General features: G+C 44.5%; 1 protein-coding gene across 2 annotated transcripts; it reads left to right on the top strand.

The window, feature by feature from the left end:
- The first annotated feature begins 12,837 nt into the window (after positions 1 to 12,837).
- Positions 12,838 to 70,475, top strand: LOC308103733 (pleckstrin homology domain-containing family G member 1). Of its 2 annotated transcripts, none has more exons than XM_080453872.1 (16): positions 12,838 to 13,035; positions 40,904 to 41,496; positions 50,283 to 50,383; positions 51,912 to 51,981; positions 56,582 to 56,628; positions 58,833 to 58,983; positions 59,849 to 59,980; positions 61,340 to 61,522; positions 61,823 to 61,918; positions 62,659 to 62,745; positions 63,764 to 63,884; positions 63,991 to 64,052; positions 64,388 to 64,579; positions 65,008 to 65,127; positions 65,282 to 67,151; positions 67,340 to 70,475. In XM_080453872.1, the coding sequence occupies exons 2-16, from the start codon at positions 41,053 to 41,055 to the stop codon at positions 68,305 to 68,307; spliced, it is 4,644 nt and encodes a 1,547-aa protein (XP_080309998.1). In that variant the 5' UTR covers positions 12,838 to 13,035; positions 40,904 to 41,052; the 3' UTR covers positions 68,308 to 70,475. The 2 variants fall into 2 exon arrangements, with proteins under 2 accessions (XP_080309998.1, XP_080309997.1); XM_080453871.1 differs by lacking the exon at positions 12,838 to 13,035 and adding an exon at positions 20,632 to 21,086.
- The last annotated feature ends 1,614 nt before the right edge of the window (positions 70,476 to 72,089 follow it).

The following is a 72,089-nucleotide window of genomic DNA, read 5'->3' as shown; positions in this document are numbered from 1 at the left end:
CAGAAAAGCCCCAAAAATATCTTAAAGAAATAAAAATAAAAATCGAAGAAAAAAAAATAGCTTGTTGTTTGAACACCTTTTTGTCTTTGGTTTCAACATCAACATTCATACAGAGCAAAACGGATATGGTACAGGGATGCGTTTGTCTTTTAATGCCGTAGACCTAGCAAACTAAATCCTAGGAACCTTGTGGATTTATGATGAGGGTAAAGGTGAGTGTCCCACCTGTGGTCCCCTCCACCTTCCCCCATCGTCCTCCGCTCGCCCCCAAGCCTCCAGCCTCTGGTCCTAGTTGTCATCTCCATCTCTGTGTTTAGTAGCTCTGTCATCGCTGTGCGTGCTATAGGCCATGGACTGACAGGGATTCTAATAAGGAACATTCCTTAGTGGGGGACTGAGTCTGAGGGGAGACTCGGTCTGCGACCATGTGTTTTTGGATGTGTGTGTGTGTGTGTGTGTGTGTGTGTGTGAGTGTATGTTATCATGCAGGCATGCATGCACATGCACATGCGTATGTGCTTTGTGTTTATACATTGTCAGCATGAGTGCATGTGTGTGTGTGTGTGTGTGTGTGTGTGTGTGTGTGTGTGTATGTGCATGCCATGTATCTATGTCTTCTATGTTAAGTGTTGTTCAAAAGTGGTTTTGAACCACTTTAAGGCTTTTTCCCGATTTTTTTTGGAGAACGCCTTGGCCATAAGCTGAGCCGGCGTCTTTGTACGCTTGTCACTTTGTGTATGCCTATAGAAGCCAGGGGTGTATGTGGAGGGGGGGTCTCTCTCTTTCACACTAACGATAGCGTAGCCTCGACAGGGCGCAAACATAAAAGTAATTTATTTCAGTGAGAGAGAAAAGAGAGAGGGAACCCCTCCTTCCTCCAGCTTTCTTCTTTCTCTCCTGCCTCCCCCCAAACCTACTCTCCCACTCAGCAGCTGTTCCTCTCACTTTCTGCGCCCCCCCCCCAGCCCTCAGCCCCCACCTCATCTCTCTGCCCCCCCCCACTGTGATGGCTTTGTTTTATTGGGGGGCGGGGCATTTGGCTTGGGAAACCCCCGTCTAGTTTTTTGGACAAGGGTCCGAGACCCTCTGAGTGCTGGGCGACGGCAGCAGCACGGACAGCCAGATAAGCGGAGGATTAGGAGGGCGAGATGGATGTTTGGATATTAAATAAGCTTTATGATGCTTTTTGAGCCGTTGGACTTCACCCGCCCCCAGTTTAACAGCTGCCCAGTCACAGAGCGGGACTGGATACAAATCCTTGTGTGCTGTGATAACACTGATAATTTATGCGATGATAACCGTTGTAACGGATACACGTTTTCGAAATGATATTCTAACATTCCGATTTTAGTGCAGCGTATATTAAGTGAAGATGATTCTGATTGTCAAGTAGGCATATGTTTTGCACTGACATCGGGCATGTCCATATTTGGGCACAATCTGCCTGGCACAGACAGACAGACAGACAGACAAACAGAGACACACACACACAAAACAAAACTTGAACTTTATATAGTAGATACTATGTTGTTAATGTTTTCCACCCCTTGTTTATTGTCTACTCTCGCCGTGATGTGTCTACTCTCGCCAGTGTTTATGGAAAACGGGTCTCAGGAATGTAAATGTGAATCATTTATGATTGATTAGGAACACGTGAAGCCTGTATGGGTTTGTCTGTGATCTTGGCAGGGTACTTGAACTGCTATGGTGGCCTCAAAAATGGTCAGAAATATCTCCAGCCAAGAACAGGAAATAAACACCATTTATTTGAGGCATTCACAAAATGACCATTTCCTGTACAGAGGGAGGCAGAAAATATGTAGCGGGTGCAAAAAAGCAGCAGCAGCCAGCAACGGCTTCCATTCCTGTGGTGCCCGTCAAATTGATGTATCCCCGGGAAAACAGTAATGCTGTGTTTGTCCTCTACCCTCCAACCAGAGGCCAATCTCGAACCAGGGGAGAAGGGAAGAGCCCCAGGGGTGTGTTTGTGTTTGGGTATTTGTGTTTAGGGAATGGCATGCACACTGTTATATGTGCTATAGACTCTCTCTCTTTACGTCCCAGCTGTTCCATGGCTCGCTTGTTTGTTGTGCAACTGATTCCGAGTCAGTACTTAACAGACGGGTGGTAGATCAGTTGTGTCATGTACAGCTGGTGAAACTGATGCTTTTATGATTGAGATCGTAAACCAATGTTGTAAAGTCCTATAAAAAGGGTTTCTGGGGGGCTCAGTTAGTGCAGAGGCCATAATATGAGATGCTCCTTGTGAGCACGAGGACTCAAGTTCGAATCTGACTCCCCGTCTTGTCTCGCATGTCTGGCCTCTCTCTCTGCCTTGGTCTCGTTACACTATCTGAAATAAAGCATTAAATGTCCAAAAAAGTGGATGAAAGAAGTAAGCACAATATAATATCTACCTCTTATTGAAAATGTATTTTTCATTATGTATGCAAGTCCTATTTGCTGAAGTCTGTGGGTGGCTAGTAGGGGTTCTGAAGACCAAAACAAGCTTGCGGTCTTGTAGTCTTGTACCCTATCCCACTACTGTACCCCCCTCTTGGGGTGGTGGTACTGTAGTTGTGGGGGAGTGTGGTGCTGATAACGATCTGGGTTGTTTACACTACAGGGGACATTTTGGGCATCAGCCCTTCTCACAGGAAATGACGGGAGTAGAGGGCTCACAGGGAAAACAGTTTGGATTTACTGAAATCCAAAGGTTATTGCACGTGAGTTTGTATTTATTTATGCGTGCACTGTGTCTGGTCATGTATATGTTTGTTTTGTCCCCCAAAGAGAGTGTGTGTGTGTGTGTGTGTGTGTGTGTGTGTGTGTGTGTGTGTGTGTGTGTGTGTGTGTGTGTGTGTGTGTGTGTGTGTGTGTGTGTGTGTGTGTGTGTGTGTGTGTGTGTGTGTGTGTGTGTGTGTGTGTGTGGCCTTTGAGCTCTAGCGGTTATGAGCTGAGCGTTGGCTCTTTAAAGTTTTAACTGACTTCCTGTTAAATTAAAGCTGACATGAAACAGACAGGCTGTAATGAGCTGTCGTCCCTATCACTTAGCCAAGTGTCCAACTGTGCCATTTTAGTTATCGCGCTTATATTTGATGTGTTCAAATGTTTTTGCGTGTATGTCTGAAAGAGGGGGGTAGAAGAAGGAATGTCTGTCCGTGTAACAGGTGGCATCAGCTATTGGAGTTTACAACTTGAACCCTGAACAATAGCTGTGGATATTCCTGAGTGTTGTGTGTGGTTGTGTGTGTGGTTGTGTGTGTGTGTGTGTGTGTGTGTGGCCAGTGTTTTGGCCTGACCATTGTGCCCTTGGCCCTCAGCAGATGTGGACTGAACAATGAGCTGGGTAAATAAAAGGAAGTGGTATATAAATAGCCTCTTACGTCTGCATGAGTGGAGTTCCTATGGTGTGTGTGTGTGTGTGCGTGCGCGTGATCCTGTTTGATGTGAATGAATGCACGTTGGGAAGTTCCATTCCACCGCACGTTCTGCAGGTGCAACATTCTCAATCATAAGGAAAGGTTCTAAAATATGAACGGGGACGTGGAGAATGTCACCTCTTTGTCTTAACTCGCTTGTGTCGCCCTCCTCAGCTTAAAAACCATCAGACATTCTCTGCCCGGCCCGCCCAGTCCCCCTGGTTTAACCTCCAAAGCCCACATTTTATCTCCATTATCGTCATTTAGCGGCAGTGTAACATAATAGTCCTAATTCTTCTTAAGCACTGGTGCACGTTTTTTTTTATGAGCAGTGAAGCACGTTTAGAATCTAGACCTTAAATCACATCCTGGTGATAAGTGCATAAGGGAACAAAGCTAAAAATAAAAGACCCCCCCCCCCTTCCTCTCCTCTTTCGTCCCCCAGGCTCTCCTCTTGGTCTGTCTGTATCCAGGCCACATATAGCCTAGCGATATACGGTACATTCTCACCTGTGTACTGTACACAAATACACTGAAGTTTAGGTTACATTCTCTTGTTCCGTTTTACTGGGGGTTGTGGAGTATTCTTTGCAGGGCTTTGTCCATTTGGATGTCACTTGCGACGTGACAGACACGTGTCTATTTGTGCTCTTTAATCCAGGTCTATAATGGCACAGGGGTTGACAATAACGGTTGCCCGACTGCCCGTGGCAAGTACATAAAACATTTGGGCAAGTGGAGTTTGCTTTCAGGTTGCCCGACGGGCAAGTGCATTTGAGTTGGGGAAGCAACCGTCTTTAGTTTGCTATAAACACAACATATCTGTCTATAAAGAGTGCTCTCTCCTTCATACTCACTCACTCTCTCACCCACTACCTCGGTATTCAGCATAGGTAATGCCCTCAACGATGCACTATCCACTGAGCTACCTCATGTTCTTATTCGAGAGGTTATAATAGAATACTAGTATTTACGTCTGTGTGTCATGACTTGATTGTTCATTCCTGTGACTTTAACTAAAACCTTGATATTTTTCAATTGGAACATGCTGAGTAAGGAAACATTTCAAGCATTCAAGTTAGAAAGTAAAAAAAAAATAGTGTTAAAATGAATGGTAATTCAAAATTTTACCTATAATTTTATAATGGACGATTTACTTTTCAGGCAAGCGGGGCATGACCTTTTGGCAAGTAGAACATGACCTGTACTTTGCCCGATGGGCAAGTGCCTCGGAGACCTTAGTGTCAACCCCTGCTGGCAGTTGTGTATGTTGACATCTGTCAGAGCTGATTATTGGTTACTGAGAACTAATGTGAAATGGGACACGTGAAACTCAGACACTGTCACCAATCGGGAACATTTTCTAATTTCAAGGGACATCCATTTGGTGCATCAAATTAATGTCCCCATTAAAGTGGCTGCTTGCTTTGCCATCTTCTGTGGGCTTCGCCTGCTGACTAGCTACATTTGAGAATAAAGCGGTGCATAATAGGTTAGAAAAGGCTCGGTTCAACATATCGTTGATAATAACAGAGAGAGGTCTGACATCAAAATTGTATTTTGGTTCTAGATTTTCTCTCCCTCTGGCTCGTTGTCCTAGATCCTGAGTTCTGTTACAGCACCGTCGGGACCGGGGAGGGGGGGGGGGGGGTGGTGGAGGGTCTGAGAGGCTGGCTGTTGCCATTGAAGTCAGTGATGCCCTATATTAGCAGCACACTTCAGCTGAAACTTAATACAGGTGGCTAGCACTGCAGAGCTCCTAAAGAAAGAAAGATAGAGATGGAAATAATGAGAGGGTAGAGAAAAGGAGAGGACAGGGCATATGTTTCAGTAAAGAACAAGCATCAAGATAATAAAGACATGGGATCAAATGACAGCTTGTCTTGAACAACAACTTTTGGTTTGGTCTTATGCTCTGTTTTTAAAGAAAACATTTCACCTCGATTTCATTGTACAATCATTACCAATAAAAAGGCAAACGAGAATTCATGCAATGGGCCATGTTCTATCATTACTAATTATAGAGAATATATATATATATATATATATATATAAAATTAGACTAGGATTTTGACACATTCCAGAAAATATGGAGAAAATGTATATTGAGCACAGATTTTGACTGTTGATAGATATTAGGCCATTAACCACAAAAGTTGTGCGCTTGTAATAGCCATGATGACGTACAGTATAGGCGACTGGAATTGCCTGTAGCATGACCCCAGTAGTGTGTGAGTGTGTGCTGTCTATCTGAAGATGGATTTGGGGTGAGGCCTCACGTCCCCATTCATTAGTGAAAACAAGGGATTACCCCCCACACACACACACACACACACACACACACACACACACACACACACACACACACACACACACACACACACACACACACACACACACACACCTCCTGCTTACTGGATCTCCCTGTGCTGCCCATGACCTTCCTCCACAGTAGCTGTCAGACCAGGCCCATGGTTAAGTGCTGTGATACTGATTACTGCCATTGAAAATGTCACACAAGTGAAGTGTGACAGTCACAAGTAGTATTAGTGTCGCTGCATTGAAATCAGGAAGAACTGCTTGGGGCAGCACTTTATAGTACAATTTTTACATCACTTGAAAGTACACAGTCTCTCTCGCTTCCAACCATGACTGTACATGGATGGCATTCAAATAAAAAACCTCCAAAGCTCAGACAACATGGTGGTCCTCAGACGAGCCCTCCATCGGCGTCTCTAGTCATCTCGATTCTCCATACATCTGGCCAGCTCGTGCATCAGCGTCGTTCTTTAGCACATCCGCGATGGATGTGCTAAAGTGGCTGCATATTTAGTACAGTATTCATCTCTCTCTAAAATTCTCTGTCTGTGTGGGTTTAGGAAGCGCTGTGTCAGGGTATCTGTGTGTGTTGAAGCCATTATGGGGGCCCATCCTCCTTCTACACATCTGGGCCTGGTTAAGATCTGTCACTAATACTATCTACGTACGTTTGCTGTAAGCATGTGGGTGTAAAGCAACTCTTAAGATCTTACTATCTACGTACGTTTGCTGTAAGCATGTGGGTGTAAAGCAACTCTTTATGCAGTTCCGGAGCTGCGTGGATTTCCTTTGAACACTTGTGCATATGCATTCTGTACATTGTTATACTAGACACAGTGTGCGTATGTGTACACTTCCCCCTGGGTTGGTGTTGAAGTGTACTTGACACTGAAGTTACCCCTAATTGGAGTTGGTGCCTTACATGGTTTCCTCCGCCTTCGATGTGTGTGTGTGTGTGTGTGTGTGACTGTAATTCACATTGTAAAGTGCTTTGGATGAAGCCCGTCAACTGGAACTGCAGTTTAGACTGCTGGATATAGTCAGCAGACAGACAACGGCAACAATAAATAGATTTTCTTGGCTTCCTTGGCAGCTGTTAGAGAGCATATGAGAAGACACTCAGGCAGTGGAAAAGGGCATCGTTTGAGTGTAAGTTAAGCACATTTACTGACTCAAGGCAAGGTACATTGAATTTACAACATGTGTTGGCACTTGCCAGTGTTAATGGGATTACTGGTTTTGCTGTCAAACTATTAGCTACAGTAGGGAATGTGATTGTGCACTAAAGCATTGGTTCTCAAAGTAGGGTCCGGGGACCCTCAGGGGTCCTTGGGGGAGGGTACCAGGGGACCCACAGCTAAATTAGTTAATAAAGCGTCACAATCATTTTAACCACTTAAAAAAGAAAATATAAAAGAGTGCCGTGCTATGAGCTTGTAGAAAATGGGTGCAAATCTTTCTTTTAAAAGGCGAACATTTTGAACTGAAATCTTTGCTTCTGGGGGTCCCTGGCAGAACATATTTTCAGGTGGGGGTCCGTGGCCAAATACATATCAATTTGGGGGCCATAGATTTTTTGGCCATAGACTCCACCCACTCACTGAGTGGACTGCTTCTAGCTTCAGTCAGATAATCAGGCTACTAGAGCATATCAATTAGTAATATTGCCTTATCAGAGCAAAGCTTCAGTCTTGTTTTTATTTTTTGGTGGGTTGTGTTTTCTGGGAGTTTGTATTTCGGAGGTTCTCAAATTGCCTCCTTTTCTCAGAAGAACAATTTGCTTACATTATGATCGGCATGTCATAGTCTGCATGTTTTTAATAGCTCTCTCAGGATCTACAAAAAAACACAGTTGAGGACTTTTTCCAAATTTTGGGCTTTCTGGTAACAAACCACACTATTTTCTTTGTGAGAATGCGCCCAAGCAAGACAAAAATGAAAGGGGGAGGGGAATAAAAAAAAGGAGAGGAAGAGGTTAGAAACCAAATGGGAAAGGGGTAAAGACGAACAAAAAAAAGGGCAGAATAAGGCGAGCATTTCAGTGGGATGGATGGATAGCTGTAGGAAGGAGGGAGAGAACCGGGGACGAGGAGAGAGAAGGGAGGAGGAGGGGGTGTGTGGGTGCCGTTAGAGAGCAGAGCGATTTTTTTCTTTTGGTACTGTAAATAATAGCCCCCTGTTTGAGTTGGACGGCTTTCACGGCTCCTTTTGTGTGCAGTGACATCTTAGGTTCCCTAAAGAGCTGAGAGGGCCTGGCTTCCAGGGTTTTCACTGCCATGGGAAAGGCAGAGTATTAGCCCAATATGAATATGAGGAGGAGAAAGCCACTGCAGGTCAAAGGGAAGCTGGCAATCTCCCCTTATCCTACTCCGATCCATATAGGCAGACGTGCACATGTACAAGTGTGCACGTGAATGTACACGCACGCACAAAGAGTCATGGCAGCGTCCAGACGCAAGCACAGCTAGAGTTCTCAAATTCTGCACGAACCCGACCCTACCCGACGTTTTCGGGCCGGGCCCAAAATCTATGCTAATTAGTCGGGCCGGGCCGAGCCTCGGGTTCCGTGAAGATTTTTTTTTCTTTTTTATTATTTGTTTTATTACCCCCATAAAACAGATGTCAACAACTGCCCCTAGTGGCCTAACGGTAAGGCCAACGGAAATGGCAGTGGATGTGTTGGATGCAGCTCACAGTGAACTTTAATCAGGTATCTAGTTTGTCGACGTCCGACCTTATTAAACAAAAACGGGCGACAATGGCCAAAACTCAATCGGTGATCGAAGTGAAAAGTGACCATTTTCAGTTCTGAGTTCAAAGCTTGTTGGATATGTGACTTTGAGGACATTAAAGGGATAGTTAACCCCCAAAATGACATTTTTTCTATCAATTAGTCAACCCATGTCGCATTCCTAAGCCAATAATTTGATGACCGGCAGCGGTTCCGGTAGGAGACACAAAGAGTCTCCTTTGTGTCTCCTACCGGAACCGCTGCATACCGGTCCGCTGGTCATCACATTATTGGCTTAGGAATGCGACAAAAACTAAAACAAATCCATGAATTCAAGTCTCCATGCGGTGACTAATCGATTGAAAAAAAGTCATTTCTTGGGTGAACTATCTTTTTAAGCACTTTAATGACACCTTTTCCGGTTTTCGGGCCTAAAAGTATGGTAATTGTTCGGGACGGGCCGAGCCGAGCCTCGGGCCACTCCAGTAGGGCCCAGTTAGGGCCGGGCCTTCATTTTCAGGCCTGTTGAGAACTCTAAGCACAGCACTCAGGAATACACACTTGCTCTGTGCACATACACACAGATCATTAGACAGACTCACAGACTCCCTTCCCTGCTGCCACAATCAAATGGAGACAGTTTCGCTCGATCCTCCTCTCATCATCTCAGTTTGGGCACCAATAATATTTTGGCTGGTGCCTCTGTGGAGCAGGCTGCTTTCATGAGAGCAGCCCGGCGGTTGAGTTGTGGCCTCTTTTCTGTTCCTAACTATAATGTAGACTTGAGGGTTTAAATCTTAATACTAAACACATGCACACAGACTTGGATGTTCCGTTCATATTTATAGGCCTTAGTGGGATTCGGTACAAAGTGTGTATTTTAGACGGCACTAGAAAATTGTTCCATAAATTTAATAGTGTATGTGTACTTTGGGGTTTTTGTCGTGTGTGTGTGTGTGTGTGCGTGTGTGTGCGAGCGCACATAATGATACTGCGCTTACTCATTCAAGGACTCATTCTGTTGATGATGACATTATATGCAATCAAAGTTAATCCAAATCTGAGCTCACCTTGAGAGAACCAGGAAACGACATTCAACATGTTTTATCATCATGAGGATGACTAGTTCACAATTAGAAATAAACTAGATGATATAAGAGATAAAGGTGGAATTGTAATTCCGGGTGCTTTTGGAGTGACAGAGCTACTAACCGCAAATGATTCATTTCCCAAATGATGTCATATCCTACGTGATTGCTTTATCTGTAAACAAGTGGAGCTGCACAGGAAATGGCTGGGAGGTTTTCTTCCTGTTGTTTGGTTGGGGGAGGTGCAGGCCTTGGAGGTAGAGGCTGCAGCACAGTTCACAACATGTACTTTTATTCCCTCCCCCTTTGCGTTCCTGTTGGAGAAACCACCTGTCAATCGATGTCTAGTGTGAGTGACCTCTTGGAACTGACCAATCAAGTGATTTCCATCACATCCAATCATGTGTTTGAGGATTTCTCTTTTTTCATTTCTAGTTGGAGATTGGAGGACCTTCCATTTATTCCTGTTTTCCCTGCTATGTTTTCTTGTTCATACTGAATACAGTCTGTGACGTCCGCTCCCTACGAGCTCAGTTTTCTTAACCTACTTCGGAGACAAGAGTTTCTATAACTTTTCAGATCATTGTTTGTGCTGAATGTCAGGAAAGATCTTATCCAGTGTTAAATGCATCATATATTGCCCCGGTATCAGCCTCAATTAGAGCTCACATTACTTTCCAAATTGCTCCCTCTAGAGATTCTCCCATTGTGTTTAGAGCTTTACGGTAACTTTCTATACGTCTCAGTTTGTTTACTGTATAGCTCTGACCTCACAGGTGTATAGACTGTAAAACCAGACAACATTCTTGTGTCTTATGATGTCTCTTATAATAATTATATAATAGTTGTGTACTTACTAGACCGGTGCATCGGCCTACTCGGGGACCACACAAGTTGGGAACAATATAAATGCATATTCGTTGTACTCGTCGTTTTGCACTCGTTGTACCAGTCTGTCTGTCTGTGCCCTTTTAATGCCCATATGGAGTTCTATGACGTCATATTGATAGACATACGAGTACTCAATGTATGGATATTTGCGAATTTGTGCACCAGAATAGTCTCTATATGTGGGCATATGGACGTTTGTGACGATTTTCATGCCACTTTTGAAAATGTACAAGCCTTATTCTGCGCATGAAAATCTATTTTAAAGTGGTCTCCATCCATGTATGGGCATGTTACATTTGGGATGTCCACTGTCCATTCACAAGGCAATTGTAATAAAAAGGATATGGCCATAAAACCTGGCATAAATTGTTATTTTGTGAATAGTTTTTATGTGTTCTTTTTGACTATGTAGTTGTAGTGCCAAGGGATTAAGCACCAAGAATATTTTGACAAGCACAGTAAAGTGCTTGAAAGTGCAATTTATTATACTTGCTCTATTATTGACAACTCGTCCAACATATATCTGAGCAGTCCTCGTACGTTATAAACTCCACCCATCTGGTTCTCCTAGCAGGATAACAATGATTATACTGTTGGCGATAGGTTATCTACTTGTTTTACCCGATAAACGGTGGTATCGTGTGTCACTGTCACTGTTTGGTTTCTGTGAAAGTGGAAGGTGTTGTGAATTGTTCAGGCGCTGTTATTCTGCAAGGGCTGGGCTCGGTGCGTCAAACTTTCCTGGTTAAGATAACGGCAGCTGCTGACCCACAGCAGTCCTGATAGCAGAGTTACTGGTCAATGGTCACTCACTACCATAGTACAGTAGGTGACATGTATCGGCTGACCAAAGAAACGAAAGCTTCTTGAGTTGCGTTGACAGACGTGCGCTGAAAGTCATTGTGCACGCTTCATTGTGTTTGTACACAAATTATTCTCTCTGCAGCTTTTAAGGTTAGCGTTTTTGTCTTGGTTTTTTTACACTTTGATAACTGTCTTATCAAAGGTCAGCGTTATCCAAGGCGGGCTACATTCGCACGGTTCCATGTGCAGTTTCGTATTCCCTGTAACATCCAGGTGAAAATGAAACGTGGAACTGAGAAAGTGGTGTCTGCTGACAGGAGCCAAGAGCTGCTGTATCAATCCCAGGAAGCCATTGCTCCAGGAGGCCGGAACAACAGCTACTGGCCCCGGCTGAGGGGACTTTCCTCTGCCTGACACAGTTAGGATGCAGAACAATACACACACACACAACACACACACACACACACACAATGACCACTTGCTATGGCATGTCTTTGCACACACACACACACACACACACATGATGACCACTTGCTCTGGCATGTCTTTACACACATACACACACGTCACGTACACACACGTACACCCTCATAACAGGTTGCGCTTTGAGGTCTCAGTCCTGTGATCTGTGCTCCTATCTGTTTTTGGACACCACGTTGCATTGCCATGTTCAAAGAACTAACTAATGCCACTAGAAGTGACAGATTGGTAAAGGGTGGCTGGAGGGATGGAAAAGGGAAGCAGGTCTGAGGCTATGATGTGGTGCCATGTCCCTGGGCTCTGGGCAATGTGACCCAGTTGTCTGTGTGTTTTAGGGGTGAGGCAAGACAGCTTGTCCTTGGGACGTCCTCCTCTTTCTATTTCTTGCTTACTCTGTCTGGCTTTCCATTCTGCGTTTCTCAGTTTTTCCTACACTGTCCACCCTCTGTTTTGTGTAATCACCAACAATTCTTTGTTTAAGCCCTCTTTCAAAAATAGCTCAAATAGCCAATCCAGAACCTGCACAAGATGTGACGCATTGTGAGCGTGTTTTTGAAAAAAGAAAAAATTCTAGGACAATGATTAGTGGAAGTGGTCTATTGTACTCTTCAGCCTCTCATTATAGTGTTGCTGACACCTTCTCTCTTCCTATCTCTCTGTCGTAATTTTTATAATTTGCTGTCGCCTGCAGTGTTGGCCGCTCTCCAGTTTCGCAGTGATCCCACAACACAAAGTGAAAGAGGAGAGAGAGAGGAGAGAGCGCCTCAATTCGTTTGGTAGTAGTGTATTGGGTGGGTGGGTGGGTGGGGGGGGGGGGGCGCGCAGTTGGGACCTACAGTAAGAGAGAGAGAGGCTGAGAGACTAGAGAGTAGTATTGCAGCAGTAATTGGTCAGGATTGGGCTGCTCTGCCTCGGACGTACATGCTCCTCTCTCTCTCCCTTCTCTCTCTCTCCCTCTCCCCCTCCCTCTCTCTCTCTCCTCCCAGTGGGCAACGAGTTATGTTGTGTTCCGCTCCCATCTGTTCCCCCCCCACCCCTCTCTCTTTCTCTCCGTCTCTCTAACTCTCTCGCTCTAGAACTGACCTCATAGAGGTGTGGACGCTGTCCTGACATGGGGCGTCCAGACATCAGCCCTCGCTAGACCACGCCAGTGTCAGTTTCTTAAGAGCGCTTGCGAGCCTTCCTAGTTGCTCGTCTAAGATAACAGACATTACTAAATCCTGGGCCATGGGAATAACCTGTCAAAGGATACTGGATATGATTGAGCAAGAAAAGTACAGTAATTGGAATGGTCCCTAAGGTGAGTTGGACGTTGCTGATGTGGATTTTTTTTTTTTGTGCCAGTCGCACACTTCATGTATAGCCAGCTATACACTTTCAAGATACGATGATTTAGCTCATTTCCAAGGTTTGTCAACCATCAGGTTATGGAGTGTAATTAGGGTTAATCTGCTGTAAATCGGGGTGTATTGTAGATGTCAGGTTTTGTGCTTCAGCCTTGTACAAAGCACTACTGTTCATGATTTTTTGTGCTTTTAAAAGTCTAGCTCTTCGTCTAATCATAATTGTAGTGGCTGATGGTGCTGAGCCACTCGGACCTCCAATTACTCTGTCCAGAGTTTCAATTTAGTGTGACGCTAATGGCAGCTCTGCCCTGCGCTCTAATTAGATGGCATGAGACCACTGCTATTAGACTGCAAGTTTATGTTTTACCATGTTGCTGTGTGTGCATGTGCGTGCGTGTTATTATTTTGTGTCTACTGGCGGGGTATAAGCAGTAATGCCTCCTACTTTGTGTGTCTTATATTCTGGGAGCATGTAGTAATGCAGGGTAGAGGTATGCTTTGCCACATATTTTATTATTTAGATTTAATTTAAAAATGTAAATTTGACAAAATGTATATGTCATAAACCAAAGGATCATATGAAACTAAAACTAAAAACAAAACACAAACAATAAAAGTACGACGATGTCCCAAGAGAACAAAATGCTTTGGATGAATGTCTAGTTTAGAAGAACACAATGCAAGTTCTTAAGGGAAAAAATATATTGTCTTTCTTTGAAGTGTGACCAAATATTTATATTATTATTATATTTTTTCATATGGAAAGACTTTAAAGTGATCTGCTGACCACCTGCATTGTGAATTGTGTGTGTGCGCATGTGTGCGTGTGTGTACGTCCATCTTTGTGTGTGCGTGTCTGTGTGTGTTGCGTCCTCATTCTGTTGGCCCTAACTAGAGCACCCAGTCTAAATGCGTCACACAGGGAGAGAGGGAGACCAGAAAAGAGAGCACATTTGTTATTAAACTAGTTTTTCGGCGCATGGTATTAGGGTAGTTGTTTTTAGATATCCTGCTTAATGACAGAACATTACGTTGTGTTCACCTTCAGCTTCCAACGTATTTAGCACACGCTGTGATCCACAGCACTTTGTGTAGTACTGTACAAAGTACAAAGCTTATAATATGGTATCACCAACATTATTAGCATCCTCCTTATGCTAGAGTTAAGAACTTGTCTTATATCACCACTAAAATGTGTGCAGTAAACGGGTATACTGAGTGACGTGGTAGGCTTTTGAAATAAAAGCCAAGCAAAATGTTAATGTAAACAGTATGTACAGTCTATTCATTTATTTTGCTGCATACAGGTCAATGGACCCAGTTAACATCATACTGTCATATCTCTCTCTCTCTCGTGTTTATATATTTCTTCCATACATACTGTACATTTCCATATGGCGAGGCAGAGGAAAACTTTTCCCCAGTCTCCACCCCCCCACTTCTCCTTTCCTGTCCGACCCTTGTCTTGCATTTTAATCTGAGGCCAAACACAGCTTCCTCTGTCCATCCGCCTCACATACGCATTTGTCCTGCATAGTCACAACGGACAACAAAACAAAAAAAAACGCATGTGTCATTTAGCAAAAATAAACACAAATTGGAGGTATTCATCACTGCTAGACATCCCCAATGGTCATTTCAGTAAGTGTCGTTTCTTAAACTAAGCTATTTGCTACACTGATAATTTAACATGTATATAAACATGTCATGAGTCAGGAATTTGCATGTTAATGACTTGACAGTAAGTACGTTGGATGCAACATTGTGTGTGTGTGTGTGTGTGTGTGGGGGGGGGGGGGGGCTAGCTGGCGTGAGGTCTCCTAAATAAGTTGCGTTCTATCTGGCTGTACACCAACTCCACAGCTATTTAGTATTCAAGAATTCATCCCCAAAGTCATGATTCTTGTCAGAAGAAATCCTTTTGTTCTCTCCTTCCGTCTCCTCTGGCCATTTATCACACTCTATAACTCTTTTCCATTCATCGTTCTTTTCCACAGTCCTGCTAACGCTTACTACTGTAGCTAACATTGTACCACATACAAACATTTGCATACTAACATTAGCCTCTTTGGTAAGATGCTTTTCTTGGCCCTGTAATGCTTATAGTTACTCTGCTCTGCCATTGGTTGCTGTTGTTATTGTTGTTGATGTAGCAGCTGCTATTCCAGTCATAGTCATTGTTTGGTCTGCCGTAAGGGAGAGAAGGCCTGGATGTTACTCCGACTCCTCCGGCCAATTTCAAGGGATTCCTCTTCTTATATGAGGCTAAATTGATGCCTCCTCAGTCAGAATTCTGGCCAGCTAGAGTCAGCCAGACATTCCTGGACTTGTCCCGGCACTGAGGCCAGACTTCTGCAGCCCCAGGGAATACCATCCAGGAATCTCATAAAACTGGGAGAGGGTTAATGTCAAGAAATGTCAATCGGTGACATTGGGGAGTTTTTAGCCATGGTGGTTAATAGTCATTCAATTAGACAAATGAATTTGTTTAACAGCTGAATGGCGTATTGTAGTTGTTGGCCAATCACTGTTAGTCTAGATTAAGTCTCTGGAAGATCGGAAGATCAGTTTATCCATTTATTTGGCAGTCCAACTTTCTTTGGAAAAATATCTTTCTCTTTGACTGTTTTCAGACAGATGTTTTCCTGTTTTTAATCTGTGAGAAATAGAACTGCGAAGTGCCGTGCGTTGCATCTCCAACTGGCACACGGTTGCTAACATCAGGCAGTCAGGAATCTGTTGCAGGGAGAACAACTGACTGTGAAGTAGATATTGGTGTGCCACAAAAAACAGACTGTGTGTGTGTGTGTGTGTGTGTGTGTGTGTGTGTGTGTGTGTGTGTGTACTTGTATTACTAAACTTGTGAAGGCCAGTATAGCAGAAATTGAGAAATAGACATTGTGAGGACAGTTTTCCTGTTACTCACAAGAGAAATGGTTGTTTGGTATCTAAAACATTTTTAGTTGGTCTTACTATTAGGAAAAGGTTCAGGTTGGGGTTAGAATTAGGCATTTAGAGGTTAGGTTTAGGGGTTGGGGCTAGAGTTATGTTTGATACATGGTTGTGCACCGAATATATCTGCAAGCTCACTTCGTGTCGCATCGCTATATGCTATTTGTGGTGCAGGACTCAGGCTTAAGGGTTAGGGTTAAAATGCCCAAAACATTATGTAAAAATATAAATGTGTTTATTTATTTATAAAATTGGCATCCTAAAACGTTGATGTCCTCACAAGTAGTAGTAATACCAACGCGTGTGTGTTCTACAGATAATCCATCTTGGCAATGATAAAGACAGACAGGATCTCAGAGGGAGGGGGAAACGTATATGAATGACTCCCCCAATTCCACCATCACTCACTGGCTCTCTGTCTTTCTCTTTCCCTCTGTCTGTTTTTCTGTCTGCCGTGCTCTCACTCTCTTCTGTTGCTCTCTTCATGTTTTTCTTCCCCCTCCGTCTTCTCTCTAGTCCATCAATTTACATTAAAAGGACCCCCCCTCTGACACATAGAGGTTGCCATAGACACGTAGAGCCTTCGTTTTTAACTGGGACATCTGGGAAAATGAAGAAGCTGTCAGGCTCGTCTGAGGAGAATGGCACACACACGCACACGCACCCACACACACACACACACACACACACACACACACACACACACACACACACACACACACACACACACACACACACACACACACACACACACACACACATAACAACTATTAAATTAGTTCCATCCAGCTCTGCAGAGGGGTACATTTAGGCCCTGTACCGTACTACCTATCTACCTGAACTTGAGTTGGAGTTTACAGTGGTGTTGGAAAACAACTGATTATTGTATGTGTGTGTGTAAGGGTGTACACACCTAGTTTGTATATTAACCGTGCGCCCTACTCCAATGTTTTTCTCTCGCACGCGCAATCTCTCTCTCGCTCTCTCTCTCGTTCACTCTGGGATGAGCGCTTGGCTGTTGTCATAGTGACCACAGTACTATGGCCCTGATCATCTTGGCAAATCCACAAACCCTCAGGACCTCTGCTCTGTGTTCATGGGGTGGGGGGACTGTGTGTGTGTGTGTGTGTGTGTGTGTGTGTGTGTGTGTGTGTGTGTGTGTGTGTGTGTGTGTGTGTGTGTGTGTGTGTGTGTGTGTGTGTGTGTGTGTGTGTGTGTGTGTGCGTGCGCGTGCGCGCCTCTCTGTGTATGTACTTAAACTCTTACTCTCTTGTTATAGCCTGTTGTTGGCCTTGAAGTGGAGAGAGGCCTGTGGTGAAATGTCCTCTCCAAGTGGACGAGTACATAGAGACGGAACACGTGAAAAGGAAGAATGGTTGGTGTGGGGTTGGGGGGGGGCTGGGGGTCTAGAGCTAATCAGAAAAGTATCAATGTCGGAAACATGGATTCATGGGTTTTTATTTTTTATCCCCAGCTGGTACAGTTTTAGAGAGGAAGGCAATTCAGACAGTATCCTAAGCATGCAAACCCCTGATCTACAACTACAGTTGTACATCCAGAAATAGTTACGGTAGTTTGATTCAGACTCATCAAATCTCATTCTCCCACGTATAATTTACGTATAATTTATCATTTAGTTTGAACATGACGGCTGATGTCAAAACTCGACTTTCATCCATCCACATGTATGACAGTTCATGTTACATGTTATTACAATTTGTCGCTCAGGAAATGTACAAAATAACCTTTGTTCCAATGGATCCAATATCCTAACCCTTCCTCTTTGCCTTGCCTACTTGTTGTCAATTAGTTGTACGAGCTCTTGTTTTATTGGATCCTGTTTATTAGATACACTTATTTGTTTTAGCTCTTGCTCATTTGATTTTCCTAGTTGTCTCATCTGCTTAAGAAAGTAGGTAACTGATATATTGCCTTAGTATTACCTTAGTGCTAGGTATACTCTTAGTTACTTGTTTTAGAAGAGAATGCACTTAAGACTTCTGGTGATTAGTAGTTTCCTTGCCTACCTATGTTGAATGCACTTATTGTAAGTCGCTTTGGATAAAAGCGTGTGCTAAATGACCGTAATGTATTGTAATCCAATGATGATTTAATCATCAGTGGAGTCATAAGCTCTTGTTATGTTCAGACTCGAGGCCTTGTGGTTAAAGTGTCCACCCTGAGATTCAGAGGTGGGGGGTTCAATCCCCGGCTGAGTCATACCAAACACAAGCCTACCTGCTTGTGTTGGGACTCAGCATCAAGGGTTCGATGGGGATTGGGGGGTGCGGGGGGTGTGTGTGTAAGTCCTTGCAACATACTAGCGTCATGTCCTGGGAGTGTACTTATGCTACGTTAACAGGAGATGGGCTCCTAACCTAACCCATGGGCCACATGGCTCGGAACCTTACTTTTCATGTTAATACTTTTTATACATTGCTTAAATATTTATAAAACCCACAGACAAAATAAAATTGTTAAAGGGGTAGTTCACCCCCAAAATAACTTTTTTTCTATTGATTACTGACCATCTGGAGCCTTGAATTCATAGATATTTTTTTGTTTTTGTCACATTCCTAAGCCAATAATTTGATTATAATAAATGTGTCCCCATTGATTCCGGTAGGAGACACAAATGCATTTGTGTCTCCTACCGGAATCAATGGGGCTAAATTTATTATAATCAAATAATAAAGGAAGGAATGCGACAAAAACAAAAAAATATCCATGAATTCAAGGCTCCATGGGGTGAGTAATCAATAGAAAAAAAGTTATTTGGGGGGTGAACTACCCCTTTAATAGATCTATATTCTGATAGTAATCATTGCTACAGATTTTGGGCATGTGATTATACAGATAAATATATATATATTCGCATCGTGCTGCGTTGTGAGCTTGATCGGCTATTTTTACTAGTTTTGTATAAAATAGGGCATTCATTTATTAAACAAAACACGAAAAGATGAAACATTGGAAATACAACGTTTTTGCCCAACAGCCACGAATTACAAAGTAAACCAGAAGAATGCAATATGATTGTTTTTCTCTCTGCACTAGTGAAGGGGGGCATCAGATAGGACGGAGCGTGGCCGCAGGTTTCCGTCATCAAAGAGGCCGCGCTCGGCTGAACCGTGGAGCTCAGATGAGGTCCGTGTTTGTTTGTTTGCCTGGTCAGAGGTGCTCGTTATGGGGATGTGGGAGTCTGTTAAAAGGGCTGGGGGGGGACGTTTGTAGGGTTGGAGAGGAGCACGAAGGACTTTGTGGGTCAGCGGAGCCTCAGTCCTCAGAGAGGGGTCATGCTTCTTGGGATCTGGTGTGTGTGTGTGTGTGTGTGCGGCTGTGCGCGCACGCGCACTTGTATGTAAAAGCTAGTCCGGGGGGGTCTTCGCCATTGTATTGGTCAGACAGAAGGTGGGGGCGGGACTAGGGAGACCCCATGCTGCTGAGACTGGTCTGTGTCTTTCAGAGATGGGCAACAAATAGTCGACACGTCGGTTTCAATGTGTGAGTTTGTGGGCCTATTGTATGGAGCGTGTGGTCCTCCTGGTGTGTGTCCTCTCGGAGTCACAGAGACCGTCCGGCTAGTGATGATGACTCACGTTCTGAGGCTAAAGGCTTTACAGGCTTTACTACGGAGACGTGGTGATATTTCAACCCATTAAGACCTGAGGCCGATTCTGCAAATGCCTTCTAAAATCAGTAGTTCTCTCGTAGTGCTGTGTTAATTCAACGCAGAGAGGATTTTACTGTGTGTGTACCGTATTCTGTTGTTACACTGTTTCTCTGTGGTCCGGGAGACAGCGTAACTCACAACTGGAGCCCGACCGATATATCAAGTTGGCATATATCTGCCATTTTACTCTTTTGATTAAAAAAATGTTGTTTTTATTTGTTTGCTTAAATATGTCAAATGTTCTCCAGTAGAATTGCACTTAAAAAAGGACTCTCCAAAATCGGAATCGGCTTCGGACTCAGAACTCTGGCATTGGTCGGGATGTACTCACAATGTGTCAGAGGAGCGTCTCAGAGGGCTTTGGGGAGGCAGCCCCCTTTTTGTTTGTAGTGGCTCCCAGCTACTGATCATTCATATCCCCCTTCTTGTAAAGTGCATGTATGTGTGTGATCTCTGGACCAGTGGCACTTCAGCTGCCTGACACATGCACGCACGGGCGGACACACACACACACACACACACACACACACACACACACACACACACACACACACACACACACACACACACACACACACACACACACTCACACACACCATATCCACATTATAATAGTTCTATTTAACATGTATCTGATGCTTGTCCGCCTACGTGTGTGAGACAACCTAAGAAGTTTCTTTTTCAGAGAGGGCGAGCATGAAAAAAGAGCAGGAGGTAGAGGGAGAGGAGGCTCTTTCTTTACTGTGGAAGTCTTCAGCTCCTTCTAATTTGCTGCAGGAGGGAGGAAGGAGGAGCCAGAGGGAGGGGAATGCCCAGCAGGGAGGGAGCATAGGCCATTCACTGTGACACACACACACATATGCACGCACGCACGCGCGCACACACACACACATGCACATTTTTAGACACACAAGACACAGAGTGGATGAGTTACCACAGGAGAGGGAGAGAGAGAGGGCTGTTGAGGCATTCTGAAACACCACGCAACAGACATAACTCAGTTGGAATAGATTTTTCAGCAAACTACAGAGAGAGAGAGATAAGAAAAGAAAGAAAGCAAGGGTCACTTTCCACAGCTGCACCAGCGAGTGGAACGTGCAGGCGTTGTGTTTGTGTTTTGGAGTACAGCGGATGGCACGCTTACTCCCAGGAGTAGGAAATCAGAATGAGGACTGGCTGAGAGGAACGCAGGGAGTCTGTCTGTCTGCTGAGGGAGGTCTTGCATCCCTACTGCAGTCGGGGACTATACCTTTTACTCTGGATAATGTGACCTCCTCAGGACTGCTGTTTTCCTCCGAAACCCTGCGTGTGATTGCTCAGCGTCTGACCTCCCTCGGTTTAATTTCTCGTTGAAGGAGAGCCAAGCCGCAATGCCTACTGGTAAGCAGGAACATCTACCGTCTACACAGCTTTTGATACTTAACTCCTGTTCCGTAGACACTTCTCATCTAAGGTTTCACAGAGGAAAGGTGTTTTCTATTAATGTGGTGATATAGGGATATGGCAGTTCTAAGGGATCTTGCCAAAGGTTGCTTAAGGTACAGTATTGCAAGTCTGCAAACCCCACCAAAGGGATTTTAACCACTTTTTACTCTTTAGTGTAACATAATTGTCTCAAAGATTCTGTGGTGAAAGGACTGGAGGAGGAGGCTGTTTGCTGAGTATCCTGTTTGGAATGTAGTTTGTTTGATTTTATGTATGAGGATATGATGTTAGTTCTACACACAGTGGTTCTATTGTAGTGGAAAACGTTTACCTGTTGCGGTCAAAACTTGAGAAAGTGACTTAATCGCAATCTCTGGTAATGACAAGGTCCCCCCTTGCCTCTGATGGTTTACAGTACGTAGTGTTTGTCTTGCCCCCCCCCCCACCCCCCCTCCCAGTTGTCAGTTGTGTATTTTGGGTGCCTTTAGTTTGTGCAGCATTGTGATATTGTTCCTGCTGCTGTCAGAGTTGTGTGAAGTGCCTTTGTAGCGTTCTCCTGTTGTATGAACTGCGTTTTCTGCTTGTTTTCTCGCCCCTGCAACTGACCAGAAAGCGTTTGCTTTCTCGCTGAGGACTCTTGGATTAGGTTTCTCTGCTGATGCTGTGGCTGCAGGGGTCCAGCGCCCACAGATTTTTTTGGGATAACTCTGCTGTGTTATAAATGCAATATGATTTATGAGAGTAGAGCATACCATATATACTTATGATTTTGCTAGTTTTAAATGAAGTAACCAAAAAATTAACAAGATATTGCAATTTAATAATTATTTTATATTTTTTAATAACGTTTTTGCATTCCATCGGCACGCATCACTAAGCACTAAATCCTCCTCATTTCTCAAAAAGCCATTAGTTGACGCATGTGTCAGTTTGCTCTTGCTGAGTGTCACGTTGACTGACTGCTGTTTGGGGAGTGCTGAGATGCCACTCTGCAGCCTGTGACCCAAATTAGAGCCCTGAAGGGGGATGTTGCTTGGGGGGGGGGGGTGGTAGGTGACCGGGGGGGATAATTACTGTTTGAGTGAAGTCTTTGGTTTGGAGGTGCTGGAGACAATGGACCCTTCCACTCCCCACCCACCCAGCTAGAGTGGAAAACCTAGCAGGGTGGACCCCCCCCACACACACACACACACACACACACTCTATGGCTCTTTCCGACTACAAGAACGTGAACCGTGACTTGTCGTGAAACGTATTCCACAGGTTCTGGATTTGTTTCCATATGACGTTACGGTGCTCTTTCAGATAAGGTTCTCAGAAGCCAATTTTGGGCCCTGCTCAGGAGGTAGTACTAATCCTGTGTTCTGGGAACCCAGAACTGAGAACTTACTTTCAAAACGTTTCTAAAATTGCAAAAAAATAGCAGATCGGCTACTTTGTCTTCTTTAATGATTTATTTTTTATGACGTACCTCCCCCTTCACATGTGGTTCTGGTTATAATGGAAATGTAAAGAAGAAAAAAACATCACAGAACTTGATGGGTTACCCTTCGTAGTTGAAAAGAGCCATAAGCTAAGACCTACAGCCCAAGCTGAAGCAAACTGCTGTGAGGTGGGGGGTTATGGGCGAAGTCTTCTCTCTCACAGACAATGCAGATCAATAGCTTGCCCGCACACCCACATGCTTCTGTGTCCAGTACTGTGTGTGTATGTGTGTGTGTGCGCGCAGGGGGTTGCTCTATCTCTGTGTGATGGGCAGATACTTCAATATGTTAGAGAGAGAAATAACTGTGTGTGTGTGTGTGCAGGGTTATAGACTGACAGTGACGCAGAAGTGGATGCAGAACTATTTCAGGTCTTGTGTGTGTGTGTGTGTGTGTTTTTTCTGTAAGCTGAAATCCAATCAGGTCGGAGAATGAGGCTAGTGTGTCACACTCAGAGGGAGGGCCAGGGTGTGTGCACCAGGGGTCGTGGGGGTGTCCCAAAGGGACTGAGATTGTGTGTGTGTGTCTGAAAATAGGGGGTGTTAGTTTACGGATGGAGGGTTTCCCACAGAGGCCAAAGACCCAACCTCTCCAACCCTTAACTATGCTGCACATTCCCAGCTGATCACACATTGTTAGGAACACAATGAAAAAAATCCATAGGATTACAGAGGCAGCATTTACATGCCCATATGTACATATTGACAGTTGACCCATTCCACTGTTGATACTCTGTACTTATCTACTATATTATGCCCATTTTACTGGTGATAGAACGTGCATGATACTTATGCCTAAGTATATTTATCTCTCCCACGCCGGAAGGCCGGGAGGTGGTGATTATGTTTTATGCCACTGTCCGTGTGTGTGTGAGTGAGTGACTAACTGAGTGAGTCCGGAGTTAATCTCGCGTTTGAACATTTAGTGCAGGCAGCAGCAGTAGGGCAAGAGCAGTACATTTTCAAATCGCCCTCATGGTGGCGCTATACCAACCCGCTTTACATTTTGGCCTATGACCTTTGTTAACCGTAAAGTTTTGTACAATAAAAAATGTATTTTTCCTGGGATTCCTTGGATCATGTGCCCATTTATATAGGTCCATTTCTGCCTATCTATAGCTATAATGGTTCATACCTTATTATTCTAACTGGATCAGTCCAGGTGCAGAGGGCCAGGCCAGTCTTTTAAGTCTATTTATATGGGCGCTTGGGTGGCGCAGTGTAAAAGTAGCTGTCCACCACCACGGAGACTGGGGGGGTTCGAATCCACCGTGGTGCAGCCGGCTTTGTCGAGCGTCTGTATATACAAACACAACTGTGTTTGGGAGAGTTGTCATATTTGTCACTGCACTGTACTCCTACGGGCTGGGACGGCACTTGTCAGCAGGGAGTGTTGGGCGGGGGGAGGAATAGAACGAAAGCTCTACGTTCTCCCGGTGGAGAACGTAGAGCAGGGCAGTAGGATTACAACAGCAGGGACAACACACAGAAATGTGTGCGGGGAGGAAATAATTGGCATAACGACTAAATTGGGGCGAAAAATGAGTAATTATTTTTTCTACTTGTATGTTTATTAGGATGTGTGCATGATGCTTATGTCTCTATTTATATCTACGAATGGTTCATACATTATGCCATGGCCGGTCCAGGTGCTAATGACCAGGTCAGGTTTTTTAAATATATTTTCTTGCCTCATTTCTAATTAGTGTTTCTGTACTACTCATTCTGTATGTCTCCACTCTTCCCTCTGTGTTTCATCTTTACTGTGGTGCTATGAGAACTGAATTTCCCTCGGGAGTCGGGATCAATAAAGGTCTATCTGTCTTTTGTGGTTGACATCTTAATAAATATTAAAGGGAGATAACAGCTGTATGGGTGTGTGAGTGAGACTGTCAAATCAATGCAAGGGTCATCTTATCATAAATAAAAGAAAACACGCTGCCAGGCCCAGTTGTCTGTGCCTTGTGTTGTGTATGTGGCCGGCATTTGGAGTTTGTTGGATTTCTGTGCTAATGGAATTACTTTGACTTTTGTCTGTGGGCCAGTGAAACCCACAGAGGTTCTGTTAAAGAGCGTATCAAGTCTCAACCCTGGTCTTTTCACCAGTCATGACCTGCGTTCAAGAGTTTGATACGGTTTTGTGATTGTTGTAGCATGTGCTGCTTGTTCCCAGCCAAAGCATTAAATGAGGGAATACTTATTCTTCTTTTCTCATTTTCTCTTCTCTCGCTCTCTTTTTCCCTCGTTCCAGCCACCTGTACCTGCTCCTCCTCCTCTAAAAATGTTATGAAAACAGATGTTTTAATAACGTTTGATGCAGTCAGGGAGTATTCAATCGGTTTGGAAAAATGTTCTGTCTGTGGTTCTCTCTCTCTCTCTGTTCCTTCCCAGTCATTGGGGCCTTGAGTGTGAAATCCTGCGTGACATTTTAAGGTCCTTAGCGTCAGCAGGGATCAAGCCTGCGTCTCTATCAGACGGTCGAGGTTGACCTCAAAGTGGACATTGGGGCCGTGCGGCTCTGCCTCTGAAGCTGGAACTAAACGATCCAGTCAGACAGGATAGATGGCTGCTCAGGCAGTGCTCGGCTTGTGAGGGGACAAAAGCTCTCTCCATGTGGCAGAGAATAACGATATTCTGTCACCTAGCGGTAACTTGCAAGAGGTTTTGAGAGGAAAAGGTCTGGTCAGTGGAGAACTGCTGAGGGTAACGCGGAAGATCAATTTGAGATAGAGAGCGATGTCTTTCAGGAGGGCAGAATAACGACAAAGGGAGGCTTCAAGATGAGACGGAAAGAGAGTGGGTGATGGAAAGACGGGACAGTAGTCGAGGTGGGGGTGGCGTTTGACGCATGACCTTTCCTCTTCTCTTTTCATCCCACTCTTCATTCTATTAGTCCACCCCACCCCTCTGTATCTCTCTCTCTCTCATGATCTCGTGTGTCCTCCCTCTGCCACGTTTGCTTGATCCCTTATCTTTTTAATCACAGCTGAAACCATTGCCATGAGCTACCAAGGAGCAGACAATGCGATGGCGAAGAACTCCTCACTTATCACACACACACACACACACACACAGACACAGACACAGACACAGACACACACAGACACAGACTCACACATACACACACTGGTATCGGTGCAGCCATTCCATAATTCTTGTCGACAAAGACGGCCTCCAGGCTGAATGATGGTTTCTGAAATATATTCTCAGTGGTCGTTGCTGTCGTGCGGCATGGAAGCCTCACCGCCAACTGACCGACCCACTGCCACATAAACAAGAAAACACACTGATTAAAAAAAAAAAAGTTTGATGGATGGATCCGTAGACTGCGAAGTGTGTGCGATCACATTACACTCTGGGACACACAACTATACTCGACTCCTTGCTTTTTCGAAGTCCTCCCTCACTGAAACTTGGGTTATTTCAATACTCATGTAGTGTCACAGATGATTTAAATGCAATCATGTCCTACAGGAAGGCTTCAATCATTCAACTAGACACATACAAACATTCTGCATTTAGAAATGCATAGGAGTTACTGTATGTGTTCACAGAAAAAGAGAAGCTCACATTACTTAGTCTTCCAATGTGGAAACGTTTTCCACTGTGCTATATGTCCATGTATCATTACGGTTTAACGGCCATTCTGTATCACTATTATAAGAGTTTTACGTGTACATTTTAGAGTCATAATATACAAGTGATAATTGCGGCCGTCCTCTTCAACTGTTCCAGTAGACTGTTGTGTGTGGTTGAGAACCTTGGTCGAGAGTTCCTGTTTCTACACAAAAAAGGAGGTTGTGCCCCCAGAGGCAAAAACAAAGAAAAAAATATATATACATATTTATTTATTCTTTTTTTTTACCGAATGTGTTACCAGATTTGTTGTGAGCTTATAGATCTGCTATTTTTGGTGATTTAATTTGTGACCAGTTCACAACTAAGTATAAATCGGGCATAAATAAGGGGTGCCTTGCACACATGCATATCCCATCATTCCCATGCTCACATGTGCCCTGGTGGTCTGTAGGCATATATACTGGCCAGTGGGTGTATATTTTCATATAGTTAAGTATATGCTTGTTGAGGCTTGGATTGGGCCCATAGGAATGTCCTTTGGAGCTTATAGGCATGGCACACATCGGACTTGGCAAAGCACTGGAGTGGAATTATTATATGGTTTCCCTAAACATAATTGTACTTTTTGCTGTGTGTCACAGCAGTCGGAATTGTGAGGAAAGTCAGCAATATGAAAATGGACAAAGAGAATGCCAGCCGTGGAAAAAGAAGTCCAAGCTTCTTTGAGACAGAACAATGTCAAATTGTCAGAAGTTGTCAAATTGTCAAAAGTACAAATGTTCAGAAAAATAGACATAATTGCTGAGAACATGGTAATGTGAACGAGTGGGACACAAAGAATGAGAGAGAGAGAGAGAGAGAGAGGGAAGGAAGAAAGAAAGAAAAATGGACGGAGGAAAGCAGGGAGGGGTGAGGTAGAGGATTGCACAGTTCACAAGCCGATCTATTGTCCTGCACTCAGCTCAATGATGTCATGTTGAAGAGTGACTCTCAGAGCAGTAAGTTAGCGCTCAGAACAAGTGTCAGAGAGAGAAAGGGAGGGCGGGGGGAGGCTCATTCCATCTCTCCGTCTCCTCTTTTCTGTCACAAATTTTTTTTCCCTCTCTCCTATATTTCTATACTTTCATTGCCCATGCATATTTATATCTGTCTGAAAGTAAGTCACCACTGCATTTTCTTCTCTGTCCTCAAATGTTTTTGTGGTTGATTATAATTTGTTTTGGGTGGGATCAAGATTTATGGAGCAACACACCCAGCAACTGGATAGAATGTGAAACACAAACTTGGACTCGAACGTTGACATGTTTTTTCTGAAAGAAATCGATTGAAAGTAATTACAGCAACAATTGAGACGATTCCTTGGGCTCCGTTTACACTTCACAGTTACCCGTATATCGTGTGTGTGTGTGTGTGTGTGTGTGTGTGTGTGAGAATACGTGTGTCTGGGGGGTAGCTCCTTTTGTGCTGTGTGAGATCTGATGGATGAAAGCTGACTCAGGGTGCATTGTGAGAAGGAAGAGGGGAGGAGGGGGGCCGAGAGAAAAGGGTAGGTAGAAAGATAAAGACAGTGGACGGCGACCCATAGCAGCTGTTCTGTGCGCCTACCGCTAGCCTTGATCTTATCTGTGTCCTTGTAGTCTCAGTGGTGCCCGTCATAGACCTCATCATATGACCAGAACAGGTTTGCAAAGTGTTGGGAATCATTCCTCTATGGTTCGTTTCAGCCTATTTAGTCACACACTGCAAACTCCTGAGTGTTCATTTCACACTGAGTGTGTACATTGTATGGACTCTTGCTGGTCCATTTTGATACTATTTAAGTATGAAAGGAGTTAAGTTAACACGCAGGCTTTTGCAGTGAACATAGGGGTTTGATGCTGAGAACTACAGCGTGTCGACAAGCCTAAGAACGTATGTTGATTTAGTATGCGTTCCTGTGATTTTGACATGTGACTGACACTCCACTCTTGTGTGTCCTGAATGATTCAAGAAAACCCACCCGTCTGGAACTCCATTAGCCTTGGAGACCACACAGCGAAACTGACATTTGTATCATTTGTCTTCCGAGTCGGGGACTGCATTGGGGGTGGAGATATAGCGGTCTGTGTAGGGCTGTCACGATTATGACATTTTACTTGACAATTAATTGTTGCTCAAATAAACAGTTTAATTGTTTTTCTTTTGTCAAACATTGGAACATTGTGATTGTGTGTTTTGGCTTTTAGGCTTCGTGAACTAAAGTTGCACAGGGTAGATAACTTACATATTTAATAACTTTTATAGTAAAAAAAAACATTCGCAATGTAATGCTTTTTGTGCTTGTAAATCTGCTGTTTCCACTTATTTTTTTATGTTTGAAAATATATGAACATTTTTCAAAATGGAAATTATTGTCGATTATTCAAAAATAATTGCGATTATCTCAAATAATTCCGATTAGGTGATTTTGTAATAATTGTGACAGGCCTAGTAGCGGGCTGTCCTTATGGTGCGCCATGGTGTGGTGGGTGTGATGCATTCTGGGTGTGCCGATGTATGGCCATCGACAGCAGTGAGTGGTGCTGTCGGCGCTTGCACATCGCCGTGCCCGCTCCTGACGTGCTCATTTTTGGTCTTGTTGGCTGCGTTGCTTACAGTACATCGTCTCAGGGGACGGGCCAGCTGAACGTGTTGTACAATGAACACTAGGAAATACGTCATGATATGGTGGCAAAAAGCCATTTTATGTGGTATTTTAAGAATTGCATTTTAAACATGTAATGCAAGAGTGCGGTCTAGCCAACACCAACTCGGGACTCCTGAATCGCTGCCCTCCACACTCTCCTATCTAGCATCAGGGTCTTGAGCTCTACAGTGTTGTTAGCTAAGCTGTCGTGCCGCAGTGCATCTACGTACGTAATTTTAAACAATTGGATGACAATTACACCTGTTTGACACCCATGTTAATACTGTAGGCCTATGTCTATTAAGCGCCACTCACAGAGTTGTTTGAGCCACTGATGAAGGCCGTAAAGAGACCGGCTTCTCTTGGCTGTTTGCTGACCACTCCACAGGGTGAAGAGCACTTCAGGTGACCATAAAGTGTGTGGCGGATGAAGTGGAGGGGTTGAAGTGTACCATGAGTCATTAACTCTGGCTAGAAGTGGCAGGGTGCTACGACAGGTGATGTTTGAGATTTTATTTGAGCATTTCGCTTTTTTCCCGTTCTTTTTTTTTTACTTCAGCTATCTGTTTTGAAAAGATTTATGCAGGAGGGGCGAAATCCCAAAACGGCGTTGGCGGCCGCCACGCCTCCGCCGCGCATCTGGCACGACCGCCGCGCGTCTGGCACGAGTGCCGAGCCTCAGCCACAAGCGCCGAGCCTCTGCCTCTCCACCACAGACCGTCAGTTCTCCGCCGCACCCGCCGCGGCGGAGACGCCACCGTCACGGCGGAACCTGCCACTGACAGCCACTGACCGCCACGGACCCGCCACAACCCGTCACTGAGCGCCACTGACAGCCACAACCGCCACTGACCGCCGCCCGCCACAAGCGCCGCCTCCCGCCACGAGTGCCGCCTCCCGCCACGAGCGCCGCCTCCCGCCACGAACGCCAAGCCTGCCGCCACGAACCGTCACTGACCGCCACTTTCCGCCCCGACCCGCCACTCTCAGTGGCGGTCCGCCACTCTCAGTGGCGGTCCGCCACTGAGAGTGGCGGTCCGCCACTGACAGCCACTCCTCCGCCATGACCGTGGCATATTTTGCGCATTGAGACAGAGGAGCAGTTGAGATTTCATTCGGCCAGATCTTTCTCAATTTTACTTGAATTCTTAATATTTTTATGTTTATATGATCTGTCAAGTTTATATTTTCCGGTCTATCAGTCATGAAATGATTATATATTTTTTTATAATTTATTATAATGTAAAACGATATCAAGCCGGAGTTTTCCGTGCGTAATTACGCACGTGGTCTGCTCTCCCCCCCCCCCCCTCTACACCGATAACTCTTTGCCAAAAATAGCCGATCTCCAAGCTCACACTCCGCGCATATAGTAAATAAGATGGTTATTATTATTCATATTATTATTATAATGACAAACAGTGAATGTCTGATGGACAGAAAGCCTTCTCGAATGATGCCCCGTTGAAATTATATCAAAACGAAATCAAAGTGAGTGTGCTCCAACGGCCTGGGTCTGTCTGTCTGTCTGTCTGTCTGTCTGTCTGTCTGTCTGTCTGTCTGTCTGTCTGTCTGTCTGTCTGTCTGTCTGTCTGTCTATATCTGTCAAGCTCCTTGCCAAAAATAGCCTATCTACAAGCTCACAACGCCTCGCTGCGAGTGACCTTGTAGATCGGCTATTTTTGGTGTGAGTGAGTGTGCTCTAACGGGGGAACACCCTTCCACTTCGAAACACCTCCACATCGACGCACCCCCACTTCGACGCACCTGGGGTCCGACCCACCGGGGGTCCGACACATCGCTAGTCCGACCCGAAATGGATATTTCACCCCCCCACTCCGAAAGTGATTTTTCAAGTCTCTGCATATAAACTCATGCGTAAAATCGTGCGTAATATGCAGCTGTGATGCTCAGATTGACAAGCTCTACAGCTGCTCTACAGCAGATCTACAAGCTCATCGAATATTAATATTTTATTATTATTATTATTATTATTATTATTATTACAGCAGATCTACAACCTCATCAAATATTAATATTTTATTATTATTATTATTATTATTATTATTATTATTACAGCAGATCTACAAGCTCATCGAATATTAATATATTATTATTATTATTATTATTATTCAATATGTAATATTTATTATGTATTATGTATTATGTATGTATTATTTATTATTATTTGGTCCCTGAGTCCTGATGAGAATATAGACGAATCCACACGCCTATATTTATTTTATTATAATGTCAATACAAATATGTATTCTCTAAATATTAATATACTAATATTTCATGAATGAATGAACTTGGTAAAGTGTCTCGTAGGGTCGGGATGACATGTTGCTATAGTCATTAATTACCCCAACCAACATCGAAGCACCTGTGTGCATTAATCCTTCATTAATCCTCCTTTTATTAAAATAGTGGCCGTCGAGCCATTAGCCCCCCGCCTCCTCGTCCATTCACGCGGGCAGGCAGCCAATCATTACCGTAGTCAGTAGAGCGACCCTCGTCTATGATGCAAATGTATGCCTTTGTTTTCATGGGGTGCCAGGAATGCCATGTGTGGGGGGTCTGGGCCATCACCTGTACTCACCTGGCATAAAAGGGGCTCTGAGAGCAGCTTTAGCCATTCATTACCAAATATAATAATTTGTGCAGGTCATCATGTTCGCCTTTTCTGTTATGCTGCCCTTTTTTTAGAATAAAAATACATACATTGAATATACTTGCATATTGTTTTTATTAACGTTTTTCCGTTTTCCCCCGGGGGGGGGGGGGGATCTCGCCTGCCTTAAATGTAATTCCTGGGAACGCCACTGGTCCCGAAGCAATCCGCGACCCCCCCCCCCTTCCCCCCTCCACCCCGCCCCATGAAAGTAATACAATGTTTGAAAATAGCGCATCTAAGCTCCCATTGTGAGCTTGTAGATCTGCTATTTTTCTTATATCCTATGTATAAAATATGGCTGAAGTGGTTATAATATAATAATCTGCAAAGTGTAGGATTATTATTATATTATTATTCGTTGCATAGTCCAATTCCAACTAATGCTTGAGTGCGCTCCAGCAGTGCGCACAGCCTGCCTGCCTGCCTGCCTGCCTGCCTGCCTGCCTGTCTGTCTGTCTGTCTGTCTGTCTGTCTGTCTGCCTGCCTGTCTGTCTGTCTGTCTGTCTGCCTGCCTGCCTGCCTGCCTGCCTGCCTGCCTGCCTGCCTGCCTGCCTGCCTGCCTGCCTGTCTGTCTGTCTGTCTGTCTGTCTGCCTGCCTGTCTGTCTGTCTGTCTGTCTGTCTGTCTGTCTGCCTGTCTGTCTGTCTGCCTATCAAAAGTCTGCGGCTGTAACACACACGCACGCACGCACGCACGCAGTTAACCCAGGCTTTATTGCCACAGGCCCCCACCCCCCCAGGTGAATAAATAATAATTCAAGAAATAATACATTTTCTTAAAACACCTATATCTATATGGTATATAATGAACGTCAATTAATGTATCCCTATCCCCTAGCTGCCAGATTCATATTTACGCACATGCCAAATGCACTGCCTAATAATCAGATACTATATATGGCTACTGTCAGCTATATAGCTGACATCATAGCTCCGAAGCATCATGGCTATACAGACAGAGCAGTCAGCGGTCTTTAGATGATAGATGCCAGATGAAGATAATATTAAAAATCACTGTAGTTCAAACACCCTACAGTTTCTCTTAGAGGTACAATGTTACCATCATTTGATAGTCAATGAACTGTGGCCTCACTTCATGACTTAAAAGTGAATATCTCTGTATGATTAATACACTGATGAGTAGCTGCCTGTGGTGCTGAACTGCCTGTGTGTCGGTAGTGATGACGAGGAGCTGTCTATGGTACTGACCTGTCTGTCTTTACTAATTAAATGAACCAAATTAAAGCCTTGCTGTCAGTCATGCATGACGCAAATGGGGAGCAGTTAAAAGATAGTTGGAGAGAGTTGAATAACCTCTTGAAATATTAAGAAATAATAATAGGCGGTCTATTTATTCATGTTTTACACCTTTTAGCTTAGTGATATTGAAGAGGTGGGTTTTGATGGTGGTTTTGAAGGATTGGAAGGTGGGCGCATCTCTGAAAGTTTTGGGGAGTGCATTCCAAAGGAAAATGAGGGACCACCTGTTGCGTGCGTGTTGAATGACAGACTCAGAGATGCTCGTCTGCTCCTTTCCACTCCAGAGAAACATCAGTCCGGTTAGGACTGCATGGGCCAGTGAGAGTTTGCAAAAACCTGTTGCGTTAGTGTCCAATTTACCACTGGGTTTTGAAGGATTGGAAGGTGGGCGCATCTCTGAAAGTTTTGGGGAGTGCATTCCAACAGACAGACTCATCACAGACTCAGAGACGCTCGTCTGCTCCACACACACACACACACACACACACACACACACACACACACACACACACACACACACACACACACACACACACACACACACACACACACACACACACACACACACACACACACACTCCTGTAGCTGTCTGGCTACAGACAGAGGTGGTAGGTAGATCATTCAGGGGTCTTCAACAGGGGGTGTAGGACCCCTAGGGGGTCCTCAGAGTTACTAAAGGGGTCTGCCCAATCTTTGTGTGATTTTTTTTTTTTTTTACCTTAACCACTTGAACACTAGCATCCCTTTTCTGAGGAGAAGTTTAGCCAAAAATAGCCGATTTACGTTGTGAGCTTATATTACATATTTTAGGTAGATAGATAGATATATAGATAGATTTAGGGGTTTTAATATCATTTTTTATTTCTTAAATTATTATTTATTCACCTTGGGGGGAACATAGTCTCGGGGTTAACTGTGCTTGCGTGCGTGCGTGCGTGCGTGCGTGCGTGTAAGTGTGTGTGTGTGTGTGTGTGTGTGTGTGTGTGTGTGTGTGTGTGTGTGTGTGTGTGTGTGTGTGTGTGTGTGTGTGTGTGGTGTGTGTGTGTTACGGTCGCGGCGTGAACAGACAGACAGACAGACAGACAGACAGACACCCAGGCTGTGGGCGTACCGCTGGAGCGCATGCACTGAAGCATTGGCTTGTATTGGAATATGCAAAGAATATTAATAATAATAATCCTACACTTTGCAGATATAAATTATTACATGAACCTTGAGACATATTTTATAGGCTATAAAAAAAAGTAGCCGATGTACAAGCTTACAATAGGAGCTTAGATGTGCTATTTTCAAATATTATATTACTTTTATGTTTGAAACTTTAAGTAGGCCTATATTTTACAATGAGTGACACCCGGAGGAGCGGGGAAGGGGGGAGGGGGGCTCGCGGATAGCCTCGGGAGCTGGGGGGGTGGTGGTTGGATGGACACACGGCCGACGCGGTCCGTGCGTACACACACACACACACACACACACACACACACACACACACACACACACACACACACACACACACACACACACACACACACACACACACACACACAGGGGGGTCCTCAGAGTTACTACAGCGGTCTGCCAAATCTTTGTGTGATATGATTGTTTTTTACTTTATAACCACTTGAACATTAGCATCCCTTTTGTGAGGAGAAGTTTAGCCAAAAGTAGCCGATCTAAAAGCTCACAACTTAGATCGGCTATTTTACATAGATAGATAGATAGATAGATAGATAGATAGATAGATAGATAGATAGATTCGGGGGTTTTAATACAATGTATTATTCATTTAATTATTATTGTGTGTGTGTGTGTGTGTGTGTGTGTGTGTGTGTGTGTGTGTGTGTGTGTGTGTGTGTGTGTGTGTGTGTGTGTGTGTGTGTGTGTGTGTGTGTGTGTGTGTGTGTGTGTGTGTGTGTGTGTGTGTGTGTGTGTGTGTGTGTGTGTGTGTGTGTGTGTGTGTGTGTTACGGCCGCTGCGCGGACTTTTGACAGACAGACAGACATTAATGAAGGATTAATGCACGCAGGTGCTTCGATGTTGGTTGGGGTAATTAATAGCAACTATAGCAACATGTCACCCCGACCCTATACAAGACACTTCACCAAGTTCATTCATTCAGGAAATGTTAGTATATTAATATTTATAGAATACATATTTGTATTGACATTATAATAAAATAAATATAGGCGTGTGGATTCGTCTATATTCTCATCAGGACTCAGGGACCAAATAATAATAAATAATACATACATAATACATAATACATAATAAATATTACATATTGAATAATAATAATAATAATAATAATAATATATTAATATTCGATGAGCTTGTAGATCTGCTGTAATAATAATAATAATAATAATAATAATAATAATAAAATATTAATATTTGATGAGGTTGTAGATCTGCTGTAATAATAATAATAATAATAATAATAATAATAATAATAATAAAATATTAATATTCGATGAGCTTGTAGATCTGCTGTAGAGCAGCTGTAGAGCTTGTCAATCTGAGCATCACAGCTGCATATTACGCACGATTTTACGCATGAGTTTATATGCAGAGACTTGAAAAATCACTTTCGGAGTGGGGGGGTGAAATATCCATTTCGGGTCGGACTAGCGATGTGTCGGACCCCCGGTGGGTCGGACCCCAGGTGCGTCGAAGTGGGGGTGCGTCGATGTGGAGGTGTTTCGAAGTGGAAGGGTGTTCCCCCGTTAGAGCACACTCACTCCAAAAATAGCCGATCTACAAGGTCACTCGCAGCGAGGCGTTGTGAGCTTGTAGATAGGCTATTTTTGGCAAGGAGCTTGACAGATATAGACAGACAGACAGACAGACAGACAGACAGACAGACAGACAGACAGACAGACAGACAGACAGACAGACAGACAGACAGACCCAGGCCGTTGGAGCACACTCACTTTGATTTCGTTTTGATATAATTTCAACGGGGCATCATTCGAGAAGGCTTTCTGTCCATCAGACATTCACTGTTTGTCATTATAATAATAATATGAATAATAATAACCATCTTATTTACTATATGCGCGGAGTGTGAGCTTGGAGATCGGCTATTTTTGGCAAAGAGTTATCGGTGTAGAGGGGGGGGGGGAGAGCAGACCACGTGCGTAATTACGCACGGAAAACTCCGGCTTGATATCGTTTTACATTATAATAAATTATAAAAAAATATATGATCATTTCATGACTGATAGACCGGAAAATATAAACTTGACAGATCATATAAACATAAAAATATTAAGAATTCAAGTAAAATTGAGAAAGATCTGGCCGAATGAAATCTCAACTGCTCCTCTGTCTCAATGCGCAAAATATGCCACGGTCATGGCGGAGGAGTGGCTGTCAGTGGCGGACCGCCACTCTCAGTGGCGGACCGCCACTGAGAGTGGCGGACCGCCACTGAGAGTGGCGGGTCGGGGCGGAAAGTGGCGGTCAGTGACGGTTCGTGGCGGCAGGCTTGGCGTTCGTGGCGGGAGGCGGCGCTCGTGGCGGGAGGCGGCACTCGTGGCGGGAGGCGGCGCTTGTGGCGGGCGGCGGTCAGTGGCGGTTGTGGCTGTCAGTGGCGCTCAGTGACGGGTTGTGGCGGGTCCGTGGCGGTCAGTGGCTGTCAGTGGCAGGTTCCGCCGTGACGGTGGCGTCTCCGCCGCAGCGGGTGCGGCGGAGAACTGACGGTCTGTGGTGGAGAGGCAGAGGCTCGGCGCTTGTGGCTGAGGCTCGGCACTCGTGCCAGACGCGCGGCGGTCGTGCCAGATGCGCGGCGGAGGCGTGGTGGCCGCCAACGCCGTTTTGGGATCTCGCTGTCTCTCGATTTATGGGGAAAATATACTGTGTATAGGCTATGTGGAAAAAACTGGCTTCTGAAATTTGTGAGATACATTGGTTTCTACAACTCTTCTATAAAGTATCAAAATATAAAACTACTTTCTAGCAGTGTTCATATACTGTACAAATCATTTGACCTGGCCAGTATATCTATAATGTCAATATCTTAAGGAGACTAATTGATATCATTTGGGATTTGGGTAATTTTAATATTGTGATATAGCTTTTCTTGTGTGTAAATCTCTTCTGAAAACAACAATGATCATCCATAAGATTTCAATATTATTGATATGGAGGTATCCGGTCAAAAGTATTATGATATTTAATGTTGAAAATATCGCCCAGCCTTAAAGTCGCTGTAGTTGCTGTTAATGTAGTTTCGGGTAAAAGTGGCCACTTTGGACACAAACTCAGACCCAACGACCACCCGCACCCAACGCAAATGTCCTACAATGTTTCAGCATGTCTGTTTACCCTCCCTGATTACACTGACATGTGTGGGCTTGAAATTTACCATGAAAGGCATCGTTTTATATGGTAGATTCTTACCCATTATACACACACACTGCCATTATAATAACATGTCAGTCGTCTTACCATTGAAGATTGTCAAAGTAGGCTACTGCAGCTTCATGATATGGACTCCACTGTTGATTCTTTGTTTTCTCTAGTTTGTAAAAGTTCCCAAAGACAAGTTTAGATCGATGTCACACTGTTTACATCTGACTGAATCAAGCGTGTCCGGCGAGGACGCGCTGTGATTGGCCAGTCTACTCTTTGATTGGCAGTTCTGCCTTGGTGTAACCAGCGTGATTGAGTAGGAAGGGGCGGTCCCCTTCCTGAATTTGGCCAATCGCAAGCAGGTAGGGGCAGTGCTGGAATTATTAGCAGATCTACCAGCTCATATCGCATCGCAGCGCGACACGTTGTGAGCTTGTAGGTCTGCTATTTTTGCCGCGCACACAGTGTGTGACTGACACAGTATGTAAGGGGCAGGCGGTCCCCAGGTAAAACAATTGATAAATTGGAAACCTTCTCTTGCATGTTTGATGTTTCTACCTGTGACGATACTATAGCTCGAATGACACCGGATGAAACTCATTATCTCCCCTATACATAGTAATACAGTAAAGCCTGAGTCTATACATTTATGGAAAGATGTTTGTTATTGCTTAAAAAAAATCTTTATAATTTTGTGTGACATGATATGCTATATAGTACTGCTTTAAGCTAGATTCACCTGGTCACTCGACCCTTTTCAGGAAAAGAGCAGATGGTCCTCATACTGTGTGTATACTGTTACATGCACTATGCTCGCAGTGGACCTTATGGTCCTGCTGGTACAGTATATGTGAACTGCACAGTGAGGTATGCATGCACCCAGGTCTTTGTCTCTTTAAAGTGAAATGAAGGCCAGACATAGAGGCTAGTTTGAGCAGCCACACTCTCGTTCACTCACTCTGCTCTGGCAGCAAAGGTAGAGCTCACACACCTAATACCCTAAATCCTTGCATGCATACAGGTGCAAATAGACACAGTTCAGCATGCACGCGCACGTGCGAGCATACACACACACACGCACGCACGCACGCTCGCGCCCGCACACACAGAGGAGAAACAGTCCCAACCTGCAGGCTTAGGACCATAATTAGAGATCATTTACACGGATCAGGTTGAACATAATCTGGACAGAAGGTAACTAAAGCCCTGCTCTCTTTCTGTGTGTGTGTGTCTATGTGTGTGCGCGTGCGTTTGTGAGAGGCAGTTTGCCCAGGAAGCTGCCAGGGTGTGTCCCAAACATGGAGCATGAAAGTGGGAAGGAGAGGCTGCGCAAACAGAAGTTTAGAGTCTAAACTTCTGAAGTTTAGCAAAGGCAGTGTGCAAACAGAAGTTTACTCTAAACTTCTGAGAGAGGGAAAGATTGCTCTCTCACTTCTCTCTCTGATGGTTGGGTTTCATTGCAAGCGGAAACACATGGCTGCTCTGTATTTACAGTTCTTGTGTATTTGTGTGTGTGCGCGCGTGCGTGTGTGTGTTACTCGTCCACGTATATACGTCAGGACCATTAAGCTACAGTATTATCGCAGGCTTATCTCAGGAGTGATAAAGCTAATGCATTTTGAGACTGAAGCATAAACAGACCACATTGTGGCATACCTTATTATGATAAGGAAGTATATACTATTTGTCAATTGATATGAAGTTGTGCAGTTACTCATTAATGTAGTATTGTGACACACTGCAGGCCTTTGTGCAGTGTGTGTACAGTTACTTGAATAGATGTAGATGCTTTAAGGCTGTGTGTGAGCATTGGTGTGTGTGTGTGTGTGTGTGTGTGTGTGTGTGTGTGTGTGTGCTCCGTCTGTGTTGTTTTGGACGCTGGATGCTTTCTAATTCACCGATCTGGAATAGTTAAAAAGTGGGTCACGCATGTGAGGGTAAACATTTGCATGGACACACAATTACACACAGTCTCACACAGACACACACACACAATGGACTGGTTCCAAACGTAGGAAGTAAATGCCGTTTCATGTCACTTCAGTTTTGGATGCTTCACTTCACTGCTGCTATTCTTGGCACAACACTGAGACAAAAAAGGCCTGATTATCATTGTAAAGTAACAATGATTCAGTCGATCAGAATGTCTCAGAGGATGTATTTATGTATACTGTGATATTCACCATAGTAGCCACAATGTAGGCTAATTAGGATTTTTCTTTCTCACTCACAAAGTCCTGAGACACATACTGTAACAGTAAGAGTCCATTTAACTCTCCTGCAACCTCTATGAAGTACCGTAAGTGGGTGAGGGGCACTCGGTCACTGCCTTGCTCAATGACACTGAGCCAGGGATCAAACTTAAGAACTTCCAGTTACAAGACGGTGTTCAGTAGGCCATCCTGCCACCACAGAGCATCATGCAACCAGAAAGACCTTCCAAGGTTTTTTTGAAAGGCGAAAGAGCAAAGATGTGCCGGGAATTCTTTTGAGCATGTTCCCAGTTTCACATTTCATGTTTTTTTGAACATGTGTGTGTGATCTGGGATGCTTTGATGGTGAGACGAGCCAGGATGGGCTAGCACTGCTGGCAGGGCATCTGATCTCAGTGTTGCCATAACATCAGGCTCACCGGGTCACTGGAATTATTGGCTTTGATAATAAAGACTTGTGTCAAACTCTTGACTACACTGGCAAGTCTTTTCTTTGTCTCCCTCTCATTTTCTATGTCTGTCTCTCTCTCGCACGCGCGGTGCCCTCACAGTTCAACACATGCACGCAGACGCACACACACACACACACACACACACAGACGTTGGGCTTCGTTTGAAATTAAACTCTGGGAAAAAAGGTAACTCAAGTATCAAACTGTGCAGTTTGAAACACTGCTTGTGTGGTTTCACTTTCGCAGACCTAAAACTAGCGGGAGAGTAATCACACCTTAACACGTTTACTTCACAGACAGACGGCGGTTATGTGCCGGGTTGGCACCAGTTTGTCGCCCAACAGACTCCTGTAGTCACTAACACACAAACACACACACATACAAACCCGTCTCTCTTCCACAGAAATAGGGCTTTCATTCATTGCCCCAGAGAGAGGAATACTTAGTATTACACTGTTATATATGGACATTAACGCCGATCTGGCTTGTTCTCTCCTAAAACACACACACACACACACACACACACACACACACACACACACACACACACATTCTTATACAATAAATGGATCTGCATGATCAAGTGCTTGTGTGTTAGCTTTGGCTCTCACTGTGCTGTCGATCAAAGTGTCAGCTCTGTGTGAGAAGTGTCGCTGGGTGGATCTGAGGACAGACCTGCGGTCAGTGTTTGGGAGGCTGCTGGACAGTGGTACACACACATGGCCGGTGGTCAGTGTTGCTGTGGTCAACAGGAATGTGAGGAATTGGGCCCACGAACAGATAGACACTGTAAGAACATGAAGGTGGTATTGTAACCACTATGAGTTGGACACAGTGAGTCTTTTTAGCACTTAGATACAGTGGGAGAGATTCAGAGCACGGGGTGATGGGGGTAGGGGGGTCCGTTGTGGATTGTAAGCCTTTTAGGATCATTTCTGCAATAGCGTTTACATTTTAGTTAGAAATCCGCCAGGAAGTGGAACTTGAAACCATTGAATGGGGAAGTTGTAGGGTCATTCTAACATGACCTGGAAATCCAATATAATGGATTATATGAATACAATTTTCTCTCTCTTTCTCTCTCTCTCCAGACGATTATCACTACCCCCCCGATGCGCTGCCTCCTCTCCCTGAAGTTCCGGACTCCGGCTCGGTCCTGAGCTCCACTGACATTCCGGCCCGCTGCCTGCGCAACCCAGCCTTCTGTCACGCCCCCTCGCGCTACTGCTCCGCCCACAGCATGATGGACTCCTCCCCCGACAGCGCCGAGAGGCCCATCAGCTACAGCTCCACGTCGTCCTCCGCCTCGTCCCGGGACAGCCACTGCTCGCTGGGCAGCCGCACCACGCTCGGCCCCGCCCCTCACTGTAACCCGCCGACCTCGGACCGGGACTCCGGGGCTATCCGATTGGAACTGGTCCCGGCCCGGCAGCTAGGGTGTGGGGAGGAAGAGGAGAGGAATGGCGGAGAGGTTGTCGGTACAGACACGGGGAGGGTAACCGGGAGGCAGGGGGGGAGTGGACAGACTTCGACGGGTCACTCGGAACCAGAACTGAGCCCAGATGGAGGAGACAGGCCGGGACCGGGTCCGGGTCAGGGACCCAAAACATATGTAGACATGGTGGTGCAGGAGATACTGGACACAGAGAGGACGTACGTCCAGGACTTGCGTAGCATTGTACAGGTGAGGAACACTCACTATCCTACACTATAAATTTCACCCACACCCACTCATGGGTGAAATCCAGTTGGCATGTACACAGCGAATGCCCATTCTATACTGGGAACTCACACAATGCACGGATCCTGTAGGGAATTGTGCTTTTAAAGGTTTACAGATCTCAACGTGACATCCAGGCTTGAACACTAAACAAACCACATGACCTGTTTCTTCATTAATCTGGAAGTATTTTGATGATGTAATGATTACTTAACTATAAACTATTATAATTACACTTGCTTCAAGATTTTCACTGTGTGGCTGAAGGCTGAGCTGTTCCATCCCGGACGAGCCCCCATTTTGTCATGCACTATGGAATACATGGCAAAAGAGGGAGTCCACACACAAGTCAAACATTTAAAGTTATATTTATTGATCTACATTAAATAAAGAATTGCAATAATAAACACATAAACTGGTATGAGGTGTGAGAAAGTCAGTAATCAGTCATGTCTGCAGTGTATGGATGTATGGAGTGTGCTGTGTGAGTGTTGTATAAAAAGGTGTAAGGCAACTGCGTCAAAGGGAGGACAAAGGAGGAGAGAGAGAGATCATGAGGTTGGTAGGAGAGGTAGTTATATACCTTCCCAAAACTCCTCACCCAGCTGTACTGAGTTGGTCTGACGGCCTGCTCCACTCTGCACTGATCACCACTGAGGCTGCCAGCTAGCCAACAGTGGAGGCAGAGGGGCAGGGCCGTCACAACCAAATAACAGGAGGTCACAGCCCACCTCTGGCCATATAATAAGTGGATGCAGCATGAACAGATGGTGCAACCACAAAATGCCTGGCAAAGGGTAGCAATATGTAGCTGATAATCTATGCATGTAAAAAGTATTTTTAGTTTCCATGTGGCTAAAACGACATAGACCATCACCACACTATTTGAAATGCCTTCAAGCAGCCATTATCTGTGAGGGGAGTCGGGAGGATGCCATCTGGATTTTTTCCTTCTAGTGAGGCTGTGCCACTGCATTGTGTTTGGTGTATTTTTGTTCACAAACTGCACACTGTATGTGACATACAGTAGTAGTTTATTTTTTTATTAAGATTATTAAAATGCGTATGCTTAATTTGGAAGTGTAGAGAGACAGGAAACTGAGGGCAGAGAGAGAGATGACAGGAGTTGGATTCAAGTCCTCACAACTCTCACTGAGTATGGTCAGTGCACTAACTAACTGAGCTACCAGGCACCCCACACATAGTAACTTACTATCTCCCTAGCTAAAGATTGGACAGGCCAGGGAGGTCACACATAGTACCTTACTATCGCTAGCTAAAGATTGGACCGGGAGGTCACACCGCTATTTAGTTTACCCCCGTCAGAACACCTAGAAACATAAACTCGGAAGTTCATGCATGTTCATGATTTTTGTTGATTAGGCTGAATTGACAAAGGTGTAAATGTTGTACGAAACAAAGTGCTTTAAGCCGGATGTCGACCAAAGCTTGTTTTTCCCAGCAGAAAACACAAGGCGCTTTCGTCCAAAATGCCTAGAGTTGAAAATACCTGTTAACACACAGAACAGGTGCCCAGTGCCTCGTCATGCTGCTGGCGTTTCCAGCATAGTGTAAATATGTGGCGCTCCCATTGAAAACAATTCAAAACATACACTGCGATCAGGAAAAAACATCTTGGTGCGGAGGACACAGACCCTTACAATAAATACAACTTTAATCAATCAAACAGACCAAAAACATGATGTAGTGTGTAAAGTGTGCAGTGAGAAATAAAAACATTTAGAGTCGAGCAATAAAAGTTTAAATTATGGAAAGGCCTTTAGACAAAATGAACAATTAACAAAAATGAACAAGAGATTAACAAAGGAATGAAACCAAACAACATCCCCTGTCCTTACTCCGATTCTATACCCTCTCTCCATGGTTGTGAAACTGTTGTTAACTGAAACATTTCCAAAAAACCAAGCCCTTCGTGTCCGAAGTCCATGACCCACTTGAATCAGGATGGACTAGCAGGACACAAATGTGTTTTTAGGATAGCTCTTTGACCCCTGGTAGTGTTTAGGACTGGGGGGTTTTAAATCACTGTCTAGATAACAGACAGGCTTTTACCTCTTCATGTTTCTCCCTGCAGGGCTTTACCTCACACACGTGACACAGACACAGCTCGACACACAGCTGCCGACGGGGACCTCTAGATACAATAAGGTCACCTGCGCTCAACAGGCGGGGTTAGGCCCAGATACACGACACCAGTGCCTTTGTGCTGCGGGCGTAGGCACGCCTTCATACATCCACTCGCGCACCCACACGCACGCACGCCTGCATACACGTGCACACGCGTGCACACACACAGTCACACACACACACACACACACACATGCACAAACATGTACAGTACGTACGCACGCACACACATACTTTAAGGTCAGCTTTGAACTACAGAGAAAAATTATTTCATTCAGTGCTTTAGTTGCTTTGTAAGGTTTTGTCAAAGAGTGGGTGTAGTGGCTTGTATCAAAGGTTGTTGTGCCCCCCCCTCTCTCTTTCTTTTTGTATGTACCATGTACTTCTGCTGAAACGCACCATGCAAGCGTCAGTGCACTATGACTCAATCTAATTTATTCTTGTATGACAGTGAAAAGAGTGTGTGTGTGTGTGTGTGTGTGTGTGTGTGTGTGTGTGTGTGTGTGTGTGTGTGTGTGTGTGTGTGTGTGTGTGTGTGTGTGTGTGTGTGTGTGTGTGTGTGTGTGTGTGTGTGTGTGTGTGTGTGTGTGTGTGTGTGTGTGTGTGTGTGTGTGTGTCTGTGTGTGTGTGTCACCTTTCATGCTCATTGGAACTTTGCCCATGCACTTTTCCCATATCCCCCGCTCTGTGTTGCTTCCTCTCCCAGTTTTGGCTGTGGGTTCACAGGCCAAGGTGCGAGTGTGTGTGTGTGTGTGTGTGTGTGTACGTACATGTTTTTTGTGTGGTAGGTTCGTAACGAGAATGGCTGCTGTCAAAGGGGTCCCAGCTAGCAGGAAGCTATCAGACTCCCAGGGGACGGGGATAAGGAAGTGGAGTGAGGTTTTGTGTGTGAGGTGGGGGTCTGGTGTGTTGTTGTCAGTATGCACCCCTCTCCCCTGTCACCCCTGGTCCGTGCCCTCCACCCCACCCCCAGTTAAGGGGCAAGGACACAGGTACACAGTAAAGTCCCCAGAGATTAAACTCTGAGAGTACAAATGGAACCGAATAGACGTAGAACTCCATGTGGCTCCATTTGGACACTCTCAGAGTTACGAATGGCTTACTGTGTATGGGAGAGGGATTTAACTTTTAGATAACGCTGTCTAAAATAGGTTAACAAAACATCGGGCTGAGCCGCAGCTGCACTTAATACCCTCTTACTGCTCGTCTGCCTAAACCAGAACCCACACCTCTCAATCACCATTAGCTGAGGAGACCACCCACTCCTACGCCACGCGCTAAAATCCTTACTGTTAATTTAACTCTGTGAGTCAATTTGGTTCAATTGTTACACTCTCAGACTTAACCCATTAAAACCGGGAACGCATCTGTGTAACCACTTTAACCATTATTTTATACTTTGGCTATTTAAAAAAAAAAGTGCTAATCTTTGAATATATACATTTTTAAAGTGAACATTTTTAACTCAAATCTTTGCCTCTGTGGGTCCCTGGGACATATAATGTTGGGGGTCCTTGACATGGAAAAAGTTTGAGAGCCACCGACATAGAAACATTTTTTAGGTCTAGATTCTTTACAGTAGGTCTTAGTGGGTTAAACTAACACTGAGGATTTTACTGTGCACACTTTGATGCCAGTCATTCTTCATGGGTACTTTGAGACCATCCATTTGGCTGTTCTTTACCTCATTATTAATGACCGTGAATGGCCCTCCCAAATGAATGCCTCCCTCGGCGATGGGTTGCACTTATCTGTATGAATAGAGCTTTTAACATTTGCACTTTGGCTGCGCTATCAATAAATCTGCCATTCTACGCTGCTGGTGTGTGGTGCAGTGTATCAACCCTATATATCCATGATGACAATAAGCACTTTACACTCCATACCAGAAGCGCTGACCCTCCTCCTTGCTCCCTTTCTTTTCCCATAATCCCTTGCACGACTGCATCCCATAAGCCGGGCGACGCGGGAAGAGGGTGTGACGACCCAAATACAAATATTTACCCAGACTCCTGTGGGCTCACCTGTGTTCCATCTGTCAATGCCGGTGGGCAGGACATCTGTGCGTATTGATGTATACATTGGCTTTCATGCATGTATCACATGGTCTATTCATGTGCAGGAAAAGTGATTTGTGTGTGTGTGTGTGTGTGTGTGTGTGTGTGTGTGTGTGTGTGTGTGTGTGTGTGTGTGTGTGTGTGTGTGTGTGTGTGTGTGTGTGTGTGTGTGTGTGTGTGTGTGTGTGTGTGTGTGTGTGTGTGTGTGTGTGTGTGTGTGTGTGTGTGTGTGTGTGCGCGCTATACGTTGTACTGTACATACAGGCTTTTGTTAGCTATTTGTTAGTTCAGTGCGATCGCCCACACTCCCTGACTGGATCAATGTGTCTAATGAGGCCAATCAGTCTTCTCCAAACAACCTCGGAGACAAACCTCTCTGATCTCTCTCTCTCCTCCACCCAGCCCCTCCCTCGCCCTCTCAGACCTGGAACCCATTGCCCTGCCGGTTTGATGTTGACCAGGAATTTGGGATTAAAGTGGGAACACCATCGACCTTGCAGGAATACTCAAAACAGTATTTTGGGGCGAGAGGGGTTCAGGGAGGGAGAGAGGCTGTCTGTGGGCTTTGAGTAATGGGAGAGGGATGTTTGGACTTCGCATTGTGTGTTGAATCGACTTCCCACTGTGGTGCAGCGTGAGGAATATGTTTGCATGTGCAGGAAATGAAAGGAGAAAGTGTGTATTTGTTTTGTAGAGGGTTAACGTTTAACACGTGAAAGACTCAAGTTTGCACATTTACGTCTGAGCCTTAGCAGGGAGTGTACCCGTGTGTGTGTGTGTGTGTGTGTGTCTTTATGATGTTTTTGCACGCCTGTGCTGTGTGTGTGCATGCATGCTTGCGCGCACCTGTGTTGGAGGCGTGTGTGTGTGTGTGTGTGTGTGTGTGTGTGTGTGTGTGTGTGTGTGTGTGTGTGTGTGTGTGTGTGTGTGTGTGTGTGTGTGTGTGTGTGTGTGTGTGTGTGTGTGTGTGTGTGTGTGTGTGTGTGTGTGTGTGTGTGTCTGCAGCTGAACACTGCTCATTGTCATGCCCCCATCAGGCCCTTGCTGAGTGTGTTGATTGAAGAGGGCCAGGCCAGGTCATCTCCGGTGACCCACGGCTAATAAAGCATCACTTTACGCATCACCTCCGATGGTCAACCAAAACCTAAACATGACCCCTTGACACAACCCTCAAATGTAACCGCCAGCATTGCTAAAAGGCCAAACTACAAACCCTATACTTAACCTGGAAATATGCATTTGTTTTGTAATTGGTCACTTTGTGAAATAAAACATATTTCTGTCAGTTTTGGTCCCTTCCCGCTAACACATTACTAGAGTGTCTCTAGAGATCACTCCTCATTAAGGGGGAGGGTATCAATATATGGGGACAGCCATGACACTCAAGCCATGACAACAGTCGTTTTAGAACGTTGCAGAGAAGAATGGCAGCGGTCTGAATGATCCCATCGCAGTTCGGCTGATGCAGGCTGATTGCGTCTCATGATATTCCACGTATCGAATTGCAAGCAGCAAGTTTCAGAGGCTATCATCATACCACTATTATGATTTCTCTTATTTATCGGTCGCTCTCGCAACTGTTAAATTCCCATATCCCACAGGGATGCCCCTCCAAAATCAGAGCGCTGAGGTCCCAAATACAATCACAACACATTTACTGTAGTCCATGTAGTGTTTAGGAAAACGAGACGACGTTTCACAAATATTTTCATTCCCATATTTGGGAGGGACGGGCCCATCAGATGTTTATATCCCAGGGACTTTACTAGAATTGCTAGTTGACTGTCTACAATATTTTGATATAAATAAATGAAGCGGAATACAGCTAAATAGATACAGGAGGAAAGGACGTACGTGACAAGGACCGTTGCTATGGAAATGATAAATGAAATGTTGCCTTGATGACTGTCCAGTTTCATAATGTTGCAAACCACAGTTTTTGGAATTCTGTTTCAAGTGGTTGCAAGTTTCAACGTGGCTCATCATAAATCTTTGTTCTGAAGTAGGCTTTTACTCGCCCAGCTGTTGTCATGAGCTGTTTTGTTATTTCAGCATTTAAGGCAGGCATGGGTAGCTGTGTTCAAAATCATCTAAAAACATCACACAACAAGCATATTTAATTAACGTATGCATATATTATGGGTACCAGTCAAGTAAACAAAGTTGTAACTTCACCACACACTGTGATTTAGTTTAAAGCCAGTGTGATAAAAATGCAACAAAGTTCATTAGGGGTAGTGTTGTGTGTTAACTCTGCGTCAATGCAGACTCGCCGTCAGAGGGTTTTATAGTTCACTTCCACTCCCTGCTATTTGGTTTGGCACAGCCTTAAATTTCTCTCGTTTGTGCCTTGCATGGCTGCTTCCGCCATCAGTATGTGTGCGTGTGAATGGGTGAATGTCTGGGCGGCGTAGGGGTAAAACACCGGGCCACTACTACAGAGGCCCAGGTTAAATTCCTGCCAGCGGTGCCTCCGGCCTGGCCGGGTGCTCCGGTGAACACGTTTGGCACTGTTCACATATTCTTGTCACTGCCCATGTTAGTCAGACAGGGCACCTATGCAGTGGGGATGGGAGCTGGAGTAGACGGCATGAACCTCTGCACACTTACGCTCTCCTAGTGAAAGTCTATTACCGTCAGGTGAAAAAGATTCGGAGGAGAGGTTGTCTTCACCCTGTGCAGGACAACAGTGTAGGGTTTAGCAACAACAGGGACCACAGTACACAGGCTTTGAGTAGTCTCTATTGCTCTGTCATTCTCTATCTGTCTCTCTCTCTCTCTTTCTGTTTCTATCCTCCCTTTCTCTCTGTCGTCTGTCCCACCCTCCTCAGGGGAATATTACCCAACAAAAAACACAATCCAGTGATGTTAGGACCAGGGTGAGGCACACAATAATCCACACTCATAATAATGAATAATAATGACTAATAATATATGATAATAACTAAAAGCCAGGACTAGGAAACGAAACCACAGCAGCAGACAGTTAGACTCCCAACACTCACGCGTATCACAGCCATACGCACTCAGTTTCTCTCTCTCTCTCTCGTTTTCTTTATTTTGCTTTTAGACACACACACACACACACACACACACACACACACACACACACACACACACACACACACACACACACACAGACATGTGCGTGCGTGTTTAAGTGATCTGCGGGTGTGTGTTTGTACATGCTGTGAGCAGCCCAGTACTTTTCTCTATGTTGTAATGTCTTGGTCCTGCCCAGCAGCAGACGTTCGTGTGGTTTGAAAACCATTACTGTGACTGTGCTCGAAACTCAACTCCATGATTGGGGTATGAGGGTGTGAGCGCACAGCTAAATCCAGAGTACCAATTTAAATCTGAAAGTCTAAAGAATAATTCATCAATTGATTATTACTCTGGATTTTACTGTGTGCATGTGTCTGGGTGTGTTCAAGGGCACATTTGTTTCAGGTGCGTTGATGTGTTTTGGGTCAGGACCTCGGCTGGTAACTTTTAATAGCCTGCAGGTATAGATGCTATCAGTACTTAACCCATCTGTCAGCGAGACAGACGACAAGAAAGACGTGACGGAGGAAGAGAAAAGGAAAGGGGGGTTGGGGGGAGGGTGACAGAAATCAAGAAACTTTCTCTCCTTTCCTCTCCTCGGCTTGTGGCACATCTCGTAGTTTTTGTCTTTTATTTCCAAAAAAATGATGAAAAACGATAAAACATGAAAAATGGTACAACATACAAAAATGCACTGTAAATGTTCATCAATGTCTACTACTGCTACTGGGAAACCACTATGTCTGTCTGTCTGTCTGTCTACCCGTCTACCGCACAGCTTTTTCTGCAGGGCAGAGAGAAAGCTGGGCCTGTAGCATGTAATCTGCTACAGATAAGTCGGAGAGTTAAATCTGTCTCCACAAACATAAGCATCCTCGTAAAACACAACAACAACCACCTCCTTTCTTCCATCTCTGTTCTTTATTACCCTAACCTGAGTGCTAAACAGAAATTAAAATTCCATTATTCCAGTTGACTGTTTATGTTACACAAAGTCATGTTTCAAAGCTGACAATTCATACATTCACATTGTATTGATTATTTTTTTCTTCTGAAAGAGAGAAAAAAATCATTCATAGAGTAGAGCTAATTGTGTCCATACTGTACATCCGCATTGACTAAATCAGTGGAGAAAAAAGTCCGGTATGACTGGAGCGCATGGTTTCAAATCTGTGTGTGAATATTGTGTGTGTACATTAAGCGTGTGTCAGAGAGCCGGTGCCGGCCATGTCAGCCATACATGGTAAAAATCCAGAGCGTTTATTTAACTCTTGAGAGTGTACACATGTAACCAAATTAGACCCCTTCTGGTCTGTTTGGTTACATGTGTGCACTCTTCAGAGTTACATTAACACTAATGCTTTTATTGTGTACAGTCCCTCACACATCACTGCTGATGGGATTTCCTTCTTCACACTTTGATGTGTACCACTCCTGACACTCACTCTCTCTCCCCCCCCTCCCCTCCCCCCCCTCTCCCCCCTCTCCCCCTGTCTGCAGGACTATCTGGAATGTATCAGTAACCAGTCTCGCCTGGCCCTGAGCGCAGAGGATAAAGGCTCTCTATTCGGCAACATCCGAGACATCCACCACTTTAACAGGTACAGCACAGACAACGTTAATGATACATCGTCATAATGTACAGTATAGTGTATCACAAGCATAATGGTATATCACTATAATGGTCTTTTCACGTGGTGAGCAATTGACACGCCTAGTAATTCATTTTCAATAGGGCGGGCGAGCGGGTGGGTAGGGAGGGCGGGGAAGGCAATATGACAGGCCGAAGCGACAAGCGGGCACGATCCCGCGAAGATGTTCTCATCTCACACACATGTAATTGAAGATATTTTTGGGGCTTTTCTGCCTTTATTTGGATAGTGACAGGAAACGGGGGGGGGGGGGGGAGAGACGGGGAGTTGGGCTCGGGAATCGAACCTGTGACTCACTGTCAGGCTGCATTAGAGCCTGTGGTATGCACCTTAACCACTCGCCGCCCCACGCGCAGTTTAATTTTGTTGAACTTTTCTCGACACCAGTGGTTCTCAAAGTGGTTCCTTGGGGGAGTTCTAAATGGACACTTACATGTCTGTAACTCTGAGAGTATACAAATGGAATCAAATGGACCGTTACGGTTCCATTTGTTCACTCTCAGAATTATTAAAAAAGTTTGAGAACCACTGCTCTAGTCTACACAATGGTAAAGCGCGTCTATTCACACGAGGAGCGCAGTGCGACCCCGCAGATCTAAGCGAGTAGGCAAAAGACTTGACGTGTAAAAGACCGTAATGTATATCACAAGTAGGCGCCTGTTGGCGGCCTCCTGTCTGTCCTCACTCCAGCATCCTTATTTCCTTCCTGCCAGTCAAAGAAAGCACCTGTTTATTTCAGGTTGGGCGTTTTTGTTGTTGCAGTCAGGTAGGTGTGTGTGTGTGTGTGTTCAGTCTGCATATTTGGTTCCCCGACACAACTCTGAACTTTGCATGAGTTCAGCCTAGGTATACATTCTGGGTGGCTAAGGTAGTATATCAGCCATGGTGGTCCGGACGTGCACACTTTCTCTACCATATTCATTTCTCAGCTGTCGCACAATGAAAAACTGGAAAAGAGGAGCATGAAAGGCAGTTTAAAGCGGTCACAATGACCTCATGCCCCAACCATGGAACAATAACTTTACAATTGACCATTTTTCCATCAAGGAAAGGCAAACACACACACACACACACACACACACACACACACACACACACACACACACACACACACACACACACACACACACACACACACACACACACACACACACACACACTCTCACACTCTCCCTCTTCTGATTTCAATACATGGAAGTCACTTATTTGTTTAGAGTAAGATGCCCGAGGACCTGATTTCTATACTCATGGTGACTCTTGTCCCTGACATTTAGTGACATTGTTTGGAACAATGAAAGACGAGGAAACCGTTTTCACAGTTTTTATTCCTACAATTCATGAATGGATTTTGTGTGTGTGAGGTTGTACATAATGCTGTAAATAAATGTTAAAGGTTTAGAAGTTGTATGCTTGTACGTGTGTGTTCAAGCATGTGCGTACTACCTTAAATACTGATATTTTATGATGTGCGTTCCAGAGACCTGCTCCATGACCTTGAGAAGTGCAACTCAGACCCTGTGGCCATCGCAGAGTGCTTCGTAGCCAAGGTGAGGACCTTCTGCCCTCCCTTAAATCTGCCTTGTCTTTACTTCCAGCTCACACAGTCGCACTCCTCCCCTGCCTGTAGAGACCTGTCCTAACAGCTGGTTCTCACACACACACACACACACACACACACACACACACACACACACACACACACACACACACTAGGATAAGGAAAATGGCTGGCTGCGCAGTCGTAAAACTTTAACATGATTGGTTCCCTAAATCAAATGGATAATGATGGTTGCTGGCACATAATTCAGTGAATCTAACCTTGGATAAGGTCAGGGAAATCTGTCAGGCCCAGCAGTGCGTCTGTGTTTTTACAGCGGACAGACACACAACAGTGGAATGTAATTCTCAAGTGCAGCAGGAGGGCAGGAGGAAAAGGAGAATTTCGGAGGAATTTTAAGGACTGTCCAAATGTATAATCATCTCCCTTTACTGGAGACTTTTAAGTAGTTCTTCAAGAAGGAAAATATGGACTCAGCAGCAATCACAGCTTCCTCCTCCCTCTGTGTACTGTATTTGTGTACTCGATTATATGGTCTGCATTTCTATAGTGCATGAAAAGATTGTGCACGCACATCCGCCCGCTTCAGTGCCCAGGTGCAGGACAAACAACAATTCAGCATAAAAGAAAAATAAAGTCCACACACTGGTTAGAAATGCTCCGCTGGGTTTTATTGTGCTCCCAACGTTACGATCAACAGATCTTCTTCAGGATTGTTCCCGATAAAGATCTGTTAATCGGAATATTGAGAGCGCAATGAAACACAGCGGAACATTCATAACGAGTGTACGGACTTTTCTTTTTCTTTTATGTTGAACTAAGTTTGCCTTTATGTGCATTACAGTGCCTTACAGTGCCTTTCACCCATACACAACGAGGGTGGAGGTGACCATGCAAGGCACCAGAGCAGTTAGGGTTTCAGTGTCTTGCTCAAGGACACCTCGATATGAAGCCAGGAGAAGCTATGGATTGAACCATGACCTTCCTTTTCCCCCGACGGCCGCTCTATACCCTGCTCCCTGCTCCATCCACTGCTGCCCCATTATACGTATATATTTGTGTTCCAAACATTTATACATCCAACTGGCTCCATTTCCCTTTTCTGCGTCTCGCCCCTCTGAGTCTCGTAAAAACTATTATATCATCATGTCCCATGATAACCACATTCCAACACTTCCTCTAAAACACTGCTCTCCCTCCCTACCACAATTACACACAATAACACACTGTAACTGTCTGGCCACGCACAACGTGAGTGTCGTTCAATCATGCAGACTTCCTAAATGCAGTAGCTGTTGTTGAGATGCTTGTTTTACTGCTAACCACACCACCATCTTGCGCAATTAACTGGAATCCATAAACAAAACAAGATGCAGACGATGATGTAAGCCACCATTTAAAACCCAATTTGGGAGACTGTTTGCAATTGGTAAAGGGCAAAGAAGGCCATGGAAACACGGGTACTAATGAGTTGTTAGCTTCATTACTACCAGCAGTCAGTCAGCCAATCCGTTTCAAGATTCAATTAGCTTAATTAGCTTAACTCTGGCCTATTAGAGGTGCTGGTGACCTTTTAATTGGTATTTACTATACAAATTAGTGAAAAGTCATTATGGTGTTGACGTTGTGGTCGTAAAGTTCTGAAACACTTTATTGGGGATAATCTCACACACACACTGTGAGGTAAACTGAATTTACGTAGGTTTTGTGATTACATGTAGCTTTTGGGATAGTAATAAATGTTATGGGCCCTTTCTGATAACACAGCTGTAGATAGTGCCTGAGCTTGGCTCAAGGTCTCTCTGCGCTCTGAGTATGTGTGGGTGTGCATTAGTGTGTGTGTGTGTGTGTGTGTGTGTGTGTGTGTGTGTGTGTGTGTGTATATATATTTGCATGGATGCGTCAGTGAGTTTAATAAGGTCATGTACTTGTGTAAGGTCAGTAGCCAGACCGCTGCCTGGAAATCTGTAGTCTTCACTGGCCATCACGCCCTTGTGACTCTGATACATGATAAGGAAAACCCCTTTGTGTGTGTGTGTGTGTGTGTGTGTGTCAGTGTGTTACAGTCTTCTTTTCACCCCATTTAATTTATCAGCCTGACTTCTGGTAAAGGGGATGAATTATACGAGAATCTATAGTGTTCAGTGTAGCTTAGTCATGGTTACACAGACCCAGAGAAACCACACAGACACACGCACACACTTTGCTATTGCTTCAGTAGACTTAACAGTCAGACAAGAATCACAGCCCAGAAAATGTGTTTGAAGCAGGGAAAAAAGATTGTACTGATCATAAATCTGTTGCTCTCACCTCTCAGATAATTGGCCATCCTGATGATCCCAAGTTCCACTCCAACAGTGAAAAGTGTTGAGTAAGCCTTTAAGGCTTTTATGGGTCGCTACATGCTGACTGAAGCAGTGAGAGCACAATTAAAAGAAGATCATGGCCTTATCGCACGAACAAAAATGAAGTAACCTATCAGCTTCAGCACTTAATTTAATAACTCCATCGCCATGTCCAGACTCTAGGGACAAATCCATATACCAGCAAAACCTACCAGCTGTGGGATGACGATGAAGAAATCTATTTTTATGCAATGTCATAACATTTAAGGGATTTGTCCCCTACCAATCAAAGCCAAGCCATTAATGAAGGCCTCTTCAGAGCTGTTCTTGGCTCCATTTTCTAGAGTGGACCCAAAGGTTATCATTATTCTAGAGTGGGCCCAAGGTTGTAATTAATCTCCATAAACCTTAGTTATAGATGCACAGAACTCTCTCATGCAGTGTTTGGATACAGCAGCTCGCCTAAAAGTTCATATCATTTTACAAGGGATTTATAATAAGGGGTTCAAAGCGTGTGTGTGTGTGTGTGTGTGTGTGTGTGTGTGTGTGTGTGTGTGTGTGTGTGTGTGTGTGTGTGTGTGTGTGTGTGTGTGTGTGTGTGTGTGTGTGTGTGTGTGTGTGTGTGTGTGTGTGTGTGTGTGTGTGTGTGTGTGTGTGTGTCTCTGTGCCTGCATGCATGCTGGGTACAAATTTGTATTCCTGCAGGGTGTATGTGTCCTGTGGTTTTGAGCTCTGCTCTTCAATTTAGAACAGTTCCCATGGAGCACCTCAGAGATGCAAAGAGTGCGTGTGTGTTTGTATAGGTATTTGTGTGTTCTATCTTGTGCATTTGTGGTCGGAAGCACTATTTTTGCTCCATTATATACTCCACAATTGTTTGCTGTGGTTTAAATAGAAATGTATATTTACACCAAGAAATAACATTCAGATGCATCCAACCCATAGGCACTGTACTCTACACATCACGTGTACCCTAATGTGTGCGATTGTCCCAACACTGTGTGTGTGTGTGTGTGTGTGTGTGTGTGTGTGTGTGTGTGTGTGTGTTTGTGTGCATTGTGAACCAGGACAGTCTCCCATCATCTGGTGGCCTGGGTGTTTATAATGCCGCTTTCCTGTGATAACCAGCAACCACTTCCTGTGTCAGACCAAGCCTGTCGTATTTATAGACACACACGAGTTCAATTATACTCACTGCGTTACGCAACACTGGGGGGACATCCCTGGGCCCCTGTCCTGAGGCCCTGCAGGAGATAGTGTGTGTGTGGGTGGCGGGCGGGGGGGGGCGGAGAAAGGACAGGCGATTTAACACAAACAGATGTGGAAGAAGGCTTCAAGGAAAATGTAGGGGAAAGGGAGGAATAAGGGATATTTACGGTTAAATGGGTAGGTAAAGATCCAGAGGGAAAGAGTGAATGAAATGAGATAGAGAATGGAAGGGGGGGCAAACAGAGGAGACTAGTTCATTCCAGCTTTGATAAGTCATGCTGCCCCTGATGTCTTTGATGTTCAGGGAGGCGTGCAAGGTGGAAAGGGCTCAATTAAAGGGGCGGATTACGTGGGGATATTTAATCCCAGCTCTCTGGACTATTGGGAGCAACAGAACCTTAAAGGTAGGGACGCGGGCTAATCATAAGCTTATACTGTAGGGTGGACTTTCAATTACCGATTGTCCCCGATGCTAGAGAGAGGTGGCTTTGTTTGCCGGCTCGGAACTGCGTAGACCTGTAAACAAAACATGGAATAAGCGACCATTCACCAAACCAATGCTCATAGACTGTAGATTCATCAGGCTTACACACGGTATTTAAGATAGTACCGTACGCACATGCTTGAACACACACGTACAAATATACAACTTCTAACCTTTAACATTACAGCACATTATGTTCTCTCTCTCTCTCACTCTCACTCTCACACTCACACTCACACTCACACTCACACTCTCACTCACTCACTCACTCACTCACTCACTCACTCACTCACTCACTCACTCACTCACTCACTCACTCACTCACTCACTCACTCACTCACACACACACACACACCCCACACACACACAACAAGACACACTTGCAAATGCAATGATTTACCGCAAGTGGATGTAACATGCTCTCACGTCATCTTGCTTTCCCCGCTCAACTTTTTAAAAGGCCTTAACTCTTCAGTTGTCGTTTTTTATTTTGTGTTTGCTGTTTTATATATAGGCATGCACAGACTAATTCTATGTTTATCGTTTGTCAGAGTGAAGAATTCCACATCTATACGCAGTACTGCACCAACTATCCACGGTAAGACGGCAACCATAGCGTATGTCTCTCTCACACACAAAGTCTGTCCTGTCTCTCACTCTTCTGCATTGGAAAATGTGTAGGTGTACTCCTTTGCCCATTCATTTACTCCTATATTGCCCTGTCACTTTAGACAGGGCAATATATGGTGCCCTGTCTAGAGTGACCGCTGCATAAAACCCAATCTTTGCGTTTTCACTGTCACCCTATCCCGATCTCTCCTCATTCCCAGCGTCTCACATTATAGCCCTATTGTGTACGCTGAGCCATGGCATTACCCTTCCCTACGCAGTCAAATGCTCCCTACCCTAGTACTGACACATGCTATAGAAGCCACCTCCACAGGAGTCAAAGTGTCTACTGACGATTATGCCTCAGGGTTTCTCTCCCTCCCTCCCTCCCACTATATCTCTCTTTCTCTCTCTTCTTTTATACGGATTGACAGAGTTACAACGTACACACTGACAGATGGGTATTATAGTTGACACTTTATCGTACCTCAAGGCTTTAATGTTTTATTTCACGTTGTCTGAATAACGCAGCATTGTGGGCCACCTGTGTGGGTGTCTCAGCCTGAAGTGTGTGTTTGGGAGTGTGTGTGTGTGTGTGTTACTGTGTGTGCTTGCTTGCACGTGTGTGTATACTGTATGTTTGTGTGCCTCTGTATGTGCACAAGTGTGAGTGTATGCTGAAAGGTAAATGTATTAGCACATAATGCCTGATTTATACTTAGTGGTGTGCTGGTGTTGCGCAGCTCACAATGCTGCAACGCCTTGTGAGCTTATAGATCTGCTATTTTTGGTGCACAGCTAAGTAAAAGTATATATAGGACCACAAGGGAAAGTCCCCAGGACTTTTTTCTGTTATCCTTTTAGCCTAAATGTCTGACTGAACCTCGTGCTGTTAACATTTTTTAATTTTTATCCCTCGATTTTGTAACCCTTTTTTCACCCGGTGCCAATTTGCTAAGTGATCCTGGGCACTACACTCCCCCCACCAGCCTAGGGAGGCCAGGGCCGAGCTCATGCCTCCTTTGCTGTTAACATTTCTGATTGAATACTTTGAATAAAGTATTCAATCAATCAATTAATCAATAACTCGGACTTGCACGAATACACCCACTGTATTTCATAACAATGCTGACTGATCAGCAGAGAACACACCTTCCCTTCAGGCTACTTTGAAGTAGATCTGCTCTGTGGGCAGTTTGACAAAACACACCAAAGTCATTATTTACGACTTAATGATGACTAATTTGTGTGTGTGTGTGTGTGTGTGTGTGTGTGTGTGTGTGTGTGTGTGTGTGTGTGTGTGTGTGTGTGTGTGTGTGTGTGTGTGTGTGTGTGTGTGTGTGTGTGTGTGTGTGTGTGTGTGTGTGTGTGTGTGTGTGTGTGTGTGTGTAGGGGCCATTGTCAACGGGTTGAGATAGACCCTCTCCCACACCCTCGCACAGCTGCTGACCCCCACCAAGGTCACACACGACAGACACACACATAAGGATATGCACATAAGTACACACACACACGCATGTGCACGCCACAGCAGAAGCCGGGCTGCAGATGTATCTTGGTCACACTGAGCTCTTAAGGTCGGGTTTCCTTCAGAACAATGTGAGGCCTGTGTGGAGCCTGATGGAATTTAGACATGCACACACACACACGCGCACGCGCGCGCGCGCGCGCGCACACATGCACACACACACACGCACACACAGAAAGCGAGACAACTTTTGGACAGCTCACAACTTTCTTTTTCAAACTTCACATGTGCGTGCACACACTCACACAACGCAATGGTCACTCAGCCTCCCCTCTCCAGTAAAAAGGCTCTTTCTTCCCCAGTAGGTCACAGTAACGCAGATCCACTGACCACTAAATACTCTGATCTTACAAGGCTCTATAGAGTCTCAATAGAGCATCAAAACATCACGCTCTGTTGGACCTGATGTAGATTTGACATGGGTGTGTGTGTGTGTGTGTGTGTGTGTGTGTGTGTGTGTGTGTGTGTGTGTGTGTGTGTGTGTGTGTGTGTGTGTGTGTTGGGGCCTTTCATGCTTCATCAGTTTGATTTCTTCTTCAAGGCTTTGAGGTCCAAGGTTTCTATGGAGATGAAATCAAATAGTTTCAGTACAGTATGTACTTTCAATGGGTTTGTTTTTGTCTGTCTTCTTGACACATCTCCCTTTTCTTCCTTGCGTCTCCCAGGTCAGTGGCTGTGTTAACGGAGTGCATGAGGAACAAGGCGTTGGCCAAGTTCTTCCGCGAGCGCCAGGAGTCTCTGAGGCACTCCTTACCCCTGGGCTCCTACCTGCTCAAGCCAGTGCAGAGGATTCTCAAGTACCACCTACTGCTTCACGTATGTCTGTCTGTGTGTATGTCTGTCTCTCGCACACGCAAATGCGAAATGGTTTTATATAGCGTCTTTCTTTATCCAAAGCACATTGCAATGTTCTGCGCTACACTCACCCATTCGCACACACATTCATCAGTAGCAGTTTGGGGTTCAATTTCAACGTCTTGCTCAAGGACACTTCGACTCTAACTCAGCCGGGAGCTGGGGATCGAACCGGCAACCTACCGATTCCCAAGCGACCACTCTACCTCCTGAGCCGCTGCCACCCCTACACGCAGACATGCAAACACTACACTGTAAAATTCTGAGAGTATACAAATATAACCACATGGATCCATAGTGGTCCATTTGTTTGCATTTGTATACTGTTAGAAATGGATAAATGAACACTGACGATTTTACTGTGTACGTAGATACAAAACCAAATTGTTTTCCACTCACAGAAATTAAGGACACGTGTGCACACACTCATGCATTCTTCAACCTCCCAAAACGTTCACGTGTCCCCCATTTTGCGTTCCCCTCACTGGCTTCTGGTTGCTGCTCGTACCATGTACAGGCGATGGTCTACAAGGCAATCATGACATGATTACAGTGGAGAGGCCAAATGCTTAGACAATATTTGGTGCCCTGTCTGTGTCTGTTCCTGTAGTTCTAGCGTGTGTGTTCCGTAGGTGTACACAAATAAGCCCATGATTTACATGTCTGCTTTTTTATCTTTGTGTCCTAATCCTAATGGAAATTAGGACATCACACTCATGTTTCTACTCTATACGTAAGTGTTAACACCCTGCTCTGTGTGTGTGTGTGTGTGTGTGTGTGTGTGTGTGTGTGTGTGGTGTGTGCACTTCCTGTGTATGCCGTGCAGGAGATAGCCAACCGCATGGAGAAGGACACAGAGACACATGAGGTGGTGCAGGAGGCCATTGACACCATGCAGAGAGTGGCCTGGCACATCAACGACATGAAGAGAAAACACGAGCACGCCGTTAGACTACAGGTACTAAAATGCGTCTGTACTACTCTGTAGACACACACACAATCATAATGGTTGGTGTTGTGGTTCAGTCAGTTCTACCATTAAGTGGCAGACAGACTAACTGACCAGCTGTCATTGCCGAGCCTTGTCACTTGTGTAGCTAAACATCCAACCGGACAGAAACTTAAGCTGAATCAATACTTAGCGCTGCATTGCAAGAGAAGTGTTTAGCAATCGCCTTATTTTGTATCTCAGAGGCTTTTCTTTCAACGCGCAAATGTTTGCCGTGCCGTGCCGTGGCGTGGCGTGGCAAGCAAAACCCACCTCTTCAGGAAACACTACCCTTCCTCTCTGCCTGACCTACTTGTTGTTAACTAGTTGTACGAACGCTTGTTTTCTATTGTTGTATTGTTTATTGGATCTTGTTTAGTCGATACACTTATTTGTTTTAGCTCATGCTCATTTGATTTAGCTATTTTGTCTCATCTGTTTAACGAAATAGGTAGCTGATATATTGCACTTTTACCTTAGCGCTAGGTATACTCTTGGTTGCTTGTTTTTGCAGAAAATGCACTAAAGACTTCTGGTGATTAGTAGTTTTCGTTCCCTACCTATGTTGAATACACTTATTGTAAGTCGCTTTGGATAAAAGCGTCTGCTAAATGACTGTAATGTGGCTCAAATTATTTCTGCGATGAAACAAAAATCTTTGCAAAAAGTTGAAAATACAGCCTCCCAACGAATACGTTGGAGCAGTGAATGCAGGTTTAAATTAGCCTGTCCCTCTGATCCTCCCCACATCTTACGCAACGACCTTGCGTTTTCCACCAGAGCTAATGAAGATCTTGCATAAGGACGACACATAAAAGGGAAACTTGTTTCTTTTATCAGCTGGGAGCCAGAATGGTCAAATGCGTACAGGAATGTGTGTGGAAGCGTTTACTCAGTCTGTCTGGAAAAATGGGCGGGTCTAAATATTTTAAGAGATTCTGTGTTTTAGTTTAGTTTTTTGGAGCTTTATTTAGGTTTTCATCTTCACTTTTATTTTGCCTTGTACTTTAACCTTTGACATTGTTCTGTTCATCCTTTTGTATTTGTATTAATTGCTCCAATGTGTTCCTTCATCCAGCTGTACAACTTACTTCCTTCTTTTGAACACACACACACACACACACACGCTACCCTTTGATTTAATGTTAGTTTAGCATTTTCCTGTAGTTTCCATGTAATTTCTGTCCAGTCGAGTTACTTTAATCTTGGTTTTCTATAAGCATCTTGTTTGTTTTTCTGTATTTAATCTCACCCACATAATCTGTTTCTTTCTTTTAATTTGTCATCTCTCTCTCTCTCTCTCTCCTTCTCTCCTTTTCCTCTCTGTAGGAGATCCAGAGCCTGCTGACCAACTGGAAGGGCCCTGATCTGATTGGCTACGGAGAGCTGGTTCTGGAGGGAACGTTCCGGCTGCAGCGGGCCAAGAACGAGAGGAGCCTGTTCCTGTTTGACAAGCTTCTGCTCATCACCAAGAAGCGAGAGGAGTCGTACACATACAAGGCTCACATCCTGGTCAGTTCACTGAAAACACACATGAGCACTTTAAATATATATGGTTGCTGTCGAGCAGAAACCTACAGAGATCTAAAAGCTTGCATGAGCATCGCAGCACGCTGTGAGCTTGTAGGTCTGCTATTTTATTTTTATTTTGAAATTTAAAATTGTTAAGTGTGTATGTGGGTTTAAAATAAATAAAATTTTCATTTTTTTTCATATTTTTTCATTTCCTGAAAAGTTTTGGACATCGCACAACAGCGACAATATACCGTGTTATTTTTCTCACCCTGTCCACCTGTCCTCTCTCTTTTGCAGTGTTGTAACCTGATGCTGGTGGAGGTCATCCCTAAAGAGCCGCTGAGTTTTAGCGTGTTCCATTACAAAAACCCCAAACTGCAGCACACAGTACAGGTACAGTAGGCATATATTTAAATATACAGTATGTATAATAAATGAGACCCCTTACAAAGCAAGCGCACAGCATAACAAAAGTCAGTCAACCTACCGTGATTCCTTGTGCAGTAGTCTATTGCAGTGGTTCTCAACCTGTGGGTCGGGATCCCCAGGGGGGTCCCCACATGATTTTGGGGGGGTCCCCAGATGACAGTGAAGTGACACTTTAAGGCCTTTTAAGAACCTTTTTAATACCTCAAAAAAGAAAGAAAAGAAAAAAGACCAGTACTGCACCAAAAGTAATCAACAAACTATACAATAAAAACTGGTCAAACATTGGCCAAATTGCCAAATAATATAAGAAAGAGGTGAAAATAGGCGATCTCCAAGCTCGAGTGCTTGTCAGGGTGGGGGGGTCCCCAGTTCAAATATGATTATTTTGGGGGGTCGTCGCGGCCTAAAATGGTTGAGAACCACTGGTCTAGTGTAGATGGATAGCTGCATAGTGAACAAGAGTTCACAGGTGTGTCTTTGTTGGGTAGACTGGCCAAGTGCTCAGACACGTTGAAGTGTTTAGGGTCTAACGTCAGCCCTCGTCTCGTAACCACAGGCTTCTGCTGAAGCACCTGAAAAGGTAATCTGTGTTACATAAGGAAGCCTTAGAAGAGCAGAAGCACAAGGGCATTTTCCAAATGTTTGTCAGGCTAAGCTAATCTCTCGTCTGTGTTGTGTCGTGGTCTCTTTATCTCCGCCCCCAGGCCAAATCACAGCAGGACAAGCGCATGTGGATCTTACACCTGAAGAGACTGATACTTGAAAACCATCCGGCCAAAATCCCAGCCAAGGTCAGATTGATTGATTGAATACTTCATTACACAGAAATATAAACGGCGCGGGGTACAGTCAGACATTTTTTTTTGTTCAAGGTTTTTTTATTTTATATTTTCACATACAGGTCTATAATAATGAGCATACAAAAAACAGTGAATGTATGTTAACCCTCCCACCCCCCCAAAGTTCCCGCTCCGAAAGAGCCACAACCCTGGTTTCTCCTTGTACCATTAAAACAAAAGACAATACAGAAAAATAAGACACAATTGCAATGAAAAATGAAAACAAGTCAAAAAATTAATAAAAATAAAATAAAGTGTACACAGTAGAATATATATATTATTAAAGAAAGATTTTAAATGAAGTAAAAAAAAATATATATATATATATATATACACAAAAAATATAATACAAATTTAGTGGGGTCAATTTATGGGTCATTAATGTCAGCAGCTTTCAGTCTCTCTATATATGTTAAAAAAGGTTGCCAGATGGTGTAAAATTTCAGAGCACACCCCCTTGTGACAGTCAGACATTTGAACACAAAAAAGTCCTGGGGACTTGTTTCCATTGTGGTCCTGTTTATCAGCTGTACTTTCCATCTCTACTGGAGTTCTCTGATGATGTAAACAGTTGCATAGTGGGATATTTTGTAACTATCGTAGTATGTCGCCCGCTGTCTTTTGTTTCCTCTCTGCTTCTGTCTTACTGTCCTTTCCTCTTCTCTTCTGTTCTCTCCTACTCTTTTTTTCACTCTCCATTACAATTAGTATAATGTTTGCGGCGAAGTTGTCTTTGTTTTTTAGCCAAGAGGAAATATGATAACTTTTGCCCAAAGCAAGTTGTTGAGGCGGCTCATTGTAATTACATTAAAGGCTTTACAGTGTGAACATGCAATGTGTGAAAACAAATTTTATCATTATTTGTCTTACTGAAGACTGTACTCTGGTGCCCTCTAGTGTTGAAGTTCTGAGGCGTTCCACATATTCACCTCTTCTGTCTTATGCCCGCTTCTATTATCTTAAACCCTAGGCCAAACGAGCCATTCTGGAGATGGATGCCATGCCAGGTTTTCACTACAGCCCTGATGGTGACAAGAAGGGCTCCCTTCAAACCAAGGAGGGCCCTACCCCGCGTAGAAGCCGCAGGAAGGGTGAGACGTCAGCTTTCATTTCAACAGAAGAACAGAATACTTTTTGTCACAGAGTGACCGACCTCCATTGATCACTGATTACATTTCTCGACTCTTTTCCCACCAGAACCTCTGTCCAAATTACTGAAGAGTCCAAAGCAAAGTGGTGCCAACACAGATGGTCAAAAGGTGAGTTGTGAATTGAAGATGGAGAACAGAGAAATGTTCAAGGTTTTTTAGAGTCTACAACATTTGCACTCATGCACACATCCCACACATGTACAGTATACACACACACACACACACACACACACACACACACACACACACACACACACACACACACACACACACACACACACACACACACACACACACACACACACACACACACACACACACACACACACGTCACACACACTCATTTATTATATATATCCAATACAGGCATTTAGCAGACTGCATATAGTATTATATATTGTGTATAATGTCTCTCAAAATGCTGTAAACTCCTTCCTCTACAGCGAACGAGTCTTGGTGCCACCTTGCTGTCTCCGGTGTCCCAGCTGGCTCTGGGCACTATTGGTCGTAGCCGCAGCCTTATCAACCAATCACAGGAGTCCCTGGACCCTGGCGACCACTATGACCACAGTGACCGAGAAGAAGGGGAGGAGCCACATCAGCAGGACGCTGACGATGAAGACGACAGTGGCCTGGTGAGTCAAGCCTGTCCACAATGATTGTTACTCATTTAGGCTTTGACCAAGTCCAGTTACACTAAGGGAAAACCCCACCGCCACAACATTCAAGGGTCAACTAAAACAATGGTTAAAAAATAACCGGACTTGTGACCACATTTTATAGAGTTGTTACAGTATACTCTAGTTAAGCTTTCTTAAAAAGTTTTTTTGTAATTGAGTGTTTTGTTATCTATTTATCTCTATTGTTAAGTCTGTATGTTTTAATGTTTTGGGGACTACGGATGGAAATTAGCTTAGGCTAAATATGGCATATTTACACCTAATCATGTGTATCTAATACATAAATCCAGTTTAATGCGCATTGTCCTGACCAAATGAACAAATAAAGTACAGTCTCTTAAAAGGAGTGTTTCTGTTGTTAAGAATGTAACTCTGTTTTCCAGGGAGGAGGCAAGAGGCTGCGAGTCCCTGGCAAGGGCAGCAGGAAGAGGCTGAACCCTCAGGCATCTGTAGATAGCATAGACCAATGGAAGACCTTCAGTATGAGTCCCTCAGACCTACAGGTAGCTATATTGGTATATGCCCGATCATTACCAGGCAAAATATCCGTAACATTCAGTTTCTACCATTGCACATTTTAATTTATGATGTCTGTTTATAAACGACACATACTTTAACAAGTAATTTAATTTCGATGTTCTTCACTCTTCCTTTCAGAGAGCAAGAGAGACTCTAGTGAACCACCCGCCACTAGTCAGGACTCCTCATGTGATGGAGGACGTTCCGGACTCCCCCCATCCCTCCTTAATAGTCCCGGGAGGCGAGCAGTCGGTCAGGAACATCTGGGCTGACCACAGTGCACGCAGGGCCATGTTCCCCACACGCCAGCGCACCATGCAACCCGACGACGAGGAAGAGGACATCTACCAGATGTTCGTGCCCACTGAGACGGAGACGCCCCCTCGTCCCCCTGCACCATCGGAGGCCACATCCTCACCCAGGTCGGCCAGGCCCTGCAGCTGGCAAGGGGAGCAAGTGCCCACCGTGCAGGTGGACCCGCCGCCCAGCGGGGGCAGAGTTCTGCGGAGGGCGAGCAGCGCGGGGGAGAAGGCCACCGATAACCTACAGAGCCCTGACGACGGCCAGCCCCGTCTCGCCGACCTTGAAGTGATCCACACCGAATCATCCAGCAACGAGATATCTGGGTCGTCCTCTGCAGAACAGCTCACGATGGATGATATTGAAAATGTTTACGACAACATCAGCTATGAGGACCTAAAGAGCATGGGGCTGATCAGGAGGGACCATGACGGGCGTCAGGCGCGAAAGGAGACCTCTAAAGACACACAGGGTTCCACGGTCAAGACAGGAGGGGTACATGATGTTCCAGGGGTCCAGGCGGCAGAGTCTAGGATAGAACCGGACACTTCCTCGGAGAGCAACCGGTCCTCCACACAGGAGACGGAACCGTTTGGGACATGTGAGCTCAAGATAGTGGAGGAGGAGAACATTTACGACACCATATGTTTCAGGGAACCACCACCAAAAGATCTGAAGGGAATTAGCGACGGGAACAAACGGGAACAACAGAGGGACAGTCTTCTGGCTTCTGAACCAGACCTGACTGAAAGCCTCGGAGGGTTCGTGTCCGAGGAGAGCCTCCATTTCGGGGACTTTGAGGAAACGGACCCCTCTCATCCTGTCATGTTTTCATCAGAACCAGACTATTCCTCCTCGTCTGCTTCAGAGACATTCTCCCAGCGTTCACACGCCGGCGACAAGATGTCAGAGCGGGTCGACGAGATCTGGAACGACCTGGAAAACTACATCAAGGTCAACGAGAAGAAAGCAGACCGGCTGCCTGCTGCCTTCCCTGTCAGCAGTAGTGAGTCGCCAAAAAAGGCACCTGCAGCCAAGAGCAGCCCTTCCAAGAAACCTTCTGAAGTTTGTCCCCAAGCGCGTAGCTCCCCTACCAAAAGTCCTCCATCACATCAACCTGCTCCCCCGCCCATCTCTACTATGCCCACTTTCAACATCCCAGTCATCAATTTCCCTGGGCCCCTAAATGAAGCCACTGTGGAAGGAGAGGACAGCTGTCTCCCTCCCACTCCGCAGCCCGTCACACCCGGTACAGTGAAGAGCATGCGCAACAGACTGGCCCGTCTCAGCAGCGGCAGTTTCCGCCTGGAGGACGAAGATCTGGTGGAGCTTCCCCAGTGTTCCCCAGTCCCCCCACAGAAGGAGAATTCCCTCAGGGACTTCCATAGCCTGTTTCCTGGGGAACTGGCGGGTCTGGACTCACCCCTGGCGTCCTCCTCTCTCCTCCTGGGTGACTCCGTGGACTTCTCCCAGGAGCTCATGGACAAAACCAAAAACCGTGTGTTCCTCATGGCGCGGCAGTACAGCCAGAAGATCAAAAAAGCCAACCATCTGCTACGCATGAAGAGTATGGAGCCAACCAACCAGCTGCTGCGCATGAGGAGTATGGACCCAGGTGACCCTTGCAGTCGGTCCAGCAGGGCTGACAAGAAGCAGAAAGACCTGGCAGACATCTTAGAAGAGAAGAAGCAGGGAGGCGCAGCCATAGGTAGATTTCAAAACATTTATGGTTTTCTCGCAATAATATACACATTTTAACTTCTTATTAAGACTTGCGTTTGGTTCTCAAAATTAAATGATCAATGATATGTTTGAGGAATTAAGATATGGCTTAATGTTCAATTGTTCAATTCAACTAAATTGTTTATCTTTGATAATTGATTCTTGCTTCTCCAGGTGCCAGGATAGCAGAGTATTCCCAGCTCTATGACCAGGTGGTGTTCAAGGACCCTCCTGGTGGCCAGACTTCCTCAGCTCAACAAGACAGCCTCCCAGGCCTGCCCTCCTCTACCTCCATGCCTGAGTCCTTCCTGGAGGAGGACTGGCTCCATTCCACCTACAGCAACGGAGAGCTTGCCAGCTTCATGTCGTTGCCCAGTGAGGCTGGGGAAGCCCGTGCCTCTTCCACCCCCCAGCGCAAACTCACACCCTCCTGTTCCGTCCCTGCCCTCCCTCCCCCTCCCACCACGCCACCGACCCAGAGGTGGAGCGACTGCATGCCGGCGCCCAGCGACAAAGAGGAACACGTGTACAGTTCCATAAAAAGACATCCGTCCTTTAATGCCCCCTCCTCCTCCAACGCAAAGACTTCCCCCAATCGTTGTAAGTCAGCCAATTATCTGGGCAACCGGCAGCAGGAGGTGGACAACGGCGGCCGGTTTGGCTCGATCCCCACTGGAACTGCTCCGGAACTGCCCCGCGAGAGACTCCACACCCCCAGTCTGGGCCGGGCGGGCCGACAGAGCAGCCTCCCGGAGCGGTCCAGCCACGGGCAGCCCGAGCTCACCTTGCAGGACAGTCGGCAGGTGGTGGTGCTGAACAGGGCCTCTGCTGTGCTGACGGCCACAAACAATTACCTGGCCAACTTCAAGGACAACGATGACGACGACGACGACTACGTGGAGATCCGCTCCGAGGACGAGAGGGAGCCGAGCGGGCTGGCCGCGTTAGATCGGAGCCGCGGACTCGTCCTGCAGTCCCAGAGTCTGCCATGCACGCCAGCGCACTCCTGTCACCCGCTGAGCTCTCTGGAGCGGAAGCAGCTGGAGAAATACCTATGGAGCGAGCCGCAGCAGAGCCAGCCCAATATTGTCCAATCACTGAGGGACAAGTTCCATTGTTTGAGCTCCAGCAGCTTCGCCTGACCAAGTGAAAGCCAAACCTGTATCAGCTTAACAATAATACAATATATTACATAAAAAGGGACTCTGCAGCTCTGCCTGGATTCCTGTACCGTTACTAACACAGCAGAATACAAAATACTTACTAATTACTGATACTGCACAAATGTGATGCTTCCCTCTTAGCACAGATCCAGAGCAATTCCTTTGAGTGCTGCCAGATTATATGTAGAAGCCTGCATTGTTACATATCCTTGCTGTTACATGGCTTCTGTCTGAATAAAACATGCAATACTGTTACTGCCTGACCTTCATACAGTCAGAGTAGCACATGCCAAATCCTGCATGTGAGCTGCCTTAGCACTTCCAGAGTCAACTATCTTCTGTGTGATTTACAGTAAGGGTTAAAAAAACTGTTGCAGTCCTCCTCTTCAACTGATGTTGGATCATGTTGTCTCCTTTACAAAGTTTGACCCCAGTGTACCTCGATTTTGAAACAACCCCTTCCTTTTAAATTACAATTGAGGTTATTTTAAGCATTTTTACGCTGCTAGTTAATCTTAACCTGTATAAGAGAGATGCTCCTTCTGTCTAATTTTCAGTGGTAGCTAGCATTTTAAATGTTATAACACTGTCAAACAATTCAAACAGGCAGCTTGAGAAATCTGCAGTTTGCTACTCAGGATAGAAATGTAGCAACATCTATTTTACAGCTCGGCAATAATGGCAAAACAACCAATGCAACTTAAAAAAAAACATTTAGGTTATTATGAGATCCTCTCGATTGAATATAACTTACAAAGGGCATGTACAAAGCATAGACCCACAGTCTAATTGTTGTCAATGGTATTGGTCTCTAACACCTCCATCATCCATAGGGTGTCACGCTTTAAAATCGATAAAAGATGTTGATATTTCAGATCTGGTAAGCAGAGGTAGACCTTCATATTTATTTTGAATCGAGTAACTTTTTGTTTTAAAGTAAATTGGTCTGGGGCTTCCGTCACATCGTTTTTTTTACTTTGTTTTTAAAGTGTGATTTCACCTATTGTTTAACCTGTCTCTATTGTGAGGAGGACATGTGAAAATCTGTCATAAAAGCATTCAATGTGTTCTGTGTCTTGAAAGTCTCCTTAGGCACTGGTAAAATGCCACCAACAGTGTATGTAAAATGACACAATTTATGTAACATATTGTGAAGTGTTATGTCAGATTTTCATGTTTCAGGTCAAAAGAATCGGCGAGTTGCCCTTTAACAGGGACCACAGAGGAGTACATTAAGGAGGATAAGTTAAACCACAGTACTGTATTTGGTGTACTTTTGTTTTTGTTTTGTTTTTCCAAACTCAAACGAATAGACTTAACGCTTTGTTTACTTTTGTTTACTTAACGGGACACTCCCTACTGTCACACTACTGATATTGCATACACACTATCCCTGATTGACCGAATTATTTTAGAATTCTTAAGAAAGTCACAGTTATTTCTCAATCAAATAAAATCGTGTTCACATACACACCTTAGTTATTTCATTTCCCCTTGAAGTAAACCCAGTATTTACAACCCACACTTGTTGAAATAGTTCATGTTGAACAAGTCACTTAAAACATCTTATTTATTTGAAAGAACGGATCCCAGCCCCATTCACTGTTAGCACAAGCCACAGACAGTTTGTAAATGAAAGTAAAATCTATTTATTAAAAAAGGCCGTTTTTATTTGGATGCGGGGGCACTTGCCAAATTTAATTAAAATACTGTGAATATTATCAAAAATGTTTGTTTTCTATCACACACTGTTTAATAAGTTTGTTCCTTTTCAGCCTGATACGTGCAAAGTTGGAAATGCACAATTCACCGTCTAATGTTCAGTTCAAGAAATATGCATCAAAGACAACTTAAGAATATGAAGTATGTTTCTTTTTATGTTTTCATTGTATGTGTTGGTCCTCTGTTTCACTGGTGGGGATTGTCAGTCTTCATTGACTCTTTTTTGCACTTTTCTTTCTTTTTTTTATTTACATTTTACTTGTAAACACTTTGTAAAGATGTACATTTTAGGAAAGTTATTCTTGTATGCCATAGGTATGCTTTATAATGCTTTAATTTTAAGTTAAGTGTACTGTATTTTTTTAACTGCCTAGTTGTCATTTCTCAAGTACACAATGTATTGGAGGTAATAAATAAATTCAAGTTTAAAATCATTGTCAGTTTATGTTACCATTTAATATAGAAATTCTTCTAAATATTACATCTGATTGAGCATCCAACTGCCACCAGGGAACACAATGCATTTGTGATTTATCAACTTCACTATAATGTCATATTGTGCAGTGACACTTTTTTAAGATATGACTGTTGAAACAACCATATTTTTGTGGCATCCTAAGCATTCAAAGTCTACATACTGTAACATTTACTGGCCCAAACATCATGATGCTTTCATCATGAATTAACAATAAATAAATACCTATGGTTGGTGATAGTTTACTCCATAATCCAAATATCAACTGATTAGCACCACTGTCCAATAGCAGACAGCACCATATTAATTAATTCTAAGCTATAAAAGGTTTATTTATGTGCGTTAGAAACGTTTGGAGTAAAATCGTTGACTTTAGCTAGAATTCTGTAGATTTTTTTGTGTTCAAATATTCATCTATAATGTATACCTTTTATAATAGTCTCAGCGTATTTACTGTTGATCCAGGGGAGCACAAGTCATTCTGGTGAGAACACCTTCAAGGACTTAAAAGAATAAATAGTGCCCAGAGTCCTATCTCAACCTATTGAGATATAAACAGTATCAGAATTATTACATTTTATTTCATTTAATTGTTTGTTAATTGACAAGTATGTTCGCACATAGCCTATGATGAAACTGTTTTGGTAAGGCTGGTGCATCACCATCACCATCACCATCACTGAAGCAATAGTATGGGACATTTCCATGTATTATTAAATCCATGCATTACTATTTACTCAAAAATAAATAGATAAGCTACAATATAAAGATGAAGTTAAACATAAAGCTAAAAAACAATGTGCAATATACAATGTACACTATATAACTATAAAAAGCAATATAGCCCTACAATGTACACTATAGACTGTACAGACTGATACTGTCTGGAGCAGTCATAGGTACTAACGGTAGGTAGGTGGGTAGGTAGGTAGGTACTAGGGGTGTAACGATACAATAACTATTGATGCATCGATTTTAATTTCGACGATCCAACTCTATCAATATGTAAACGGAAACATATCGTATCATTTGACTTTGTATTGTATCGTTTTGCAATGCAAATAATTGATCGTATTGATACTAAGTACTAAGTACATTTTCCATATCGCTACACTTGGTCTATCGATAAATGTGTGTAATCTCTGTGTTCATGTCGAGGTGCAAGTTTATCCATAATGTGTTCAAATACAATCAATGTCCATGTATTTGCCAGAGAATCACTGTGTTTACTTATTTATATCCATAATAATAACTTTCCCCCTTAAAAAACCTGCACTGACCACACAGATTTCCTTTTTTTCGCTAAATAGTTACTGTATCGATTTTAAATCATTGAATGGTATATCGTATCGCCATGAATGAACCAATATCGACCATGTATCGTATCGTCAACCATCGCATCACGATATAGTAGTAGGTTCTATAGGTTTGATTGATTTATTGAAGCACTTTATTTGGAAAAACATGGAAACAGTACATGGAAGTACAATTCACAATCATAGGTCCTCTAAACTGGATCGTTCATAAAAGCACAATGGCTTATTTAAAATGAGATCCCCATGCA

Source organism: Gymnoscopelus braueri (genome assembly GCF_963280865.1).
Source record: "Gymnoscopelus braueri genome assembly, chromosome: 16".
In the NCBI taxonomy this organism is placed as follows: domain Eukaryota; kingdom Metazoa; phylum Chordata; class Actinopteri; order Myctophiformes; family Myctophidae; genus Gymnoscopelus; species Gymnoscopelus braueri.
Note: the sequence above shows the minus strand (reverse complement) of the source record. Positions and strands in the feature narration are given on the sequence as shown.

What these genes read in the sequence shown, in the direction of transcription:
- LOC308103733 (XM_080453871.1), top strand. An exon ending in ACTTGCGTAGCATTGTACAG is followed by an intron (nt 41,497 to 50,282) that starts GTGAGGAACACT and finishes CCCTGTCTGCAG; the next exon opens with GACTATCTGGAATGTATCAG. An exon ending in AGCACGCCGTTAGACTACAG is followed by an intron (nt 59,981 to 61,339) that starts GTACTAAAATGC and finishes TCCTCTCTGTAG; the next exon opens with GAGATCCAGAGCCTGCTGAC.